The sequence below is a fragment of the Dendropsophus ebraccatus genome, unplaced genomic scaffold, assembly GCF_027789765.1.
Source record: "Dendropsophus ebraccatus isolate aDenEbr1 unplaced genomic scaffold, aDenEbr1.pat pat_scaffold_915_ctg1, whole genome shotgun sequence".
Lineage (NCBI taxonomy): Eukaryota > Metazoa > Chordata > Amphibia > Anura > Hylidae > Dendropsophus > Dendropsophus ebraccatus.
The window spans coordinates 1-67,161 of NW_027210515.1; the positions used below are offsets into that span (position 1 = coordinate 1).

Below are 67,161 nucleotides of genomic sequence, written 5' to 3' on the forward strand. Positions count from 1 at the left end.
CCTCAGCACCGTTTCAGGGATATGAGGAGATAATCCGTATGCTAATAAGTTGTTTTGGTGCACTGTCCAGCCCGCTTCGCCTGATATTCATTATGGGGGGGGGGAGCGGCCAGTTGGGGGCAGATCAGTACATGTTGGAGCTGTAGCCCCACCCCAGGCACGAAATACAACTTATAACATAGGGATTTAACTCATAATATCACAGAAATTTGTGCTGAGGGATGAATGAAGAAACGTAACTTCATCCTCACGCGCCCTGTGTGAGAGACAGTGGCGTCAGCTATAGTGGTCGCTAGCGTGTCGCTCATGGAGAAAGGGACCCCTACGTAGGGGGGCCCGCGTGGCCCCTTGCCTACTTGTCTCTGAGCAATTCCGATGAAGCTGCGGCTCCGCGCAGCTTCTCGTGATGCACAGATCGCTGTGAGTTCCGCCCGCACAGTGAGCGGGCGGGAACATTAAAGCGATCAGAATACATGCGCAGGACTCTGTCAGCGTGCCTATCATGTTTCCCTCCGATAGGCTGCCGGCAACTCTACCAGCAGCCTATTGGTGACGCCGGTGTACGTGACCTAGTCCGGGCAGGCGTGATGATGTGACGTCATAACGACCGCCGGAAGTCTGTTCCCTGTGGCTTGCAGATGGAGCCAGACAGAAGAGAGGAAGAGCTGCTGCCTGCAGCCACACAGGTGAGTATGATGTTTGTTTATTTAGGGGCACCTCTGGGGGCATTATTAGTTCATGGGGGCACCTCTGGGGCATTATTAGTTCATGGGGGGCACCTCTGGGGGCATTATTAGTTCATGGGGCACCTCTGGGGGCATTATTAGTTCATGGGGGTACCTCTGGGGGCCTTATTAGTATATGGGGCACCTCTGGGGGCATTATTAACTCATGGGGGCACCTCTGGGGGCATTATTAACTCATGGGGGCACCTCTGGGGGCATTATTAGTATATGGAGGCACCTCTGTGGGCATTATTAGTTCATGGGGGCTTCTCTGGGTGCATTATTAGTATATGGGGGCACCTCTGGGGGCATTATTAGTTCATGGGGGTACCTCTGGGGGCATTATTAGTTCATAGGGGGCACCTCTGGGGCATTATTAGTTCATGGGGGCATCTCTGGTGGCATTGTTAGTATATGGGGACACCTCTGGGGGCATTATTAGTTCATAGGGGGCACCTCTGGGGGCATTATTAGTTCATGGGGGCACCTCTGGGGGCATTATTAGTTCATAGGGGGCACCTCTGGGGGCATTATTAGTATATGGGGGCACCTCTGGGGGCATTATTAGTATATTGGGGCACCTCTGGGGGCATTATTAACTCATGAGGGCACCTCTGGGGGCATTATTAGTATATGGGGGCACCTCTGGGGGCATTATTAGTTTATAGGGGGCACCTCTGGGGGCATTATTAGTTCATGGGGGCACCTCTGGGGGCATTATAAGTTCATGGGGGCACCTCTGGGGGAATTATTAGTATATGGGGGCACCTCTGGGGGCAATATTAACTCATGAAGGCACCTCTGGGGGCATTATTAGTATATGGGGCACCTCTGGGGGCATTATTAGTTCATGGGGGCTTCTCTGGGGGCATTATTAGTATATGGGGGCACCTCTAGGGGCATTATTTGTTTATTGGGGGCACCTCTGGGGGCATTATTAGTTCATGGGGGCACCTCTGGGGGCAATATTAGTATATGGGGCATCTCTGGGGGGCATAAGTTCATGGGGGCACCTCTGGGGGCATTATTTGTTCATGGAGGCACCTCTGGAGGAATTTTAGTATATGGGGGCACCTCTGGGGGCATTATTAGTATATGGGGGCACCTCTGGGGGCATTATTAGTATATGGGGGCACCTCTGGGGGCATTATTAGTTCATAGGGGCACCTCTGGGGCATTATTAGTTCATTCGGGCACCTCTGGGGGCATTATTAGTTCATGGGGGCACCTCTGGGGGCATTATTAGTTCATAGGGGGCACCTCTGGGGGAATTATTAGTTTATGGGGGCACCTCTGGGGGCATTATTAGTATATGGGGGCACCTCTGGGGCATTATTAGTATATGGGGGCACCTCTGGGGCATTATTAGTATATTTGGGCACCTCTGGGGGCATTATTAGTATATGGGGGCACCTCTGGGGGCATCATTAACTCATGGGGGCACCTCTGGGGGCATTATTAGTATATGGGGGCACCTCTGGGGGCATTATTAGTTTATAGGGGGCACCTCTGGGGGCATTATTAGTTCATGGGGGCACCTCTGGGGGCATTATTAGTTCATGGGGGGCACCTCTGGGGGCATTATTAGTATATTGGGGCACCTCTGGGGCAATATTAACTCATGGGGGCACCTCTGGGGGCATTATTAGTATATGGGGGCACCTCTGGGGGCATTATTAGTTCATGGGGCCTTCTCTGGGGGCATTATTAGTATATGGGGGCACCTCTTGGGCATTATTAGTTCATAGGGGGCACCTCTGGGGCATTAATAGTATATGGGGGCACCTCTGGGGGCATTATTAGTCATAGGGGGCACCTCTTGGGGCATTATTAGTTCATGGGGGCACCTCTGGGGGCATTATTAGTATATGGGGGCACCTCTGGGGGCATTATTAGTTCATGAGGGCACCTCTGGGGGCATTATTAGTATATGGGGCATCTCTGGGGGCATAAGTTCATGGGGGCACCTCTGGGGGCATTATTAGTTCATGGAGGCACCTCTGGAGGCATTATTAGTATAAGGGGGCACCTCTGGGGGCATTATTAGTATATGGGGGCACCTCTGGGGGCATTATTAGTATATGGGGGCACCTCTGGGGGCATTATTAGTTCATGGGGGCACCTCTGGGGGCATTATTAGTTCATGGGGGCACCTCTGGGGCATTATTAGTTCATGGGGGCACCTCTGGGGGCATTATTTGTATTTGGGGGCACCTCTGGGGCATTATTAGTTCATAGGGGGCACCTCTGGGGGCATTATTAGTTCATAGGGGGCACCTCTGGGGGAATTATTAGTTCATGGGGGCACCTCTGGGGGCATTATTAGTATATGGGGGCACCTCTGGGGGCATTATTAGTATATGGGGGCACCTCTGGGGGCATTATTAGTATATTTGGGCACCTCTGGGGGCATTATTAGTATATGGGGGCACCTCTGGGGGCATTAGTTCATGGAGGCACCTCTGGGGGCATTATTAGTTCATGGAGGCACCTCTGGGGGCATTATTAGTATATGGGGGCACCTCTGGGGACATTATTAGTATATGGGGGCACCTCTGGGGGCAATGTTAGTATATGAAGGGACCTCTGGGGGCATTATTAGCTCATAAGGGCACCTCTGGGGTCATTATTATTTCATGGGGGCACCTCTGGGGGCATTATTAGTATATCGGGGCACCTATGGGGGCATAAATAGCTCATGGGGGCACCGCTGGGGGCTTTATTAGTATATAGGGGCACCTCTGGGGGCATTATTAGTATATAGGGGCACCTCTGGGGGCATTATTAGTTCATGGGGGGCACCTCTGGGGCATTATTAGCTCATGGGGGCATCTCTGGGGGCATTATTAGCTCATGGGGGCACCTCTGGGGGCATTATTAGCTCATGAAGGCACAGCAAGGAATCCTACATACAGGGGGCACAGCAGGGGATCCTACATACAGGGGGGCACCCCAAACAGCGCAGTTACTTTGGGTGCCCCGAGGTGACAGCTACTACATTATCTGTACTCAGAGATATCACTGTTATCTGTGGTGTTACATAGGACTGCAGGTGATATCAGGTGACTTCTCCAGGTTGCAGAAGTTCAAACTTCATCGTGCCCTGCTGACAGTTTATTATGGGAGTTGTAGTTTTGCAGCATGTGGCTCTTCAGGTTGCAGCACTAAAACCCACATTGTTTCCAACTGGCAATTTATGATGAGAGTTTTAGTTTTTCAGCTGGAGAGTCAAAGATTGGAATACAATGATTAGACAATGAAACAGTACAGTCCCTTAATTATAGGGGGAAGTAGTGCAGTACATGAGGTGGAGGCAGTGACAGGGCATTAGAACATGGTGGCACATTAGAGTAATTGGATATAACGTTAGATATGACTTTGCCTGATCGGGTGAGATGGGGGGCCCCAAGCTAACATTTTGCACCAGGACCCATGAGCCTTTAGCTACGCCTCTGGTGAGAGATATCACCAGTAGTAATAGTTTCCCTTTAACATTGCAGTACAAAGTGTATAACACTGTCATTAGTTCTGTAGGTGTTCAATGGATGACAGATTCGCTTTAAATGAATTATCTAGGATTGGAAAAACATTCTTCCACAAATAGCGACATACGTGTCCTCAGGTTGTGTGTGGTATTACAACTCAGTTCCATTGACTTCAGTGGATCTGAGCTGCAATTCCATAAACAAACTGAGGACAGGAGTGGTCCTGTTTTTATAGGAATACGGTCATGTTTTACTAATCCTGGATAACCTCTTTAAGGTTTTTAGTTGCCAAACAAATAAAGGTTGTTCTGGAGACGCAAAAATACCCCCCTTAATTTACTAATACATTGCTTTAATAAAGTTACATTACTTTGTAAGATAACTTTATTAAAATAAATGTATGTATTTTGGTAGCAAATAGTCAACCATTTATTCATACATTTCCAGCAGGAATAAAGGAGTGACACAATGCAGAGCGCTCAGAAGAGACGCTCCACAATTGCTTTTTCCTAAACCAGACATGTCAGGAGAGCTGACCGATCCTCCAGATCCTCTGATCAGTGCTTTACTCTCTCATATAGTCGGCAGTGTGATAACTTGTGTACAAATGATTCTGACCACTGTATGGCGGTATTATTGGCTGTATTGTTCTTTGTGTAGCGGTAATGGATACTTGTCACCTGTGCCTGATCATGTGACTTGGTGTTTCCATGGTCCACTGTTATTTTCCTTCTTATGACCATAGTTTAGTTCTCATGTTTAAGCAGGTATCGAAGACTGTCATAAAGTAAAGCAAGAGTGCCGTGACATGTGACATGTGTTGTGTACTGCAATAGGAGGTAACCCCCCCCCCCTACACACCTAATGGGGAAATTGCCTAACTACCGGGGGCATCTACTTATGAGGGGGGATTAACCTACTGCACTTCTGCCCCTTCATTCCAGCAATCAGTAAGGGTCTCAGCACCTTTTCCCCCACCCACACAATCTTCTAGCGTGTCACTATGACATATCAGAAGTTTGTCCAAATAATAGGAAACCTTTAAAAAATGTTAAATAACAAATATAAGAAAACTGCCCACTTGATGAAAATTTAACTCACCCCCTTTTTCCCATTTTTCAAATAAAAATGTAACTAAAAACAGCCAGACTTGGTATCACCATGTGCGGAATGATCCGGACACTACCTGGAAGTAAAGACACAGACACAAAGATGTAAAGGGGCAAAAAAAGATATTTTATTTCAAGTTATAGGGAGAGTAATTTGACATGTATGACTGTGGGGGCTGTGAGGCTGAGATGATCCTGAGGAAGGCAAAAACCCCTAAGAGGGAAGAGTCAATTGTCCTCAAGGGGAAAAATTCCTTCCCGACCCCAAATGTGGCGATCAGAGCAAGTCCCAGGATCACAGCCGCTATCTATGTGTAGTGCATGTTTATGTGTATATATATATATATATGTGTGTGTGTGTGTAGTCGTCATGTGTCTGTGAGGTGACATACTTACCAGGCTTGTAGCGGAGAGTTCAGGGATAATAGCGCTGTGGTAAGATCACTGGTGTCAATGGCCCCAGGGCTACAACAAGCAGCTATTATTCCTGAACTCTCTTGGTGCCAGATGGGAAATACTCACCGGCTGCTCCTGGGGTGTAGAGGGTCATTAGGAGGTGGTGGTTTCTGATGCCAGCCGGATATTGGAGGATGCCCAGTCAAGTTCTGATGGATGTTAATTTGCCTACGGATGCTACAGACACCTCCTCCAGACTCCTCCAGATGTTTAAAGGAGTCTTCTCCCCCTTTTTCTGATGTTATAGGGGGCCTCCTCCTTTTCCCCATTTGAGGCAAATGAACCCCAATGATGTTAATGGCGCCTCATTTGCCTCTAGGTGTTACAGTGGTTATCTGGGGAGCTGAACAGGCATTTCCTTTCCTCTCTCACCGGCATCTCACTTCCAGTTTGGTGACATCTCATCCCAACAACTTCTGACCTGGTATAGGTGGCGGCTGAGGTGGGAGATCAGGTACTATGGTGTGATAACCACATGTGGGTGAAACCAGTCCCACCGGTAGTGGCCAATATATGCATAATGATGGAATATCATGTGTACATTGGCTACCACTGGTTTCACCCACATGTGACAATCGCAGCCCAGTACCTGCCCCACTGTCTCAGCCGCCGCCTTTATGCCAAGTCAGATAGTGTAGAATGAGAAGACACCAAACCGGAGGAGAGACAAAAGGAAAGATAATGCCTTCTAGCTCCCTAGCTAACTTATCTAAGGGCGCCTCCTCCAGACCCCTCTAGGTGTTCTTAGAGTCTAGTCCTCCTATTTTTGATGGTAAAGAGGGCTCCTCCTTCCCCCATGTGAGGCAAATAAACCCACCTGATGTTACGGGCCCCTAATTTGCCTCTAGATGTTAAAAGGGGTTATCTGGGGAGCTGAAAAGATATTTCCACCATTACCTGCATCTCACTTCCAGTTCGGACTCACCTCATTCCAACATCTTCTGACCTGGCAAAGGTCTGAGACAGTAGATCAGGTACTATGGTGTGATCAACACATGTGGGTGAAACTCACCGCCAGCAGTGGTCAATGTACGCGCAATGTTGTGATGACATCGGCAACATTGTTTGTACATTGGCCGCCACTGGTTTCACCCACATGCAACAATCGCAACAAAGTACCTGCCCCACTGTCTCAGGCCGCCTCCGTTTTGCTAGGTAAGAAGATGATGGTGCGAGAGGAGACGAAACCAGAAGTGAGACGCCGGCGAGGAAGGAAATGCCTTTTTAGTTACTTAGATAACCTCTTTAAGGGCACCTCCTCCAGACCCCTCTAGGTGTTGTGAGTGTCTACTCCTCCTATCTCTGATGGTAAAAGGGGGCTCCTCCTCCCCCATGTGTGGTAAATATATCCTCCGGATGTTATGGGCGCCCCATTTACCACTTGATGTTAAAAGGGGTTATCTGGGAGCTGAAAAGATATTTCCTTTCCACCATTACCAGCATCTCACTTCCAGTTGGGACTCATCTCATCCCAACATCTTCTGACCTGGCAAAGGTCTGAGACAGTAGATCAGGTACTATGGTGTGATCACCACATGTGGGTGAAACTCACCGCCAGCAGTGGTCAATGTACGGGCAATGTTGTGATGACAGTGGCAACATTGTTTGTACATTGGCCGCCACTGGTTTCACCTGCATGCACCAATCACAACAAAGTACCTGCCCCACTGTCTCAGGCCGCCTCCGTTTTGCCAGATAAGAAGATGATGGTGCGAGAGTAGACCAAACCAGAAGTGAGACGCCGGCGAGGAAGGAAATGCCTTTTTAGTTGCCTTGATAACCCCTGTAAGGGCGCCTCCTCCAGACCCTCTAGGTGTTCTTAGAGTCTAGTCCTCCTATTTTTGGTGGTAAAAGGGGGCTCCTCCTTCCCCCTTGTGAGGCAAATAAATCCTCCGGATGTTACGGGCCCCTAATTTGCCTCTAGATGTTAAAAGGGGTTATCTGGGGAGCTAAAAAGATATTTCCACCATTACCAGCATCTCACTTCCAGGTCGGACTCATCTCATTCCAACATCTTCTGACTTGGCAAAGGTCTGAGACAGTAGATCAGGTACTATGGTGTGATCACCACATGTGGGTGAAACTCGCCGCCAGCAGTGGTCAATGTACGGGCAATGTTGTGATGACAGTGGCAACATTGTTTGTACATTGGCCGCCACTGGTTTCACCCACATGCAACAATCACAACAAAGTACCTGCCCCACTGTCTCAGGCCGCCTCCGTTTTGCCAGGTGAGAAGATGATGGTGTGAGAGGAGACGAAACCAGAAGTGAGACACTGGCGAGGAAGGAAATGCCTTTTTAGTTACCTAGATAACCCCTTTAAGGGCACCTCCTCCAGACCCCTCTAGGTGTTGTGAGTGTCTACTCCTCCTATCTCTGATGGTAAAAGGGGGCTCCTCCTCCCCCATGTGTGGTAAATGTGTCCTCCGGATGTTATGGGCGTCCCATTTACCACTTGATGTTCTGGACGCCTCCTCCTCCAGACAGCTCCAGATGGTCGGGTGTCTTCTCCTCACTCTGGCGGCGCTGTGTTACCTAGATAGGATATATAACAAGCAATGTGTTAATAATGACAGGTTACATATATAGGCTCCATATGAATATACAGTCAGAATAAAAGTGATCTGAGGTGTGAGGGGATTTTGGGTACTCACCTTTACTCCTCCTTGGTGGCGCAGCAGCAGCAGAACAGCGCCCGCAGTCTATAAGGGAAGGAGAAAAACCAGCATGACTTTCCTGAGATCAGACCCGTCAGCAGTGATGGGGAATAGACATTACACTGGAGAGAGGGGACTCAGTGCTATCCTAGTGGGTGAGATACAGGCGGCACCATGTCACTTGTATGTCTGTATTATGGACATGAGGCCTTTCATGGTTATTATATGTGACTGGTAATATAATATATAATGATGACATGAGGATATACAGTGCAGCAATAGAGGTGTGTTATCATGTAAATGTATCATCCCATATATTTACCTGGATAAGATGGATCTCCTCCTGCTGCTGCTTCTGCCGAGGAGAAATGACCAAGAAATGAAGGGAAATCAATGGTTAGTGTAAGGAAACCAGAATTTTTGAGCACATTATATAGAAACAATACTCTTTTACCAGCTCTATTCACACCTGCAGTAATATACTATTCACCATTACCCACAATAGAAATTAGATCCCACCTCCAAATAGAGCGCCCCCGTCCTCTCTCTATATACAGCATGGTAAATAACAATTCCTTGCTTCACAATGTTATAGGTTTTGTTTCATTACCTGGGGATCTCCATGGCCGTCCCTTTGTCCTCCTCGTCCTCCTCTTCTTCTCTGTGTATAGAACGTAAACCATCTCATATATAAATATATTGTTATATTACACATTAAATATTTTATTGTAAAGAAGGTGATTGCAATAGTAATGTAGTGAGCTGTACACTGCTCTATACAATGACCATATAGTACTGTATATTGCAGGTACAGCCTGCTAAAGTATAAAGTGTACGGGGACCTTAACAACTAAGTCCCAGTGTCAGCAGTTTGTAATGTGAATAAATGCTGTTAAAATAAATAGAAAAATATGATTCTATGTCTAACTAGAGCGCCCCCTATCCTGCCCTCCCACTGCTCTTCTCTCTATACAGGATGGGAAAAAAATAAACGTGTATTCACAATACTATAAGCTTTGAGCCCTCACCTGGGGATGTCGTCAGCCACGTCCTCTTCCTCGTCGACGTCGATTTCACTGTGTAGAGAACATACACCAGCTTGTATATATATATATATATATATATATATATATATATATATACACACACATTCTATCTTCCTGTCGCTCCTCTCTCTATACAGTATAGTAAAAAAAACTTGTATTCACAATACTATAAGCTTTGAGCCCTCACCTGGGGATGTCCGCAGCCGCGCCATCTTCCTCGTCGTCGTCGATTTCACTGTGAACATACACCAGCTTGTATGTATATATATATATATATATATATATATATATATATATATATATATATATACACACACACATATACACATCCTGTCTTCCTGCTGCTCCTCTCTCTATACAGGATGGTAAAAAAAATAAACATCTATTCACAATGCAATAAGCTTTGAGCCCTCACCTGGAAAAGTCTGCAGCCTCGTCCGCCTCCTCCTCTTCGTCAGTCTCACTGTATATAGAACATAAACCAGCTTGTGTATATAAATATATATAGACATTTATTAAGACCGTAGTAAATCCAGCAGGACCTGTACCTACCACAAGGCAGCTGCAGAAATCTACAAGTGCTCCGCAGCAGGTATAGAAATCTACAAGTGCTCCGCAGCAGGTGCAGAAATCTACAAGTGCTCCGCAGCAGGTATAGAAATCTACAAGTGCTCCGCAGCAGGTGCAGAAATCTACAAGTGCTCCGCAGCAGGTATAGAAATCTACAAGTGCTCCGCAGCAGGTATAGAAATCTACAAGTGCTCCGCAGCAGGTATAGAAATCTACAAGTGCTCTGCAGCAGGTGTAGGTTTCTGCCCTGATTTTTCCCTGTTTTTCGGTATAAACCATGATAAATTAGTAGCAGGGCCGTCTTAACAGCATTATGGGCCCCTGGGCAGAGGTGCGAATTGGGCCCCCCACGGCCGCCGCCATCAAACCCCCCCCCCCCCCCCCCCCGATTTTTGCAACCCCGCGCCTAGCCAGTACAATTACTTCTGACCCCCCTACACACACACTACCCCCATCTGCCCCCCCTACACACACACTACCCCCATCTGCCCCCCTACACACACACTGCCCCCATCTAATCCCCCCTACACACACACACACACACTACCCCCATCTGCCCCCCTAAAAACACATTACCCCCATCTGCCCCCCCTCCTCCCCCTACACACACACTACCCCCATCCTCCTTCTCCCCCTACACACACTACCCCCATCCTCCTCCTCCCCCTACACACACACACACACACACACTACCCCCATCCTCCTCCTACACACACTACCCCCATCCTCCTCCTCCTCCTACACACACTACCCCCATCCTCCTCCTACACACACTACCCCCATCCTCCTCCTCCCCCTACACACACAAACACATTACCCCCATCCTCCTCCTCCTCCTACACACACTACCCCCATTCTCCTCCTCCTCCTACACACACTACCCCCATCCTCCTCCTACACACACTACCCCCATCCTCCTCCTCCTCCTACACACACTACCCCCATCCTCCTCCTACACACACTAGCCCCATCCTCCTCCTCCTCCTACACACACTACCCCCATCCTCCTCCTCCTCCTACACACACTACCCCCATCCTCCTCCTCCTCCTACACACACTACCCCCATCCTCCTCCTCCTCCTACACACACTACCCCCATCCTCCTCCTACACACACTAGCCCCATCCTCCTCCTCCTCCTACACACACTACCCCCATCCTCCTCCTCCTCCTACACACACTACCCCCATCCTCCTCCTCCTCCTACACACACTACCCCCATCCTCCTCCTCCTCCTACACACACTACCCCCATCCTCCTCCTACACATTACTACCCCCATCCTCCTCCTCCTACACACACACTAGTACCCCTATCCTCCTCCTCCTACACACACACTACTACCCCCATCCTCCTCCTACACGCACACACACATTACCCCCATCCTCCTACACACACTACTACCCCCATCCTCCTCCTCCTACACACACACACTGCCAACCCCCCGGCCGCCAACACTATTCCCCACACACTATCCCTGCAGACCGCCATCCCCCGCCCCAAACACACACAGTAATCCTCCGGGGGTTACAATACTCCCCCCCGTGGCCGTGCAGCAGCCTGAGGTAAAGAAGCGCGGCAGGGGAGAAGCCTGATGCCGCTACAGCTACTTGTGGACAGGAGAGAGGCGGGGCCGGAGCGTGCGGCCGTCCACTGCGGCCCTCCGTCCAATGAAGAGTGGGGTGGTGACGTCACGATGGCGTCCGGACGTACGACGAAGTGATGCCGGCTGATCCCGCTCCCGCGGCCCGCCAGCGCTGAAGTAACAGCAGCATGGGGCCTCTGATAGTGATCTCTCACAGGCCCCGGCTTCTGTTATTTCGGCGCTGGCAGGATCAAAAAGACTTTCGGGGCCCCCTCGGACGCAAGGGCCCCCGGGCAGCCGCCTACCTTGCCCAATGGGTAAGACGGCCCTGATTAGTAGCAGATGGAGGCCACAGCTTTTTGTGCCCCTTTCTCAATGTGCTCAGGGCTGCACATATATAAATCTGCCCCATAGTTTTTGGGGATATGGGAATATAAATATGAGTTTTTGGCGCGGAACATAGATATAAATGGACTCATATAATCAATCTATATCATGGAGATGGATGATTATATCTCAGCTGCTTCTTCATACTTACACGATGGTCTCCAGGCTCGGGATCCAACTGTAGAGCGGGTACTTGTCGTCTCTGTAATAGAGAACATAGGGTTGGTTAGGAGGATTGGTACTTGGTCCCATTTGAAACTTTCAGAAAATGTTATTTATTGTGACATCTCAATAAAAACATGAAATCCATCAGGATATTTATTAACCCCTTGTCATCACTGCCAGTTTTCCCCTTAAGGGGATGTGCACATTGAGGAATAGGCGAGGAATTTAAAGCGGGATCCGCTCTTAGGGTGTGTTCATTTTTCAGAATCTGCACGGATCATCTCCAGTGGATTCCGCCGCTCGCCCCTGCTCGCACAAGTGTGCCTCTCCACCTGTCCCATTCTATGGTCGGGCGGATTCCGACATCTGCCCAAAGAATTGACATGCCAATTCTTTGGGCGGATGGCGGAATCCCCCCGACCATAGAATGGAGTCAATGGAACAGGAGGAGATGCGGGCAGTGGAATCCGTGGCAGGTTATCCGTGCGGATTCCATAATGTGAGCACACCCTAAATTTCCGCTTGAAATTCTTCCCATAAAATTTGAATAGAGCAATTCCATTGTGTTCAATGGTATTTCTGCTCTGTTGTTCACACAGCAGAATTTTCTGCCGCGGATCCGCCTTCCGACAAAGAATTGACTTGTCAATTTTTTGGGCCGATTCCAGCAGGGGAATCCTATAGAAGTCAATGGGGTTTGAATTCTGCTTGAATTCCCCTTGAATTCTGCCAAAGCTGAATAGATGAATTTCAAGCAGAAAACTTTCCTCTTCAATTCCTCGCTGGTAACCCGCCTCGGATTAGGCCACTCACGCTGGAACACATCTCCACCCATGCCATAGACTCTGTTCTATGGCCGGTCAGATTCCGCCATCCACCAATGACAAGTCAATTCTTTGGGTGTATGGCGGAATCCGTCCGACCATAAAATGGAGTCTATGGCAAGGGCAGAAATGTGTGCGAGCGGGGGCGAAAACTATTGTAAAAATAATGTATTAGATTTTTTTGCTGTTTTCGTGTAGTGTAATTACCTGAAAATCCACGGGGCGTCCATCACGGCCATCTTCCACCTATTACATAATAATAAAAATAATAATTGCATATTATAAAGGGGATATTAGTCTGTCCTCCAAGTGCTGCATGTTGGGGGAAGTTTTATAGAAACATGTACATTGGAAATCCACTGGCCCAGATTTATTAGACCAGATGATCTGACTATAAATGCGCTGTTAGCACTGGGGATTTGGGTTGGAATATTTTTGTGACAATTTTGCACAAAATCTATGCAAAAAAAACTCTGTATGAAGTACAATATGTGAGTTCACCTTAAAAAAAAGTCTTCTTACTTTTTTATATTAAATCAAAGGACATTTTTTAAAATACCCAAGGGGATGTTGCTAGGCATCAGATCCCTCCTGTGTACCTGTAGGTGTCTTAAAGGTTTGGCTTAACCTGTAAGGTGCCACTGCTTCCCTAGCTCCAATCAGCATTTAGACGGTACGATATATCGTACGATAATTCGTTTTGCGATCGTTTTAAGATCGCTTAAGCCGGCCAAAGGCCGCCCGCAGCCCGGCCCGCCCGCAGCCCATCCTCCGCCCGCAGCCCGGCCCTCGCTTCTCCGCAGCCCGGCCCCGCATCCTACAGCCCCCTGCGCGGCTCGATTGCCCCCCCCCCCCCCGCCGGCCGATCAGCACCCCTGCCGCCCCGATCGCCACCCCCGCTGAAGAGGAGCACTGATTGGCTGAAGAGGAGCTGTTTGAAATTCCCGGCTCCCCTCTTCAGCCAATCAATGCACTGAAGAGGGGAGGTGGGAATTTTGAACACCCGCTACGCCGAGCAGGTAAGGTATGCTCGTGGCGGGGGTGGCGATCAAGCCGCCGGGGGTGGCAATCGAACCGGCGGTGGTGGCGATCGAGCCAGCGCAGGGGGCTGTAGGATGCGTGGCCGGGCTGCGGAGGAGCGGGGGCCGGGCTGCGGGCGGGCGGACTTTCACGACGACCGTTTACACAAAGCGATCAGCGAAACTTTTGCGAACGACCAACGATGATTTGAGAACTTGTTCAAAGATCAAAATGAACGATTTCTCACTCGTTGTTTGATCGTTCACTGCGTTTACATGTACGATTATCGTTCGAATTTGACTGTTATCGCGCAAATTCGCGCGATAATCGTTACGTGTAAACGCAGCATAATAGTGCGTTTACACAGACAAATTGAGCTGACAGATCTTTGAAGCCAAAACCAGGAACAGACTATAAACAGGGATCAGGTCATAAAGGAAAGACTGGGATCTATCCCCTTTTCAAATCCATTCCTGGCCTTGGCTTCCAAAATCTGTCAGATAAATCTTTCTGTGTAAACGCACCCTTAGTTCAGACAAATCGCCATGTTACACGGCCTGATTGACAATGTAAATGAGCACCAATCTGCTAGATCGACGCTCATTTACTGAGCCTATTACACAGCTCAATAATCGTGCAGCATGGACTGTATATATATTTGTTGTTAGCGATGTCCGTGTAGCCCTTGCCTTTAGTGTAAAATAATAAAGTATATACATACCTGCCACGCTCCACAATGCTTCTACCCAGTCCCGGTATCTTCCTGGCTGCTGCTGCCGGGATGATACCGAGGAGCAGGCAGAAGCACCGGAGAGTGTGGCAGGTATGTATATACTTTATTATTTTCTTTACACAGTCATCAGCCATCAGCCGCACATCACTATTACATGTAGAGATATGCAGATATGGAGACAGGAGTTCTGGGGAAGAAAGCTTGGAGTAATTTGGTAATGGTAAAGACCTTAGGGCCCTATTCCACCGGACGATTATCGTTTAGATTATCTTTAAATCGTTCGAATCTAAACAATAATCGTTCGGTTGAAATGCAGTTAACGATTAACGACTGAACGAGAAATCGTTGATCGCTTTATAAGACCTGGACCTATTTTTATCATTGCTCGTTTGCAAAACGTTCGCAAATCGTTCGCATTGAATAAGACATAAGTAACGATTATCGTTCCATGGAAATGAGTGAACGTTTTCAGGTCTTTCGCAATAGCGGTCGTTTGAGATCGTTAATCGTTAACGATTATGCAAACGATAATCGGCCGGTGGAATAGGGCCCTTAGTTAGAACGTGGGAGTGGGTAAAAAAAATCTCTAAATAATCAGGGAGTAATGGAATTTGCCCCATTATGGTTATATGATGAGTTAGGAGAAGTTAGGAAATTGGGAGTAGTAAAAGTATTGGATGGGGTGGGGGTGAGAACAGAGATATAATGGACGGAAACATCATAAAGAGTTGGGACAGTCTAAAAGCAGAATACAAGATAGAGGAAAGACACTGGTTCTCTTATGTTAGATGCAGAAAAGCGTTAGTTGCAAGTCAGAATAATAGTAAGTTGCAAGGATGTAGCCCCAGCCCATTAGTTACAAAATTAAGGAGTGGATCAATTAAAAAGAAAGAGATCACAACAATATACTCGCAGCTTATAATGGAACAACATATAGGGACTAAAAGTAAGGATAAATGGGAGGGAGTAATCGGGAGGATAGATGAAGATAGGTGGGAGAAAGTGTTGAGAAGTATTAAGGAAGTGTCAAGAGTGGGTAACTATAGAATAATTCACTTCAACTGTCTCTGCTTTATATTTATTGGAATTCTTATCAAAAACCTCCCTTTCCTTATTAGCAGAAAAATGCTGGAGCCGGATGAGATGTGAAAGTCACCGCCATCAATGCTTTTGTCTACTTGGTGTTTTCCGTCACTTTGGGACCTTGGTGTGTGCTCTAGGTATGGCGTCTTTTCTTTACATATGTGTTGTGTGTTTTGTTACGTTTCTTGTTTTTACTTTACAGTTCATGTGATTGAGGTTGGTTTCACACAAGACAGTTTTTTTTTAAATCTGCCGCTGTAATTATTGAGCCAAAGCCAGGAGTGGATCCGGCAGGTAGGAGACATATAAGCGCTTCCTTTATTGTACCCATTACTTTGAATCCACTTCTGGTTTTGGCTCAAAAACTGCAATGGCAGCTTTACAAAGAACTGGCATGTGTAAATGCAGCCTCAAAGGGAAACTAATGAATCACATGATTCTGCTATGGGGGAAAACACCACAAAAATCAGACACAAGAAAAACACTTTATTTAAACAAAATGCTGCAAGGTTTGCTAGAAAACAATACAAGTAATGTAACATGAAAAAAAGAGAAAAAAATTCAAATCAACTGGTGACTGAAAATGCCAGAGGTTTGTAATCTATGAAAAAATCTCAACTCTGCCATTACTTATCAGCTGCTGTATGTCCTGCATGATGTGGTGTTTGCTTACTAGTCTGGAGAGCAGGAGAGGTTTTGTATGGGGATTTCCTGCTGCTCTGGACAGTTCATGACATACACAGAGGTGGCAGCAGAGGGCACTGTGTCAGACTGGAAAGAATACACCACTTCCTGCAGGACATACAGCAGCTGATAAGTACCAGAAGAGTAGAGATTTTTAAGTAAATTACAAATCTCTGGCACTCTGTAGCACCTGTTGATTTGAAAGATTCCTTTTTTTTTTTTTTTTGCTGAATCGCCCCTTTTAAAAAAGAAAGCTCCAAATGCTGTTTTCATAGGTTTGTTTTTTAATACCAGATCCCCCTGCAAACTTGTCTGTGTGACTGATTATATTACTATACTATATGTTACTGTGAGATACTTACTCCAAATGCTCCAGACGTTCATCGATGTCGTCGCTGCTGTTGGTGATAGAATAGGGAAGATAGTGAGAACCAAACACACATTAGAGACATCAGTTTTCTGGCCAATAAGAAAAGGATAGTTCAGCAAACATTTTTTTTTTTCTTTCAAATCAGCTGGTGCCAGAAAAGTGCCAGAGATTTGTAATTTACTTCCATTAAAAAATCCCAAGTCCTCCATTACTTCTCAGCTGCTGCATGTCCTGCAGGAAGTGGTATTCTTTCCAGTCTGAACAGCAGGAAAGGTTTTCTATGGGGATCTGCTACTGCTCTGGGCAGTTCCTGTCCCAGACAGAGGTGGGAGCAGGGAGCAACTGTGTCAGACTGTAAAGAATACACCACTTCCGGCAGGACATACAGCAGCTGATAAGTATTGGAGATTTTTTTTTTAATAGAAGTAAATTACAAAGTAAATTACAAATCTCTGGCACTTTCTGGCAACAGTTGATTTGAAAGAATTTTTTGGCTGAATTACCCCTTTAAAAAATAAAAAATCTCCTTACACTAATTTTCATAGGCTTGTTTTTTAAGACGAGGCTATGAGATACTTACTCCCAATCGTCCGAATCCTCCGCGATGTCGCTGATGTCGCTCCTGTTAGTGATAGAATAGAGAAGATAGTGAAAACCTAACACACATTAGAGACATCAGTGATGATCGGGGTCTATAGGGGAGGAATTATAGGGTCACACAAGTTTTACATTTTTAGTTTTACATTTAACCAAATGCTACAAATTTTGCTAGAAAAAATACAACTAATGTAAAATTAAAGGGATAGTTCAGCAAAAAAGTTTTTCTTTCAAAACAGCTGGTGCCAGAAAGTGCCAGAGATTTGTAATTTACTTCCATTAAAGAATCTCAAGTCCCCATTACTTCTCAGCTGCTGTATGTCCTGCAGGAAGTGGTATTCTTTCTATTGTGGAAAGCAGGAGAGGTTTTTCTATGGGGATTTGCTACTGCTCTGGGCAGTTCCTGTCCCAGACTTAGATGTCAGAGAGCAACAGACTGGAAAGAATACACCATTTCCTGCAGAACCTACAGCTGCTGAGAAGTACTGGAATTTTTTTTAATATATGTGAATTACAAATCTTTGGCACTTTCTGGCTACAGCTAATTTGAAATAATTTTTTTTGCTGAATTACCCCTTTAAAAAAAACTCCTAACACTGTAATTTCCATAGGCTTGTTGTTTAAGACGAGACTATGAGATACTTACTCCCAATCCTCTGTGTCCTCCTCGGTGTCGTCCTCGCTCCTGTAAGTGATAGAATAGAGAAGATAGTGAAAACCAGACACACATTAGAGACATCAGTTTTCTGGCAGAACGTCATTAATAAGAGACAATAATGATATTTAGAGACATCCTCAGGATGATCGGAGTCTATAGGGGAAGATGCAGTAAAAATAAATAGAAAATAGGATTCTATGTCTAACTAGAGCGCCCCCTATCCTGTCCTCCCCACGCTCCTCTCTCTATACAGGATGGTTAAAGAATAAGCATGTATTCCCAATACTATAAGGTTTGAGCCCTCACCAGGGGATGTCCGCAGCCTCGTCCTCTTCCTCCTCTTCGTCAGTCTCACTGTATATAGATCAGAAACCAGCTTGTGTGTTAAATCTGCCTCATAGTGTTTGGGGATATGTGAATATACATATGTGAGTGTTTGGTGGGGAACACAGATATAAATGGACTCATATTGTCATATCATGTAGATGGATGATTATATCTCCGCTGCTTCTTCATACTTACACGATGGTCTCCAGGCTCGGGATCCAACTGTAGAGCGGGTACTTGTCGTCTCTGTAACAGAGAACATAGGGTTGGTTAGGAGGATTGGTACTTGGTCCCATTTGAAACTTTCAGAAAATGTTATTTATTGTGACCTCTCAATAAGAACATGAAATCAATCAGGATATTTACTAACCCCTTGTCATCACTGCCAGTTTTCCCCTTGAGGAATAGGCCAGGAATTTGAAGCAGGATCTGCTCTTAGGGTGTGTTCACACTTCAGAATCTGCACGGATAATCCCCAGTGTATTCCGCCGCTCGCCCCTGCTCGCACCTGTGTGCCTCTCCACCTGTCCCATAGACTCCATTCTATAATCGGGCGGATTCCGACATCTGCCCAAAGAATTGAGATGTCAATTCTTTGTGCGGATGGCGGAATCCCCCGACCATAGAATGGAGTCAATGGAACAGGAGGAGATGCGAGCAGTGGAATCCATGGCAGGTTATCCGTGCAGATTCCATAATGTGAACACACCCTAAATTTCCGCGTGAAATTCTTCCCATAAATAATGAATAGAGCAATTTTCTATTGTGTTCAATGGGATTTCCGCTCTGTTATTCACACAGCAGAATTTTCCATCAGAATTTTCTGACACGGATCCGCCATCCGACAAAGAATTGACATGTAAATTTTTTGGGCCGATTCCTCCAGGGGAATCCTATAGAAGTCAATGGGGTTTGAATTCTGCTCCTATTCTGCCAGAGCTGAATAGAGGAATTTCAAGCAGAAAACTTTCCTCTTCAATTACTTACTAGTAACCCGCCTCGGATTAGGCCACACGCGCTGGACCACATCTCCACCCGTGCCATAGACTCCGTTCTAGTGACAAGTCAATTCTTTGGGTGGGTGGCGGAATCTGACCGGCCATAGAACGGAGTCTATGGAACGGGCAGAGATTTGTGCGAGCGGGAGCAAAAGCTATTGTAAAAATGATTTATTTGATTTTTTTCTGCTGTTTTAATGTAGTGTAATTACCTGAAAATCCACGGGGCGTCCATCACGGCCATCTTCCACCTATTACATAATAATAAAAAATAATTGCATATTATAAAGGGGATATTAGTCTGTCCTCCAAGTGCTGCATATTGGGGGAGGTTTTATAGAAACATGTACATTGGAAATCCACTGGCCCAGATTTATTAGACCAGATGATGGGACTATAAATGCGCTGTTAGCACTGGGGATTTGGGATGAGATGTGAAAGTCACCACAATCAGTGATTTTGTCTTCTTGGTGGTTTCCGTCACATTGGGACCTTGGTGTGTGCTCTAGGTATGGCGTCTATTCTTTACATATGTGCTGTGTGTTTTGTTAAAGGGGTACTCCAGTGGGGGGGCACTTTTCTACTGGGACCGGGGAGGAGGTGGCCGAGGAAAAAGCCGTCCACTCACCTCCCCGGTTCCAGCGGCAGGTCCCGCATCGCGGCGCTCCGGTGCCCGATTCCCAGCCGCTTCCGGGTGTCTGACGCGGGCCCGAGACGTGACTTCTCAGCCACTCAGTGAAGGAGGCGGGATCTGAGCGGACTTGAAACGGATCCCGCCTCCTTCACTTCAAATGGATGGATGACATTTATATTTTTGTATATTTATTTTTGATTGTTGATATGCAATGACATTCGTTGTAAAGAAAAAAAAAGTTTTTGTTTTTTCACTTTACAGTTCATGTGATTGAGGTTGGTTTCACACAAGACAGTTTTTTTGGAAATCTGCCACTGGAATTTTTGAGCCAAAGCCAGGAGTGGATCCGGCAGGTAGGAGACATATAAGCGCTTCCTTTATTGTACCCATTACTTTGAATCCATTGAACCCATTACTTTGAAAATCTTAAGTCTTCCATTACTTATCAGCTGCTGCATGTCCTGCATGATGTGGTGTATTCTTTCCAGTCTGGAGAGTAGAAGGGGGTTTTCTATGGGGATTTGCTGCTGCTCTGGACAGTTCATGACATGGACAGAGGTGGTAGCAGAGAGCACTGTGTCAGACTGGAAAGAATACACCACATCATGCAGGACATGCAGCAGCTGATAAGTACTGGAAGAGTTGAGATTTTTAAGTAAATGACAAATCTCTGGCACTCAAAAATGCAGAAAGCTCCAAATGCTGTTTTTCAAAGTTTTGTTTTTTAATACGTGATCCCCTGCAAACATGTCTGTGACTGATTATATTACTATACTATATGTTACTGTGAGATACTTACTCCAAATCCTCCAGACGCTCATCGATGTCGTCGCTGCTGTTGGTGATAGAATAGAGAAGATGGTGAGAACCAAACACACGTTGGAGACATCAGTTTTCTGGCAGAACTTCACCAATAAGAAGGTAGTAGAAAGGATTGTTAAGCAAAAAGTTTTTCCTTTCAAACCAGCTGGTGCCAGAAAAGTGCCAGAGATTTAGAGATTTGTAATTTACTTCCATTAAAAAATCCCAAGTCATCCATTACTTATCAGCTGCTGAATGTCCTGCAGGAAGTGGTATTCTTTCCAGTCTGGAAAGCAGGAAAGGTTTTCTATGGGGATTTGCTACAGTGCAGTTCCTGTCCCAGACTTAGATGGCAGCATAGAGCAACTGTGTCAGACTGGAAAGAATACACCACTTCATGCAGGACATATAGCAGCTGATAAGTATTGGAGATTTTTTTATATTGAAGTAAATTACAAATCTCTGGCACTTTCTGGCACCTGTTGATTCAAAAGAATTTTTTTTTGCTGAATTACCCCTTAAAAAACAACAAAAAAGCTCCTAACACCTGTAATTTTTATAGGCTTGTTGTTGAAGACGAGACTATGAGATACTTACTCCCAATCGTCCGAATCCTCCGCAATGTCGTCGATGTCGCTCCTGTTAGTGATAGAATAGAGAAGATAGTGAAAACCTAACACACATTAGAGACATCAGTGATGATCGGGGTCTATAGGGGAGGAATTATAGGGTCACACAAGTTTTATATCTTCAGTTTAGATTTACTCACCCGAAATCCGATTCTTCATCTAAAGAAAAAAAAATAGAAAAGCGTTAGTTTAGAGAACTGCTTTATACATTGTAGAGATACATAGATACATAGAGATATTATAGACAAAACTCACCCTCGCCGTCATCCAGTCCAGCCTGAAATAGGAAATAGAGAGAGTAAGCAGAGGACATTGGTATATTGCTGAGCATGAGACCTCCTTCTGTGCCCATCTGACCTATGTGCTTGGATGGGATAGGGTGTAGGTGGGGGCACTATTACACTGCTCATCCAGGATTAGACACACACTCATTTCTTCCAAAAACAGACGGGGGGCTGATTTAGTGGGCTATGAAGTAAAATGGTCAGATTTGTAATCCCGCTGTCAGTCCGCTCTGTGGAGAAGGTGGGGGGCAGCCCGAGGACCATATGGATAACATCTAGGCTTTTCCATGTGGTCCTGGGGCTGTCTCTACCTTTTCCACGGAGAGGGCAGACAGCGGGATTACTAAGCCGATCACATTGCTCTTGTATACTGCTCCCCAGTATCTTCATTGCTTCTGCCCGCTGTCCTTAGCCGCTGGTGGAACTCCAGAGACGGTCTGTGAAGTTCCACTGGCAGCTGCGGACAACGGGCAGAAGCCAGGAAAATATGGGGGAGCGGGCAGAAGCATCGGGGAGCGGGCAGAGGTATGTATATACTTTATTATTTTCTTTATACAGTCATCAGCCATCGGCCGTGCATCATTATTACACGTAGTGATGCGCAGTCGGCGGCCAATGTTTGTAGGTCAGGACCAAAAATAACCAATCAGTCGATGATCATTGTCTTTATTACAAGGAGCAATAATCTGCAGAATCGGAGCTCTGGCTAGGAGGACCCCACTCTTTACTAGCTGGGTGTCTGTTTGTGAACCGGCACACTTATGTTTGTGAACAGGTGTGAAGTATCTTTTCAACGCAAGGTATTTCTAGTTTTTTACACTCATACTTCTACTTATACCTTTGCCATCTTTGTCTTGGCCAATTGTTTGTTTTTCTTTATTGAAAAATACAATTACAAACGGTAAAACGAGATATCTGAACAAGAGAGACATTGCAAACCTGATTGTGGCAATCCATTTCTGAGAAAATACTGTTTTTGTTTTTTTTTATGTGCTACAGGACCACCTTCCCATTGGAAAATTTGCCCTTGATCCAATATGGCGGCCATCAAAATGGTGACGGAATATCAATAAAAAGTACAAATTCCCCAAACCAGCGCCGCAGATGAATATAATGAAGGTAGATGAGTAATCAGTGTCTGTGGATAATTTTATTAGAATCCCATCCAGTACACATTGGGGTAATATACCGTCATATTGTGTCACACATACATATACATATACCGTCATATTGTGTTGCATAGAAAACTCTCCTATATACTGCACACCCTATTTGTGGTAAAACGCGGACAATAAACTAACAAATCCGTGTAAGCTTTTATCTTAGATCTAGGGGATTATGTGAGTTATCCAGAATTATAAATGTATTGATTTATTTATTTCTGAATTATTTCAAGAACAGCGCCATGCTTATCCTCAGGTGTTATGTGGTATTACAACTCAGTTTTATTCACTTCACTAGAAAATGTGCTGCAATACCACAGAAAAACCGGGGACAATAGTGGCGCTGTTTATGGATGGGAGCAGCTATGGCCCAGATTTATCAAACTGTGTAAGGCAACGTTCACCCATAGTCAAAACATCGGTCGTTGTTGGCAGTGTCAAACAACGGCCACTGTTTTATTTCTATTTGGATTGCGGGCAGATTTGGGTGTGCCTGGAATCCAATTAACCATAGACATCTGTTCAATATACAGCCATCAGAATGGCCATACAGTTCAATGTGTGCACAGTTTGAACCACGGCCGTTGTTCCTGCACTAACGGTCGTAAATAATGGACAAGTCAATTGTTTGTGTGGCTGTAGCTAACAACCGCCATTGTTCAATACAGCGTGTGAATAAAAGATGCTGTTTGCATAGAGTTCAATGCAGTGCATTATTTTATCACAAGAACGGCCGTTCTTGTCATAAAAAATACATTGTGTGCGCACAGCTTAACACTGAAACTGGTGTCGCTGGCCCACAGCAACCAATCACAGCTCAGCTTTCAGGTGAATCTGTCAGGTCCACAGCAACCAATCACAGCTCAGCTTTCAGGGGAATCTGTCAGGTCCATACCAGGTACAGAGCTGCAGACACAGGCAGAGAGGTGATAGAGAGAGAATACAAGGGAAGCCTGGGTCTTTGCTGACGGCCATTTGCAGAGTTATACAATTGCATTTTCTATGCGCTCAATCATTTATTTCCTCTTGACACCCCGACCTCACTCACATATAGGAACCTACGCGCTATAGACACCCAACAACTGCTAGATACCGTACAGTTATCATTGCCCCCCACCTCTTCCCTCTCCTGTCCTAATTTGGCTGCCAAACAATACCACGTCACCCTCAAAACCACCCTGGACAAACTTGCACCCCCTATACCCCAAACAGCCCGACACAGACGGCCACAACCCTGGCACACATCCAGAACTCGTTTTCTTAGGCCCCCTTCACACGTCCGGAAAATCTGTCCGGATTTCCTATCAGGAAATCCAGACGGATTTCCGGACTCATAGGCTAACATTAGACATGGACACGGATTTTTCCGGAAGGGTGTCTGTTCCGGAAAATAGGATCGGATTTTTTAGATCCTGTCCTATTTTCGTCCGGAAATCCGGCACGGACGCCCCCATAGAAGTCTATGGGAGCGCCGGAATCACGGGCATTTTCCTGATGTTTATCACTACAGGGCTGGCCGGCCAGAGTGCGGTGCAGATCCCCCCCCCGCGCCGCCTAACCCCCAGTACCCGCTAACAACCCCCCCCCACCCGCCCCCCCCCCCACCGCGCCGCCGCCGCCGCTCACCACCGGAACTCCGGATCTCATCTGACCCTCTCCCCCCCCCCCCGCCTTCCCCGGGCACTCGCCACCGGGCCGCCCGCCGGATGCTCCGCACCTCCGACCTCCGCCGCCAACCTCGCGGCCCCGACAGAGCAGGATCCAGGACAGGTGAGATTACCCCTTAGGACTACTACACCCACCATGCTCTGCTGGCAGGCCATGATGGGAGTTGTAGTTCTGCAGCCTGTGGCCATCCAGGTTGCAGAACTACAACTCCCACCATATCTTGCTGACAGGTCATGATGGGACTTGTACTTCTGCAGCCTGTGGCCATCCAGGTTGCAGAAGTACAACTCCCATCATGGCTCTGCTGGCAGGCCATGATGGGAGTTGTAGTTCTGCAGTCTGTGGCCATCCAGGTTGCAGACCTACAACTCTCATCATGCCTTGCTGACAGGCCATGATGGGAGTTGTAGTTCTGCAGTCTGTGGCCATCCAGGTTGCAGACGTACAACTCCCATCATGCCTTGCTGACAGGCCATGATGGGAGTTGTAGTTCTGCAGCCTGTGGCCATCCAGGTACACAGGTACCTGTGATTTATGTTGGCATACTAGACCATATTATCTCATCAGGAAATCCTGAAGGTTTTTCCTGATGGTTTCCTGATGGTAAAAACGGATTGCTGTCAGGAAATCCTGATACTTTCCTGATGACATTTGAGGCCTCCTGATCAGGATTTCCTGACAGTAAAAACTGACACGGACGTGTGAATGGGGCCTCAGACGGTGTTCTAGGTGTGCTGAACGTCTGTGGAGGAAATCCAAGACAACAGCCAACCTTCTACATTATAAGTCTATGCTTAGAAGCTACTACTCTGCTCTTCACTCTGCTAAGCAATCCTACTTTACCACTTTGATCTCTTCTCTTTCCCATAACCCAAAACGTCTCTTTGATACCCTCAACTCTCTCCTTAAACCCAAACCTCAGACACCCATCACTAACCTCTGTGCTGAAGACTTAGCCAACTACTTCAAGGACAAAATAGACACAATCCGCCAGGAGATCATCTCCCATTCCCCAGGTAATATTAATCCTATTCCCTCTCACTGTTCCTCCTCATCCTCTCAGCCTTTGAGCCAGTGACAGAGGAGGAAGTCTTCAGACTCCTCTTCTCCTCTCGCCCCACCACCTGCCCTAGTGACCCTATTCCCTCACACCTCGTCCAGTCTCTCTCTCCTGTTGTCACTACCTACCTTACTAAAATATTCAACCTCTCCCTCTCCTCTGGCATCTTCCCCTCGACTTTCAAACACTCCACCATCACTCCAATACTGAAAAAACCCTCTCTTCCTTTTATCTCTAAACTGTTGGAACGTCTGGTCTATTCAAGCCTAACTCGCTACCTCTCTGAAAACTCTCTTCTTGACCCCCTTCAGTCTGGTTTCCGTCCTCACCACTCTACAGAAACTGCCCTGACTAAAGTCTCTAATGATCTCCTCTCCACCGAATCTAAAGGTGACCATTCACTTCTCATTCTCCTGGATCTGCAGCTTTTGACACTGTAGCCCACCAGCTCCTCCTCTCCATGCTCTGCTCTATCTGTATGTGACACTGTAGCACACCAGCTCCTCCTCTCCATGCTCTGCTCTATCTGTATGTGACACTGTAGCCCACCAGCTCCTCCTCTCCATGCTCTGCTCTATCTGTATGTGACACTGTAGCCCACCAGCTCCTCCTCTCCATGCTCTGCTCTATCTGTATGTGACACTGTAGCCCACCAGCTCCTCCTCTCCATGCTCTGCTCTATCTGTATGTGACACTGTAGCCCACCAGCTCCTCCTCTCCATGCTCTGCTCTATCTGTATGTGACACTGTAGCCCACCAGCTCCTCCTCTCCATGCTCTGCTCTATCTGTAGGTGACACTGTAGCCCACCAGCTCCTCCTCTCCATGCTCTGCTCTATCTGTATGTGACACTGTAGACCACCAGCTCCTCCTCTCCATGCTCTGCTCTATCTGTAGGTGACACTGTAGACCACCAGCTCCTCCTCTCCATGCTCTGCTCTATCTGTATGTGACACTGTAGCCCACCAGCTCCTCCTCTCCATGCTCTGCTCTATCTGTATGTGACACTGTAGCCCACCAGCTCCTCCTCTCCATGCTCCGCTCTATCTGTATGTGACACTGTAACCCACCAGCTCCTCCTCTCCACGCTCCGCTCTATCTGTATGTGACACTGTAGCCCACCAGCTCCTCCTCTCCATGCTCCGCTCTATCTGTATGTGACACTGTAGACCACCAGCTCCTCCTCTCCATGCTCTGCTCTATCTGTATGTGACACTGTAGACCACCAGCTCCTCCTCTCCATGCTCTGCTCTATCTGTATGTGACACTGTAGCCCACCAGCTCCTCCTCTCCATGCTCTGCTCTATCTGTATGTGACACTGTAGACCACCAGCTCCTCCTCTCCATGCTCTGCTCTATCTGTATGTGACACTGTAGCCCACCAGCTCCTCCTCTCCATGCTCTGCTCTATCTGTATGTGACACTGTAGCCCACCGGCTCCTCCTCTCCATGCTCTGCTCTATCTGTATGTGACACTGTAGCCCACCAGCTCCTCCTCTCCATGCTCTGCTCTATCTGTATGTGACACTGTAGCCCACCAGCTCCTCCTCTCCACGCTCCGCTCTATCTGTATGTGACACTGTAACCCACCAGCTCCTCCTCTCCATGCTCTGCTCTATCTGTATGTGACACTGTAGCCCACCAGCTCCTCCTCTCCATGCTCTGCTCTATCTGTATGTGACACTGTAGACCACCAGCTCCTCCTCTCCATGCTCTGCTCTATCTGTATGTGACTAGGGATGCACGATGCACCGAAATATCGATACTACTATTGATATTTCGGGCAAAAAAACGGTTCGATACCAGGATTTCCTGGTATCGAAACTTTAAGTTAAGCTGAGAACACGGTGGGCGGCTAGCTGAGCGCCGGCCGTGTTCTCTATGTGCCTCCCCCCGCCCCCTGCAGTCTCCTCCTCTGCTCTCCCTCCCTCCGCTCCCATTGGCGCCAATTTCAAATAGCCGGCACTTAGCTATTGCTAGTGACGGCTATTTAAGTATATAGATGCCGCTGTCACACTGACAGCGGCATCTGACCCCTCCTGAGCCCGCTCCATATACAGCGGGGGTCGGCTACTGTGTGTAACAGACCCCCGCTGCTGGTGTCTCTCTGATAACAGAGTCTGGCGGAGATGAGATGAGATGATTTATGCCGAGGAGCCGGAGCTGCATGGAGGAGAGCGGCTGGAGAGGGAGAGCGGGAGAGGAGGACGGAGGAGAAGGCTGGAGGGAGAGCGGGAGGTCCGGGAGAGAGGACGGAGGAGAGGGAGAGCGGGATGTCCGGGAGAGAGGAGTACGGAGGAGAGGGAGAGCGGGAGGTCCGGGAGAGAGGAGTACGGAGGAGAGGGAGAGCGGGATGTCCGGGAGAGGAGCCGGAGCTGCACAGAGGAGAGCGGCTGGAGAGGGAGAGCGGGAGGTCACGGAGAGAGGAGGACGGAGAAGGCTGGAGGTGGGGAGGATGAAGAGGGAGAGCGGGGGTCTGTGAGATCCGGGAGAGGAGGCCGGAGGAAGTGCAGCACATGTGAGGATCCAGCCGGCTGGCAGGTGGGGGAGGTGGCCGGGGCTGAGAGGAGCAGATAAGATCGGCTGTAGTGTGTGGGATCCTGTGTAACCTCCTCTTCTCTTCCTCCGCAATCTTGGTAACTGGTGCAGCAGAGCTGTCTTAGTGATGGGTGGTGCAGCAGAGCTGTCTTAGTGATAGCTGATGTAGCAGAGCTGTCTCAGTGATGGGTGGTGCAGCAGAGCTGTCTCAGTGATGGGTGGTGCAGCTGAGCTGTCTTAGTGATGGGTGGTGCAGCTGAGCTGTCTTAGTGATGGGTGGTGCAGCTGAGCTGTCTTAGTGATGGGTGGTGCAGCTGAGCTGTCTTAGTGATGGGTGGTGCAGCAGAGCTGTCTTAGTGATGGGTGGTGCAGCAGAGCTGTCTTAGTGATAGCTGATGTAGCAGAGCTGTCTTAGTGATAGCTGATGTAGCAGAGCTGTCTCAGTGATGGGTGGTGCAGCAGAGCTGTCTCAGTGATGGGTGGTGCAGCTGAGCTGTCTTAGTGATGGGTGGTGCAGCTGAGCTGTCTTAGTGATGGGTGGTGCAGCAGAGCTGTCTTAGTGATATCTGATGTAGCAGAGCTGTCTTAGTGATAGCTGATGTAGCAGAGCTGTCTTAGTGATGGGTGGTGCAGCAGAGCTGTCTTAGTGATGGGTGGTGCAGCTGAGCTGTCTTAGTGATGGGTGGTGCAGCTGAGCTGTCTTAGTGATGGGTGGTGCAGCAGAGCTGTCTTAGTGATAGCTGATGTAGCAGAGCTGTCTTAGTGATAGCTGATGTAGCAGAGCTGTCTCAGTGATGGGTGGTGCAGCAGAGCTGTCTCAGTGATGGGTGGTGCAGCTGAGCTGTCTTAGTGATGGGTGGTGCAGCAGAGCTGTCTTAGTGATAGCTGATGTAGCAGAGCTGTCTTAGTGATAGCTGATGTAGCAGAGCTGTCTTAGTGATAGCTGATGTAGCAGAGCTGTCTTAGTGATAGCTGATGTAGCAGAGCTGTCTTAGTGATAGCTGATGTAGCAGAGCTGTCTTAGTGATAGCTGATGTAGCAGAGCTGTCTTAGTGATAGCTGATGTAGCAGAGCTGTCTTAGTGATAGCTGATGTAGCAGAGCTGTCTTAGTGATAGCTGATGTAGCAGAGCTGTCTTAGTGATAGCTGATGTAGCAGAGCTGTCTTAGTGATAGCTGATGTAGCAGAGCTGTCTTAGTGATAGCTGATGTAGCAGAGCTGTCTTAGTGATAGCTGATGTAGCAGAGCTGTCTTAGTGATAGCTGATGTAGCAAAGCTGTCTTAGTGATAGCTGATGTAGCAGAGCTGTCTTAGTGATAGCTGATGTAGCAGAGCTGTCTTAGTGATAGCTGATGTAGCAGAGCTGTCTTAGTGATAGCTGATGTAGCAGAGCTGTCTTAGTGATAGCTGATGTAGCAGAGCTGTCTTAGTGATAGCTGATGTAGCAGAGCTGTCTTAGTGATAGCTGATGTAGCAGAGCTGTCTTAGTGATAGCTGATGTAGCAGAGCTGTCTTAGTGATAGCTGATGTAGCAGAGCTGTCTTAGTGATAGCTGATGTAGCAGAGCTGTCTTAGTGATAGCTGATGTAGCAGAGCTGTCTTAGTGATAGCTGATGTAGCAGAGCTGTCTTAGTGTTATCTGATGCAGCAGAGCTGTCTTAGTGTTATCTGATGCAGCAGAGCTGTCTTAGTGTTATCTGATGCAGCAGAGCTGTCTTAGTGTTATCTGATGCAGCAGAGCTGTCTTAGTGATAGCTGATGCAGCAGAGCTGTCTTAGTGATAGCTGATGCAGCAGAGCTGTCTTAGTGATAGCTGATGTAGCAGAGCTGTCTTAGTGATAGCTGATGTAGCAGAGCTGTCTTAGTGATAGCTGATGTAGCAGAGCTGTCTTAGTGATAGCTGATGTAGCAGAGCTGTCTTAGTGATAGCTGATGTAGCAGAGCTGTCTTAGTGATAGCTGATGTAGCAGAGCTGTCTTAGTGATAGCTGATGTAGCAGAGCTGTCTTAGTGATAGCTGATGTAGCAGAGCTGTCTTAGTGATAGCTGATGTAGCAGAGCTGTCTTAGTGATAGTTGATGTAGCAGAGCTGTCTTAGTGATAGCTGATGTAGCAGAGCTGTCTTAGTGATAGTTGATGTAGCAGAGCTGTCTTAGTGATAGCTGATGTAGCAGAGCTGTCTTAGTGATAGCTGATGTAGCAGAGCTGTCTTAGTGATATCGGATGTAGCAGAGCTGTCTTAGTGATATCGGATGTAGCAGAGCTGTCTTAGTGATATCGGATGTAGCAGAGCTGTCTTAGTGATAACTGATGTAGCAGAGCTGTCTTAGTGATTGCTGATCTAGCAGAGCTGTCTTAGTGATATCGGATGTAGCAGAGCTGTCTTAGTGATATCGGATGTAGCAGAGCTGTCTTAGTGATAGCTGATGTAGCAGAGCTGTCTTAGTGATATCGGATGTAGCAGAGCTGTCTTAGTGATAGCTGATGCAGCAGAGCTGTCTTCGTGATAGCTGATGCAGCAGAGCTGTCTTAGTGATAGCTGATGTAGCAGAGCTGTCTTAGTGATATCGGATGTAGCAGAGCTGTCTTAGTGATAGCTGATGCAGCAGAGCTGTCTTAGTGATATCGGATGCAGCAGAGCTGTCTTAGACAGATATCACTAACTTTATTTTTAACACAATAAAATAAAAATAGTCCAAAAATTGGTATCACTGTAATAGTGCAGGGGTATTATATTTCTACCACTGTATTTTGTTTTGTTTTTTTATACTTTACTAAGTATCGAACTGGTATTGAGTATCGAAATAAAAAGTTAGTATCGGTATCGAACTCAAAATTCTGGTATCGTGACATCACTATATGTGACACTGTAACCCACCAGCTCCTCCTCTCCACGCTACGCTCTATCTGTATGTGACACTGTAGCCCACCAGCTCCTCCTCTCCATGCTCTGCTCTATCTGTATGTGACACTGTAACCCACCAGCTCCTCCTCTCCACGCTACGCTCTATCTGTATGTGACACTGTAGCCCACCAGCTCCTCCTCTCCATGCTCTGCTCTATCTGTAGGTGACACTGTAGCCCACCAGCTCCTCCTCTCCATGCTCTGCTCTATCTGTATGTGACACTGTAGCCCACCAGCTCCTCCTCTCCATGCTCTGCTCTATCTGTATGTGACACTGTAGCCCACCAGCTCCTCCTCTCCATGCTCCGCTCTATCTGTATGTGACACTGTAGCCCACCAGCTCCTCCTCTCCATGCTCTGCTCTATCTGTATGTGACACTGTAACCCACCAGCTCCTCCTTTCCATGCTCTGCTCTATCTGTATGTGACACTGTAGCCCACCAGCTCCTCCTCTCCACGCTCTGCTCTATCTGTATGTGACACTGTAGACCACCAGCTCCTCCTCTCCATGCTCTGATCTATCTGTATGTGACACTGTAGCCCACCAGCACCTCCTCTCCATGCTCTGCTCTATCTGTATGTGACACTGTAGACCACCAGCTCCTCCTCTCCATGCTCTGCTCTATCTGTATGTGACACTGTAGACCACCAGCTCCTCCTCTCCATGCTCTGCTCTATCTGTATGTGACACTGTAGACCACCAGCTCCTCCTCTCCATGCTCTGCTCTATCTGTATGTGACACTGTAACCCACCGGCTCCTCCTCTCCATGCTCTGCTCTATCTGTATGTGACACTGTAGCCCACCAGCTCCTCCTCTCCATGCTCTGCTCTATCTGTATGTGACACTGTAGCCCACCAGCTCCTCCTCTCCATGCTCTGCTCTATCTGTATGTGACACTGTAGACCACCAGCTCCTCCTCTCCATGCTCTGCTCTATCTGTATGTGACACTGTAGACCACCAGCTCCTCCTCTCCATGCTCTGCTCTATCTGTATGTGACACTGTAGCCCACCAGCTCCTCCTCTCCATGCTCTGCTCTATCTGTATGTGACACTGTAGACCACCAGCTCCTCCTCTCATGCTCTGCTCTATCTGTATGTGACACTGTAGCCCACCAGCTCCTCCTCTCCATGCTCTGCTCTATCTGTATGTGACACTGTAGCCCACCAGCTCCTCCTCTCCATGCTCTGCTCTATTTGTATGTGACACTGTAGACCACCAGCTCCTCCTCTCCATGCTCTGCTCTATCTGTATGTGACACTGTAGCCCACCAGCTCCTCCTCTCCATGCTCTGCTCTATCTGTATGTGACACTGTAGCCCACCAGCTCCTCCTCTCCATGCTCTGCTCTATCTGTATGTGACACTGTAGCCCACCAGCTCCTCCTCTCCATGCTCTGCTCTATCTGTATGTGACACTGTAGACCACCAGCACCTCCTCTCCATGCTCTGCTCTATCTGTATGTGACACTGTAGCCCACCAGCTCCTCCTCTCCATGCTCTGCTCTATCTGTATGTGACACTGTAGCCCACCAGCTCCTCCTCTCCATGCTCTGCTCTATCTGTATGTGACACTGTAGCCCACCAGCTCCTCCTCTCCATGCTCTGCTCTATCTGTATGTGACACTGTAGACCACCAGCTCCTCCTCTCCATGCTCTGCTCTATCTGTATGTGACACTGTAGCCCACCAGCTCCTCCTCTCCATGCTCTGCTCTATCTGTATATGACACTGTAGACCACCAGCTCCTCCTCTCCATGCTCTGCTCTATCTGTATATGACACTGTAGACCACCAGCTCCTCCTCTCCATGCTCTGCTCTATCTGTATGTGACACTGTAGACCACCAGCTCCTCCTCTCCATGCTCTGCTCTATCTGTATGTGACACTGTAGACCACCAGCTCCTCCTCTCCATGCTCTGCTCTATCTGTATGTGACACTGTAGACCACCAGCTCCTCCTCTCCACGCTCCGCTCTATCGGCCTCAAGGACTCTGCTCTTTCCTGGTTCTCCTCCTATCTCTCTGACCGCTCCTTTAGCGTATCACTTTCTGGCTCCACCTCATCTTCTCTCCCCCTTACAGTCGGGGTTCCTCAGGGATCAGTCCTGGGTCCTCACCTTTTCTCACTTTACACTTTACCCATCGGACAAATGATCAGCACGTTTGGTTTTCAGTACCATCTCTATGCTGATGATACCCAGCTACATACCTCCTCCCGTGATATCACCCCCGCTCTTCTACAGAACACCAGTAACTGTCTGTCTGCCGTCTCTAATGCTATGTCCTCCCTATTCCTAAAACTCAACCTTGCTAAGACTGAGCTGCTTGTCTTCCCTCCCTCTGCTAACCGCCCCCCACCTGACATCTCTGTCTGTGGTGCAACCATAACCCCTACACAACAAGCCCGCTGCCTTGGGGTTATATTTGACTCGGATCTGTCCTTCACTCCTCATATTAAATCTCTTTCACATTCCTGTAATCTGCATCTAAAAAACATTTCTAAAATCCGTCCCTTCCTTCCTGTCGAATCTGCTAAAACTCTCATTGTCGCTCTTATTCATTCCCTTCTAGACTACTGCAATTCCTTACTAATCGGCCTTCCATCCTCTAAACTCTCCTCTCTCCAGTCCATTCTCAATACAGCGGCCAGGCTCATCTCCATGTCCAGCCGCTATACTGATGCCTCCCCCCTGCGCCAGTCACTACATTGGCTCCCTATTAAACACAGGATTCAATACAAACTCCTCCTGCTCACCCATAAAGCCCTCCACAGTACTGCACCTCCCTATATCTCCTCCCTCATCTCTGTCTACTGCCCTACCCGTGCCTTACGCTCCTCTAACGAATTACGACTAACATCCACCTTAATCCGCACCTCTCACTCCCGTCTCCAGGACTTCACCCGAGCTGCACCAGTTCTATGGAATGCATTACCCAAGACTGTCAGACTCACCTCCAATACACAAAGCTTCAAACGTGCCCTCCAAACTCATCTGTTCAAGCAGGCTTACCAGGTTCCCTAATTTTGACTGCTAAACCCCCTAAACCCCCCCCCACACACACACACACACACACACACTTCAAGAATTTAAGCACTTAGACCTGTGCATGCAGGCATTGGCTGGTGACAGGTTCACCCACCCTTACTTGCACTGCCTTATTTATAAAGATGGCCGGACCACAAGAACAATGATGCACTTTGCCATTATGTCTCGCACCCCCTCCTGATAGTGTGTAAGCTCATGCATGCGAGCAGGGACCTCACTCCTCTTGTATGGATAACTATATGTATATCTCTGTAATGTCTGATTTCTGTCTATGTATGTACCCCCAGAATTGTAAAGTGCTGCGGAATCTGTTGGCGCTATATAGATAAAAATTATTATTATTATAAATTATTCCCTAATCTACAAAGCAGAAATCTGCAACATAAAATTCACAGTATAAAATCTGCAGCAAACACAGTACATGTGAATGTTCCCTTAAAGACAAAGCAGCATGTGCTACATTTAGGCTGGATTTCCCCAAAGTATCCAAAAAACAAAAACTCCAGTATTGCTGCATGGTATAGACCAGTCCCCATATGTATACTGCTTGTAGATGAATGGTGGTCTGCTCATCCTGAATGTGCAGGGTAGGAGGATGGAGATAGTAGGGAGAAGCTTTGTACCTAATGGGCCCCATGTCAGGTGCACCAAACTACCCCTGCTCGCTCAGGGACCTGTCAGGGCAAAAATGCCCTAATGTGGGTGGAGCCATATGCTACACCCAGGGCATGTGACTGTGCCAACATGTGATTTTCTTTTTGAGCCATTTTTTATGTGTATTTTTTTTACAACTTGGCGCCGGCTACAAGCTGCCGTAACAATCTCCCCGACTATTCCTTTTGGATGGAACCAGTTTGGAGTACAGTAAATGATAGGGTGACCATAGGGCATTGGAGAGGAATTGGACCGGGCAGTGGTCGCTTTTATTAGGGTGCTTACACCCCGACAGGTCCCTTAGCAAGCAGGGGTAGTTTGGTGCACCTGACATAGGGCCTATTAGGGACATAGGTGCTCCCTACTATCTCTATCCTCCTACCCTGCACATTCGGGATGAGCAGACTACCATTGATCTACAAGCAGTATACATATGGTGAGATTGTCATATACTTTAGTACAGGGGCGTTGCTAGGGTCCTAAAACATCCGGGGCATGGGCCCTCTGAGTGCCGTCATAAGCGGATAGTAATAATGCCCCCTGCTGAGTCCCCATATAGTAATAAGGCCTCCTGCTGTACCCTCCATATAGTAATAATGCCCCCTGCTGTGTCCCCATATAGTAATAAGGCCTCCTGCTGTACCCTACATATAGTAATAATGCCCCCTGCTGTGTCCCCATATAGTAATAAGGCCTTCTGCTGTACCCTCCATATAGTAATAATGCCCCCTCTGCTGTTAACCCACAATTAACCCGATCACCATCCCCACGCACACTACCCCACCTGACCCCCTTCACTAACACACTACCCCACCTGACCTCCTCCACACACTACCCCTCACATACACACTATGCCATTTGACCCCCCCCCCACACACACACATAGTGCCCCTTTTGGTAGCTAATGCCCCCACAGTACCTCATATAGTAGCCAATCCCCCCACAGTGCCCCATATAGTAGCCAATCCCCCCACAGTGCCCTATATAGTAGCCAATCCCCCCACAGTGCCCCATATAGTAGCCAATCCCCCCATAGTGCCTGGTATAGTATCTAATCCCCCCAATAGTGGCCCATATAGTATCCAATACCCCCATAGTGCCCATATAGTATCCAATACCCCCATTAGTGCCCCATATAGTAGCCAATCCCCCCACAGTGCCGCATATAGTAGCCAATCCCCCACAGTGCCCCATAGAGTAGCCAATACCCCATAGTGCCTGGTATAGTATCTAATCCACCCATAGCGCCCGGTATAGTATCTAGTGACCCATATAGTATCCAATACCCCGAATAGTTCCCCATATAGTATCCAATACCCCCCAATAGTGCCCCATATAGTAGCCAATACCCCCATAGTTCCCCATATAGTATCCAATCTCCCCAATAGTGCCCCATATAGTAGCCAATACCCCCATATAGTAGCCAATACCCCCATATGCCCATATAGTATCCAGTACCCACCAATAGTGCCCCATTTAGTAGCCAATACCCCCCAATGGTGCCCCATATAGTATCTAATACCCCCCATATAGTAGCCAATACGCCTCAATAGTGCCTCATATAGTCACCCAATCCAGACCCTCCCCTCTGTGCAGTGCCCTACTATTGACACCAGCCCGGCCAGCGCACTTCCCCACCAGAAAAAAAACAAAAACAAAACCTCACCTGTCACCCGTTCCCAGCAGCTCCTCTCCCGGCAGCGCGCGGTCTTCTGTGATCTTCCGGTGCAGGCAGCATAGTACAGAGACGCTGCTTTGGTCGATTGCCCCTGCAGCCTCTATAATTTATGATAGAGGCTGCCTGACACATACGGCGCAGGTAGTGTCTCTTTACCATACTGCCGGCACTGGAAGATCACAGGAGACCGCGGGCCGCTGGGAGAGGAGCTGCAGCTGCAGCACTGCCCGTTCCAAAAGTGTCTAGCAGTGGGCGGCCTCCTTATGACAACGTGCCCGGACGTGCTCCTCCAATCCAATCAGCTCAGAGCGGGAGCTTGGGGCCGCTGCGGTGGGCCGTGGTGCACGAATCCAATCAACACATGCGCCACGGCCTGTCCCACCAGCCCCACGCTCCCGCTCTGTGCTGATTGGATTGGAGGAGCACGTCCGGGCAGGCAGTAGGTGAGGCGGAGGGGCAGTCGCGGCCATCAAAAGAGCCACATCTGGCCTGCAAGACCGGGGCAGCAAAGATCCGTGGCAGAAGCCTCAGTGTTAAACAGAGACTCTATGAGAGGGCTCACACGCTTCCTCTCTCCTCCGCTCTCCGCTCCAAGAATTGACATGTCAATGCCACTTGACATTGAGGCAGGCGGCACCCTTACAGTTTGGGGTCTACAGTATAGCAGCTTTTTGCCAGTAAATGTATGTTACACCTAATAATAAATCAGAGTGCATTCTAATATATATATATATATATATATATATATATATATATATATATATATATATACAGTGCCGGACTGGGTCCCTCCGCCTGCACACTGGCTGTCTGCCAGCTGGGCCCCAGACAATAATACAGTGCTGCTCTGGGGGCCCTGCCCAACATTCTGTTTGTGGGGGACCGCGGCTGCCGGATCTACTTGCGGCCGCTCTGCCCCTTTGAATTACCCTCCAATAGGAGAAGACGTGCCGCGCGCAGGCACGTCTGCTAGAGCGTTCTCCTCCCGGTGACGTCACTTCGTGGACGCACACCGGCGCGGAGGAACAAGGAGCGGAGGCCAGGAGGCCTGAAGAGGGAAGAAGCCCAGGACGCTGCATGGGACCGGAGCTCCAGGAGGGAGAGAGACTGCTGGGGATCGCTGTGAGAGGTGAGTAGGCTTTTATTATTTTGTTTTTAATTCTACATGGGGAATGCTGCACAGAGGGGCTATGTATTGGGGGGATGCTGCACAGAGGGGGGGCTATGTATTGGGGGATGCTGCACAGAGGGGCTATATTTTGGGGGATGCTGCACAGAGGGGCTATGTATTGGGGGGATGCTGCACAGAGGGGCTATATTTTCTGGGATGCTGCACAGAGGGGCTATGTATTGGGGGATGCTGCACAGAGGGGGGCTATGTATTGGGGGATGCTGCACACAGGGGCTATGTATTGGGGGATGCTGCACAGAGGGGGGCTATGTATTGGGGGGATGCTGCACAGAGGGGGGCTATGTATTGGGGGGATGCTGCACAGAGGGGGGCTATGTATTGGGGGGGATGCTGCACAGAGGGGTTATGTATTGGGGGATGCTGCACAAAGGGGCTATGTATTGGGGGATGCTGCACAGAGGGGCTATGTATTGGGGGATGCTGCACAGAGGGGCTATGTATTGGGGGATGCTGCACAGAGGGGGGCTATGTATTGGGGGGATGCTGCACAGAGGGGCTATATTTTGGGGGATGCTGCACAGAGGGGCTATATTTTGGGGGATGCTGCACAGAGGGGCTATGTATTGGGGGATGCTGCACAGAGGGGGGCTATGTATTGGGGGATGCTGCACACAGGGGCTATGTATTGGGGGATGCTGCACAGAGGGGGGCTATGTATTGGGGGGATGCTGCACAGAGGGGGGCTATGTATTGGGGGGATGCTGCACAGAGGGGGGCTATGTATTGGGGGGATGCTGCACAGAGGGGTTATGTATTGGGGGATGCTGCACAAAGGGGCTATGTATTGGGGGATGCTGCACAGAGGGGCTATGTATTGGGGGATGCTGCACAGAGGGGCTATGTATTGGGGGATGCTGCACAGAGGGGGGCTATGTATTGGGGGGATGCTGCACAGAGGGGCTATATTTTGGGGGATGCTGCACAGAGGGGCTATATTTTGGGGGATGCTGCACAGAGGGGCTATGTATTGGGGGATGCTGCACAGAGGGGGGCTATGTATTGGGGGATGCTGCACACAGGGGCTATGTAGTGGGGGATGCTGCACAGAGGGGGGCTATGCATTGGGGGATGCTGCACAGAGGGGGCTATGTATTGTGGGGGGATGCTACACAGAGGGGGCTATGTATTGGGGGATGCTGCACAGAGGGGGCTATGTATTGGGGGATGCTGCACAGAGGGGCTATATTTTGGGGGATGCTGCACAGAGGGGCTATGTATTGGGCGATGCTGCACAGAGGGGCTATATATTGGGGGATGCTGCACAGAGGGGGCTATGTATTGGGGGGATGCTGCACAGAGGGGTTATGTATTGGGGGATGCTGCACAGAGGGGCTATGTATTGTGGGGATGCTGCACAGAGGGACTATGTATTGGGGATGCTGCACAGAGGGGGCTATGTATTGGGGATGCTGCACAGAGGGGGCTATGTATTAGGGGGATGCTGCACAGAGGGGTTATGTATTGGATGCTGCACAGAGGGGCTATGTATTGGGGGATGCTGCACAGAGGGGGCTATATATTGGAGGATGCTGCACAGAGGGGGCTATGTATTGGGGGATGCTGCACAGAGGGGGCTATGTATTGGGGGGATGCTGCACAGAGGGGGCTATGTATTGGAGGATGCTGCACAGAGGGGCTATGTATTGGGGGGGATGCTGCACAGTGTGGCTATATTTTGGGGGATGCTGCACAGAGGGGGCTATGTATTGGGGGATGCTGCAGAGAGGGGTTATGTATTGTGGGGATGCTGCACAGAGGGGGGCTATGTATTGGGGGATGCTGCACAGAGGGGGGCTATGTATTGGGGGATGCTGCACAGAGGGGCTATGTATCGGGGGATGCTGCACAGAGGGGCTATGTATTGGGGGATGCTGCACAGAGGGGCTCTATTTTGGGGGATGCTGCACAGAGGGGGCTATGTATTGGGGGATGCTGCACGGAGGGGTTATGTATTGGGGGATGCTGCACAGAGGGGGTTATGTATTGGGGGATGCTGCACAGAGGGGCTATGTATTGGGGGGATGATGCACAGAGGGGGTTATGTATTGGGGGATGCTGCACAGAGGGGCTATGTATTGGGGGGATGCTGCACAGAGGGGTTATGTATTGGGGGATGCTGCACAGAGGGGCTATGTATTGGGGGGGGATGCTGCACAGAGGGGTTATGTATTGTGGGGAGGGATGCTGCACAGAGGGGGGCTATGTATTGGGGATGCTGCACAGAGGGGCTATGTATTGGGGGATGATGCACAGAGGGGCTATGTATTGGGGGATGCTACACAGAGGGGCTATATTTTGGGGGATGCTGCGCAGAGGGGCTATGTATTGGGGGATGCTGCACAGAGGGGGCTATGTATTGGGGGATGCTGCACAGAGGGGCTATGTATTGGGGGATGCTGCACAGAGGGGCTATGTATTGGGGGATGCTACACAGAGGGGCTATATTTTGGGGGATGCTGCACAGAGGGGCTATGTATTGGGGGGATGCTGCACAGAGGGGGCTATGCATTCTGATCTCCCATACAGCATCCAGTGTACAATACACCTAAGATCCTCCAACTATAACAGCTGGAGACACTACAACTCCCAACATTTACTGACAGTCTACAGCTCTTAGAATATGTTGGGATTTGTAGTACAGTGAATAGACAATCCTCTGATAACAACTGGCGCTGTAGAGATTTATCGCTGGACCTTCAGGATCCTCTACATTGCAATTATTTTTAAAGGGTCATCCTCTCAGAAACTACAACTCTCATTATACCCTGAGAGATTTAGTGTAGGGTATTCTGAGAGCTCCAGTTCGACTGAAAACATGTTATTCATTAGGAAGTTGTCACAGATACTGATGAATCAAGGAAAGGGTCGGGTCAGCATGTCCTGTCTCACTGGATTTTTATTGGTGGGCCCCAAGGATCATTTCCTCTGGTGGGCCCCAGGTACCCCAGTACGACACTGTATATATATATATATATATATATATATATATATATATATATATATATATATATATATATATATATGTTTATTTATTTTTATTTAAAGGAGTACTCCAGTCATCATGCAAAAAATAACATTTATTCTTAGAACGTATCTAGCAGACAATACACAGAACCCTGCTGACATGGTCATTTTTGTAATTACACATCAATAAATAGTTGTACCATGCCGGGTTTGTTACAGCGCGCTCTCCTCCAGTGCTCTCCTCCATTTGCGGCAAATCCGGAGCTCCATGCTGCCTCACACACGGAGAGTGACCGGTACAGTTCTTTACCACTCACAGCTCGGCCGCTATGGAGGATGGCCGGGCTGCTGTGCACTGCGGGGGTCCATAGCTGTGCTGCTTGACAACGTCCCGGCTCTACAAGCAGATGGGGAAGCCTGTCGTGGAATCCTCCCCCCCCCCCCACCATTACAATGCGGAGGAGATGCTGCCGTGCGAGTAGTGGGGGGAGGATTCCACTACAGGCTTCCCCATCTGCCCGTATAGCCGGGACAATGTACAGCAGTCGTTGTGCCTTCCCTTCCATAGGCCATCCCCAGAACATTGTGCAAGAGCAGCGGTGGCCCCGTTCATCCATAGGGCACCTCCCCCTTGACAAACCCGAGCGACATGTCAGAGGTGCTGTATGATGGGGGATTACACTCCAGGCTTCCCTGTCTGCCTGTAGTGCTCGTAGAGGGACAATGTCCAGCGGCACCCCTCTTGTATGTCAGCATCTCAGTGGCTGTGTAATGGGGGGGGGGGATATCACTGCAGGCTTCCCCGCCACCCCCTCTGTGACTCTCCAGCTGTTAAATTCTTTATTTAGAGAAACAGCAGGGAAACACAACAACACTCCAGTGCGCCAGTACACATAGCAAGTTGCCCACCAAAATAACACAGGAGCAGCTGTGTACAACTCCCATTATGCCCTGGTGACATTACATGACGGGAGTTGTAGTGATGCAACTTGGAGAGCTCCAGATTGCAGAACTACAACTCTCATCTTGTACCATCACCACAACATGAGGATGGGGCTTGTAGTTATGCAACCAGGAGAACTCCAAGTTGGAAAACTACAACTCCCATAAAGTGTTGTCCCCACACCATGATCATGGGAGTTGTAGTTCTACAACCTAGAGCATTCCTGGTTGCATAATTACAACTCCCATCTTGTACCATCACCACAACATGAGGATGGGGCTTGTAGTTATGCAACCAGGAGAGCTTCAGGTTGCAGAACTACAAATCCCATACTGTACCATATATATTATAATTATTTTTATTATTTGACCTTAGAGATCACACAGTAGATCCTGACCCAGCATTGTCACACATTACTGCACATCTGGATAAAGTCTTAGGCCAGGCCCATGGCTTATGTGTGCTATGTGATTTCTCTCTCTACCTTATAGGAGTATATTCCTTCCTATGTCCGCAGAGGTGCTGGAGATCACATAACACACACAGTGCATGAGCCCGGCCATAGACCACAGCCACCACCCAGCAGTTATCATGGCCCAACTAAGCCCCGCCCCCTGCATGGAACATGGCAAAATGGCAGTTGGAAATGGCTGAACATGGGGAATAAGTAACAGGGTGTAAGGTATTTATAGCTCCCCATTCTACACATCTCCTCCCATCACCACTGTCTCCTATGGGGGGGGGGGCACCTATGTGATCATGTGACCAGGGAGGAGTATCTACAGGTACAGATACTCCTGGACAGGACACCCCACTATGTACACAACCCCATCTCTATACAAACATCCCACAGTGTATCCTATCTGCTATACCCTGCTATAATGGATGGGGAATTCTCACTCACATGTTCCTCGTAGACAACGGGAAAGTCCGTATCCTCCACGAACTGGTCCTCCTCGCTGTAGATGATGTTCAGCTCTTCCTCCATGACTATAAGTCTTCTCCTGTCGTCAATCTCTCACAAATCGCCTATGTGTGTGAGAAAAAAAAAAGATTACATGGAGAAAACTGATTAAGAATAGAAAATAACAATATATACCAGGAGCCAATGGATATGCATACTTACACTCCAACTACTAATAAAGCTCTGAAGGGTCCAGTTTGTAAACAAATGACATCATGATTTTCAATAATCTTTATTTAAACATCTTGATACAAACACTTGTACTAACCATACAATGAACAGTCGGCCATTGGCAGGAATTAGGGTGAATAAAATCTTGGTCTATGCGCTCGGCTGTAGTTTTTTATTATGATTTATACTGATATTTGATAATGTTGCTCAAAAAAACAAAAAAGTACATTTGATAACAGGTTCCAGTCCCTTCCTATAAGAATAGTTTTTCCAATATAATTACTATTTTATTCATAGTTTTATATAAGGGTAATAAGTGATTATTATTACATATCTGTCGCTACTTTCCCGCCTGCTGTGCCTGTGTAGGGTTCAGGTCTCTTTTGGGGTTTAGTGTTTATGTTCATCTTGACTATTGTGCACAGTTTGCCATAGGCGGCCATTATAACAAATATGTGTATGGAGAAGTCCAGTCTCCTACACTCAATACACTTCAGCCTGTGACAATATGGGGCATTGCATCTGGTTACAGGGCGCATAGCTAACTACTATTGTTATTGTATATGGCGACAGAGAGCCTCTCTAGCTACATAGGGCATTGTTTCTGGCTTCAGGGGCCACTGTATCTGGGTAAAGGGGCCATAATGTATATGGTTAAAGGAGACATTGTGTTTTATTATGGGGGCATATCTAGTGGTAAGGGTCATTCTAACGGGTTATAGGGGCATTGTATCTGGCTGTAGCAGACGTGATATTAGATCCAGGTAGTATATCTAGTAACAAGGGATATTGTATCTGGTTATAGGGGTATTGTATCTGGTTATAGGAGCATTGTATCTGGTTATAAGCATATTGTATCTGGTTATAGGGGCATTGTATCTGGTTATAGGGGCATTGTATCTGGTTATAGGAGCATTGTATCTGGTTATAGGGGTATTGTATTATAGGGAGTTATATATTGTATCTGGTTATAGGAGCATTGTATCTGGTTATAGGGGTATTGTATCTGGTAATAGGGGTATTGTATCTAGTTATGGGAGCATTGTATCTGGTTATAGGGGCATTGTATCTGGTTATAGGGGTATTGTATCTGGTTATAGGGGTATTGTATCTGGTTATAGGGGTACTGTATCTGGTTATAGGGGTACTGTATCTGGTAATAGGGGCATTGTATCTGGTCATAGGGGTATTGTATCTGGTTATAGGGGCATTGTATCTGGTTATAGGGGCATTGTATCTGGTCATAGGGGCATTGTATCTGGTTATAGAGGTATTGTATCTGGCTACAGGAGGCACAGTGTTAAATTGGTGGGAAGTAAGTGTAACTTTCTTTCCGTTTGCAAGGCATTGTTTTGGGTTATATGGGGCATTACTGGCTACAGGGGGCATTGTACAGTATGTGTTTTTAAAGAACATACTGTATCTGACTACAGGGGACATTGCATCTGGTCATAGGGGGCATATCTGGTTATATGGGGTGTTGTAACTGGCTGTAGGGAGCATTGTATCTAGCTACTGAGGCATTACCACTGGCTATAGGGGTCCTATCTGTCTACAGGGACCACTGTATCTGGCTGCAGGCGGCATTTCTAGCTACAGGGGCCTTATTATTTTATTATTGGCAAAAGGGGATGTTATTATAGGGGAATGGGGGCATTATACCTGGCTACGGGGCTCCATATTACTGGGGAAGGGGCATTACTAATGGCTACAGGGCTCCATATTACTGGGGAAGGGGCATTACTAATGGCTACAGGGCTCCATATTACTGGGGAAGGGGCATTACTAATGGCTACAGGGGGCACTGTTACTGGGGAAGGGGCATTACTAATGGCTACAGGGGACACAAATATTTGAGAAGGAAGCATAATAACTGGGACATACAGGTCAGTCACATTGTTATTGAGGGATCTGATCTGGAAAGGAGCTGCTGACAGAGCCTATGGCTGCAGTGGGATCTTAGTCCTTGGGGTCTCATTGAGTAAATCATATCACTTGGGGGTACTCTTCTTCCTTCTCTAATCCCTGACCCTCTGCATCTCTTTCCTTCTGCCTAAATTCCTTTTTCCTTTTGTCTATTCTTATTTTAAGGATTCTCCTTAAGTGTTAGCGTCATCTCAAACTATACAGTCTGTGGCTAGGTTCACACTATGTAACTGTGCGGCTGTATTTTTTATTCGGCTGTAAATGTGCAGATGAAACTACGGCCGTGGGAAAAAATAGACATGCGGCTCAAAACATACGGTCATTTACTTGGAAATCTGGTTCAACTAAAAATAACAAATAAAATCTTAAGAAAGTGATGCAAACACCTCTGGATGCATCTGGGAAAGCAGGGAACACAGTTTACATGAATTGCTATTACCGGGGTTTGCGATCCTCTGCACTAATGCCGATGTCTCTCATGGTTAATCTATTAAAATAATAAAACACATTTTCGTTGTAATAAAGTGCCTTTCGTTGTTCACTAATTAAATTTAAACTAATCCATCATTTTGCAATTAAATATACTGTTAAAATAAATAGATATATAAATAAATGTATATTTATATATATATTTATTTTTTGACAGTACATTTAATTGCACAATGATGGATTCGTTAGAATTAAATTATTGACCAAAGAAACTGAATTTATTTCATCGAAAATGTGTTTTCTTAATTAAATATGAATTAGTACAGGAAGCTCCATAAGCCGTTAATTCATATGCCGGCAATAGAGCTTTCTGTACTAATCATCACTTTACTTTAATGAAAACATCAAATGTTTCTTCTAATTATGTTATCACAATAGCATTATTAGAAGAAACATTTAGAATTATATGTGCGCTCAGCTGATTGGCTGATCGGCTGAGCGCACATATAATGAGCCGGTCCGCAGTACAGTGACTTCATTGTGCTGCGGACCAGCGAAGAGGACACATCGGGGTGAGTATACAGCTCTCCGCACCCCCTCCCCAGCACTGCACCCCTCCCAGCAAGGAAGGGGGGGTCAGTTAACCCCTTCCTTGCTGGGATGGGTGCAGTCTGACATCAGTCTGGCCCCCTAGGGGTTAAGGGGGATGCAATACATCCTCCCTTAACCCCTTGGGGGCCAGACTGTAAGCAGCGATCTGTAAAGATGCTGCATACTGTAAGGAGCACAACACCGCTCACAATGATGGGTGTTGTGCTCCTGTTTGTGTGTTTTTTGTGTGTTTCTCCCTTTTTGTTTTTCAGATATCGGTATCCTGGGGATTACGTCGGATTCCGTGGACTACGTCGATGACCAGCGTTTTTTTAATATAATGGTCAATGAGGGGTGTGGGGGTGTTTTTATTTGAATAAAAAAATTTTCAACTTGTGTCTTGTCTTTATTTCTTTACTTTATAGACTTAGTAGTGGAAGCCGTCTAATAGACGGAATCCATTACTAAGTTGGGGCCTAGTGTTAGCCGGTATAAAATGGCTAACACTAACCCCCTATTATTACCCCAGTACCCAATGCCACCAGGGGTACTGGGAAGAGCCGGGTGCCAGTGGTCCCGGCAGTGGCGTCGCTAGGCAGTTTTATTCGGGGTTTATGCCCCGAATAAAATGCCTGCTGCCCCGGATCTCTTCTGCCCCGCTCTTGCGAGCCAGATGCGGCTCTTTTGATGGCCGCATCTGGCTCGCAGATTGCAGCTGCTGCTGTCCTCCTTACCTACTGGCCGCCCACAGCGCCCGGACATGCTCCTCCATCCAATCAGCGGAAACCGGGAGTGTGGGGCCGCTGCGGTGGGCCGTGGTGCACGCATCCAAATAACGTGTGCGCCACGGCCAACCGCAGCGGCCCCACGCTCCCACTCTGAGCTGATTGAGTTGTAGGAGCACCTCCGGCCGCTACGGTAGGTGAGGCGGACAGCAGCAGCCGCGATCTAGAAGGAGGTGAGCAGGCACGGGGGGAGAGAAACGGGCGAGACGCACAGGGGGAAAGAAGCAAGGGGGGAGAGAGACATGGGGGAGAGAAACGGGAGAAAAGCATGGGGGAGAGAAACGGGAGAAAAGCATGGAGGAGAGAAACAGGGGAGAAGGTAACAGAGGAGAGAAACAGGGGAGAAAGCATGGGGGAGAGATAGAGGGGAGAAAAGCATGAGGGAGAGAAAGAGGGGAGAAAGTAACAGAGGAGAGAAACAGGGGAGAAAGTAACAGAGGAGAGAAACAGGGGAGAAAGCATGGGGGAGAGAAACAGGGGAGAAAGCATGGTAGAGAGAAACAGGGGAGAAAGCATGGGGGAGAGAAAGCATGGGGGAGAGAAACAGGGGAGAAAGCATGGGGGTGAGAAACAGGGGAGAAAGCATGGGGGAGAAAAACAGGGGAGAAAGCATGGGGGAGAGAAACAGGGGAGAAAGCATGGGGGAGAGAAACAGGGGAGAAAAACATGGGGGAGAGAAACAGGGGAGAAAGGCATGGGGGAGAGAAACAGGGGAGAGAAACTCAGAGGGCCCGGGCCCCAGATGTTTTAGGACCCTAGCAACGCCCCTGGGTCCCGGAGTGACAAAATTGGCGCTCCTGGACCGGGCGGCAGCAGGCTGGTAAGAATTAGGCTGGGGAGGGCCTAAACCAATGGCTCTTCCCACCCTGATCTTACCAGGCTGCTGTTGTTTGTTTTTTAACCCGGCTGGTTATAAAAATAGGGGGGACCCTATGCGGGTTTTTTTTTAATTATTTCTTTATTTAAAAAAAAAAACGCATACGGTCCCCCCTATTTTTATAACCAGCCGGGTTAAAAACCAAACGACAGCAGCCTGGTAACACCAGGGTGGGAAGAGCCATTGGTTTAGGCCCTCCCCAGCCTAAATCTTACCAGCCTGCTGCCGCCCGGTCCAGGAGCGCCAATTTTGATGCTCCGGGACCACTGGCACCCGGCTCTTCCCAGTACCCCTGGCGGCATTGGGTACTGGGGTAATAATAGGGGGTTAGTGTTAGCCATTTTATACCGGCTAACACTAGGCCCCAACTTAGTAATAGATTCCGTCTATTAGACGGCTTCCACTACTAAGTCTATAAAGTAAGAAATAAAGACAAGACACAAGTTAAAAAAAATTTTTATTCAAATAAAAACACCCCCACACCCCTCATTGACCATTTTATTTAAAAAAAACATAAAAAAAACGCTGGTCATCGACGTAGTCCACGGAATACGACGTAATCCCCAGGATACCGATATCTGAAAAACAAAAAGGGAGAAACACACAAAAACACACAAACAGGAGCACAACACCCATCATTGTGAGCGGTGTTGTGCACCTTACAGTATGCAGCATCTTTACAGATCGCTGCTTACAGTCTGGCCCCCAAGGGGTTAAGGGAGGATGTATTGCATCCCCCTTAACCCCTTGGGGGCCAGACTGATATCAGACTGCACCCATCCCAGCAAGGAAGGGATTAAGTGATCCCCCTTCCTTGCTGGGAAGGGTGCAGTGCTGGGGAGGGGTGGGGAGAGCTCTATACTCACCCCGATGTGTCCTCTTCGCTGGTCGCAGCACAATGAAGTCACTGTACTGCGGACCGGCTCATTATATGTGCGCTGAGCCGATCAGCCAATCAGCTGAGCGCACATATAATTCTAAATGTTTCTTCTAATAATGCTATTGTGATAACATAATTAGAAGAAACATTTGATGTTTTCATTAAAGTAAAGTGATGATTAGTACAGAATGCTCTATTGCCGGCATATGAATTAACGGCTTATGGAGCTTCCTGTACTAATTAATATTTAATTAATAAAACACATTTTCGATGAAATAAATTCAGTTTCGTTGGTCAATAATTTAATTCTAACGAATCCATCATTGTGCAATTAAATATACTGTCAAAAAATAAATATATATATAAATATACATTTATTATATATCTATTTATTTTAACAGTATATTTAATTGCCAAATGATGGATTCGTTAGAATTAAATTATTGACCAACGAAAGAGACTTTATTACAAAGAAAATGTGTTTTATTAATTTAATATATTAACTATTAGAGGCATCGGCATTCGGCATCATTGCCGGCTATTTTTGAAGTACTCCGTACGGACCGCCTGTCAATCCTCGGCCGCATGTCCAGCCGCAAACAATGGTCTTGTTCATTTTTTACGGGTCCGTTTACGATCGGGCCGTAGATTCATACATAGTGTGCACTGTGCAGCCGTATATCCTATACTTTCCAGCGTACGCATGAACCACCAAAAATACCGCTGCACAATTACAGCCGCAAATACAGCCGCACAGTTACATAGTCTGAACCTGGCCTGTAGCTGTATTTTAGTTTTTCTTCAAGATCTCTCCAAGCATTCGATACAAGTATTCAGCAGGACCCGTTTAGATGATTCTATACTGAAGTTCCAGTATCTTCTTAAAGGCGTTGTGCAGCAAAAATCTTTTTCTTTCATATCAACTGGTGTCAGAAAGTTATATAGATTTGTAATTTACCTCTATCAAAAAATCTCAAGTCTTCTCATACTTATTAGCTGCTGTATGTCCTGCAGGAAATCAGTTGATTTTCGCAGGATAACCCCTGTAAACCTTTAGAGATTGTGCTACACAATTCTGCCTGTAAACAGGCCCACTTATATACTTATATAGCACAGTTCTAATGCTCACCTAGGCCCACCTAGATGGTTGTATGGCCTGACTCTAATATTCCCATAGGCCCACCCGGATGATCACAGAGCACAGCTCCAACAATCACCTAGGCCGAACTAGAGGGCTAAATAGCACAGTTCCCACTTTCATCTCGGCAATCATAGATAGTTATAGTTACTTTTTCAGTGTTAACCTAGGCCTACTTACATGATTATATAGTTAAGCTCCAATATTTGCCCGGGCTCACTTACATGAGTATATAGCTCAGCTCCAATATTTGCTCAGTCCCACCCAGGTGAACATCTAGCACAGCTCCAACAATCACCTAGACCCCTTCAGATAAATATAAACCATCCTTAGCGGCCATTTACACAGAAAGATTATCTGCCAGATTATCTGCTAAAGATTTGAAGCCAAAGCCAGGAATGGATTTGAAAAGAGGAGAAATCTCAGGCTTTCCTTTATGACCTGATCTCTTTTTATAGTCTGTTTCAGGCTTTGGCTTCAAATCTTTGTCAGATAATCTTTCTGTGTAAATGGACCCTTACAATGTTCACGCAGGCCCACCCAGGGTACTTCTCCTCCCCTGGACCATTTTCTTTCCCTAATATTGCCCTTGTAAAGGTGAGAGCTCGCTGCAATACCTTTTTTCCCACCAGAATAGACACAATTTTTCCCCAATATTTTCTCAGTTGGGCACATGCCCAGAAGAAATGTAACATATATAATCCGTGTGAATTCTAAACTTCCGTGAATCCTGCAAATTCTTTTTGTTTGTGAGTAAGGAGACCTAACCAATCCTTCGCATTCCATATTATTCGTACTCCACCTCATTTTAATTTGACAAATAATTTTTTTTCTCCTTCTTCCTTTGTTTGGGCGTCAATGTGATGCATAGCATTTTTGCCTTTCAGTGTGAAAGTCTTTGAGATTTTGGACGTTATTCGGGTCTGCATTTTTACCCAAAGTTTGTATTCAGGTCAAGATGTTGACTAATCAGCAGCTGAGTGCTACTTTACCCACTGATTGGTGGAAACCAGCTCTCAGGGTATGCTGGGAGTTGTAGTTTCTGAGAGAACAACACTTTAATAAATCACTGTGTGCAGAGTCTCCTGGTGGCTGCAATCTGTGGGTGACAATCCACAATCCACAATCCAATCCAATTGTACACAGGCTCTGCACACTATAGAAGTGATTGCAGTGCTGTTACTAATGACTCATAAGTGACGTCTTCTCCGATTGCCGTCGCTCACTTTTAGCTTTCTTCTCCATCTGGCGCAGCCATCATGAAGACTTCTCCGACCACAACTTGTCTGCAGGCGGGCAGCTGGGGGTGACTGGAGTGCTGTGGGTGGCAGGGGGAGCAGCTGGGGTGACAGTGGGAGCAGCTCGGGGTAGCAGGGGCAGGGGGAGAATCTAGGGAGGCAGGGGGAGCAGCTGGGGAGCAGGGTTAACAGCTGTGGGCAGAGGGAGCAGCTGGGGGAGCAGATGGGGGGCAGCTAAGGTGGCAGGGAGAAGATGGGGGACAGCTGGGGTGGCAGCTGGGTTGACAGGGGCAGGGGGAGCAGCAGGGGCAGCAGCTGGGGGGACAGGCAGGGGGAGCAGATGGGGGCAGGGAGAGCAGCTGGGGGGGCAGGGAAGAAGCTCGGGGGCAGGGAGAGCAGATAGGGGCAGGGAGAGTTGCTGGGGGGTGCAGGGGGAGAGGCGGGGCAGCTTCCAGCACAGACAGCTTCTATCACAGGCCGGAAGCTCACAGCTACAGCCCCACAGTGCCTGAGCTTCTCTCCTGCTTGGCAGCGCGCATGATGTCATCGCGCCAAGCAGCAGAGAATTTTGGGACCGCAGGGCTGCAGCTGTGAGCTTCCGGCCTGTGATAGAGGCTGTCTGTGCAGGAAGAAGCTCGCCCCGGACCCAAAGCTGGAACCAAAGCTGAACCCCGGCACAGGATGTAATACAAGATGTAACTCAGGATCAGTACAGGATAAGTAATGTAATGTATGTACACAGGGACCCCACTAGCAGAATAGTGAGTGCAGCTCTGGAGTATAATACAAGATGTAACTCAGGATCAGTACAGGATCAGTAATGTAATGTATGTACACAGTGACCCCACTAGCAGAATAGTGAGTACAGCTCTGGAGTATAATACAGGATGTAACTCAGGATCAGTACAGGATAAGTAATGTATGTACATAGTGACCCCACCAGCAGAATAGTGAGTGCAGCTCTGCATTATAATACAGGATGTAGCTCAGGTTCTCCAATTATTTTCTCTATATTATCTATATTTATTCTGTGCAATGCTAAATAGGGATAACAGCAGTTCTATGCAGTTTTCTAGCTGTATAGCACATCTGGAGTAATACTACTGTAGTGTAGGACCATGCTGGGACATCTCATTACTCATGTAGAAATAATGAGCGGCTTCCACACAACCTCGGATGTAACAGACCCAGAAATGTTATTAACGGATTAAAATCAATCAGGGCACATTTTCGTCTGTGGAAGGGGAACGCACGCCGAGGGCCGGTGGGCCACCAGCCAATATCTTCCATGCCTTGCAGAATCACTAAGTCACATAGCATAAAGCAGGAGACATAACACAGCTTGGGAAACATTTCAAGTATTACATGTCATAGAAAGCTATGCTGTGACCTTGTCTGAGCAACAACATTCAAGGACGAGTCTTCTGATATTAGAGGGGGTGTCTAAGAGAACACAAGGTGGTCCCTTCTAGGACAGGTTCATGTCATTGCAGCCCTCTACACTGGGACAGGATCATCCCCCTCTGACTTATTTCTTAATGTTGATACAGATGAGACATCTAGAGCAGTCTCCTACTATTCATATAAAGAGTGGTCCTGACTCTAACTTCTCATATCTTCCTTTATTTGGCTTAAAGCTCTAAATTTTCTGCAACAATAAAATTCTTATCATCTACGGCCACCACTAGGGGGCACTAATTGAAGACACATCATGACTGATAATAATAGTGATCATACATTTGTATACAGTGAGCTCACAAACCTACAATCTTACTGTTGGGGTCTATTCACATAGATACAGTCATATGAGACAATAGTGAGTGCAGCTCTGCAGTATAATACAGGATGTAACTCTGATCAAATGTTGCATTTTTGGTAATATTTTAAAATTTTAATGTAATAAAATGCACAAATGGGAACAGAGAGCGATAGTTTTGGTGGCTGGAGGACAGTGATCCTGCAGAGTCCTGAGAGGTGAGTAAGACCTGATTTCAGCACCAGCTCTCCGGACAGCTCCAAGTTTTGAATCCCTATAGAGAAGCAGAGTAGCAGAGATTTATAACTACAGGCTCATCAGGAGGTACTACAAGGCTCAGCATACCTTCTGCCAGGAAATATCAGGTCGCTCCCTGGTCCTAAAAGGATTTATCCTCTTCCCATAGTGAATCCTGGTGCCATCTATACCCCAGGAAAGGGATGAGCACACACCCGGCTGTCCACATAATGGAGAACCTGACCCATCAGACCAGTCACCTTCTTCTATTGCTCCATGTTCAGTTCTCTATTACAGACACTACTGGGGGGGACAGGGACTACTGGGGTATGACTGGTCTGCAGGGCCCCATACATCTCATGTGTGATCTGACTCCTTTCCACCATAGCCAGCAGGAATCATTTTTATAATACAGGATGTAACTCGGGATCAGTACAGGATAAGTAATGTAATGTAAGTACACAGTGACCTCACCAGCAGAATAGTGAGTGCAGCTCTGCAGTATAAAGCCATGTTCACACCCTGGAACAGACTGGGCGTTCCGTGACCCGTACGGTCTCTAAAAAAAAGATCTTTGGCGCCGCAGCTTTCTGATGCGGGCACATCCATGGGCGCCCGCATCAGAACTTCCCACAGCACACAATGAAGCTTGCGGCCGGGGCCGCTCGCTTCATTGAGTGAACTGATATGGCTGAATAGTGGCCGCAGAAAACTGACATGTCAGTTCTTTGCAACGCTGTGAGGTATCCCAGCTGGATCGTATACTATATGTATATGCTCCGGCCGAGATCCCATAGAAGAAAAGGCAACGTTGTTGCCGATTTCAACAACTGCCGTACTTTTACAGAAACATACGTTGCGTGAACATAGCCTAATACAGGTTGTAACTCAGGATCAGTACAGGATAAGTAATGCATGTACACAGTGACCTCACCAGCAGAATAGTGAGTGCAGCTCTGGAATATAATACAGGATGTAGCTCAGGATCTGTACAGGATCAGTAATGTAATGTATGTACACAGTGACCCCACCAGCAGAATAGTGAGTGCAGCTCTGGAGTATATTACACCTTTGTTCATAGGCTGAGCCTAGTGTTGCAGTTAAGCCCCATTTGACACTACAGATGACATGTAAGTTATCTCTTCTGCTTGGAGCATACAAGTCTCTGTTACGGGTGAATGTGGATCATCAGCTGTGGCCGCTGTCAGCCTCTTAGCCCTATTACACGGAGCGATTATCGTGCGAAAAATCGTAAAATCGTTCGAATTTAAACAATTATCGTTCTGTGTAATTGCAGGCAACGATCGAAAAATCATTCGTATGTCGTTGATCGTTGATTTAGATCTGAACCTAAAATTATTGTTAATTGTTCGCTAATCGTTCGCTGTAATTCCACGTTTGTTCGCTCAAGTTCCGCATTTTTTCACTAATCATTCACTGTAATTGTTCATTGTTCATTGTTTTTTTGGGATCAGAAGGAATAAACGATCATAGTAACGATCGCAATAACGATCGTAACTAACAATTTCAGGTTATACAATGAGAATTGGAGCCAGCGTACAATGTGTATGCAGAAATTGCACGACAGTGAAGAATGGTAAGGAAGCAGGAGATAGACTCACTTTTTGCCGTCTTCATATTCCATTTTATTCTTTTTCTTTTACATATTTCCAACTGAGGAGGCTTTGGAGGTCTGCATCCACAGAGTTGGCGTGGGTCCCGTCTGCCACGCTAGGTAATCACTTTTATTCATTATGACGACGGCCCCACCCTTGTCAGCCTTCTTGACTACAAGGGTGGGGTCATCGGCCAACTGTTTCAATGCATCCTGTTCACAGTTGAACAAATTTCGTGTGCGATTTTTCACTGTGTCCCATTTCTTATCTATATCCGCCAATACGGATTGTATGAAAACATTTAATGTGTCATTTTCCACTATAGGGTCAAATGTGCTCTTAGGTCTTATTTTAGTTGGTATTCTGTCAATATATGATATACCTTTTTGATCTTTCCATGTCACGTCAAAAAAATGCATTTTGAGTCTGAGGGACCTGCAGAACCTGTAAAAATGAACTTTAAAATTAAATTTAGACAGTTCATACGTCGGCACAAATCCCAGTCCTTTATTAAGGACTGAGATTTGCGCGTCGGTAAGTTGCTTATCAGAGATGTTTTTTTTTTTTAAAACGATATTTTATTAGTGGCTTATGTAATATTTGAGCATACATATTGAAAATTCATTACATATTCAAAAAGAAAGTCGCTCACAGGCAACAAAGGATTGTATGTTTACAATATCATACAGATACAATGAGCCTTTGTAATAACCTTAAAAGATATATTATCATATACAATACAACGTAGTCTTACCAAAAAACATAAGTAGAAAAACAGTAACCTATAATATCACCTTAAAACATGGTATAGATGTCAGATATTCAAATATGCTACCAATAGAATGGAGAGAATTGTCTTTAACAGAGAAAGGGAAAAGCTTAAGATATTTGGAGTGCTCCCAGAGTTCCCTTTTGGGCGGCCATGCAATACCAATCAGTGTCCTTAAATTGATTAATGACAGAGTCTCTCTCTTCTATAGTAAAATCATGAATTAGAAATTGTGTCCATTTGGACATAAATGTTTTTGTTGATTTTTCTTTGGTGCGCAATACATCCAAAAGTTCCCAATGAAAGATCTCCTTCAGAGCGGAGATTACCTCAGAAATGTCTGGTAGAGTATCCAGTATCCAGTGTCTTAATAAACATTTCAGGGAAACTAATAGAGTTAAATGAATTTCTTTAGAAGTAAGTAATTTAGGAGAGGGAGTAGTAGAGTCTATATCAATAAAATGAAAAGATAACTAAGAGGGAGAAGTGGTATGGAATGGCCCCAAGTGGACAAAAGATAGAGCCGCACAGAGTCCCAAAATTCCTGCACTCGCGTGCAGGCCCAGGCACAGTGAAACAAGTCTGCTTTAGGAAGTGAACATTTGGGGCAACTGTTTATGTGAGCAGTGTGGGAGTTGAAAAAAGGAATATTAAAGGCATATATAGCCTTGTGTATAAAGCGGAAATGTATTTCACGTAGAACCACATTGGGAGTGGCAGAATGCACTAGTTGAGATCCTCGCAATATTTGTTGGGTCAGATCCTCTGAAAAAATTACGGAGGACCATTTTTTGAAAAAAATTTGTCTAGATAAATTCTTTTGAGAGCGTGATCTAAGTTCTCCATATGTATGTGATAAAGAATTATGTACCGGTGGTGTTGGGAATAGATTATCAAATTCCATATCACTTTCTGCTTCTGCTATGTCCCGCACTCAATTTAAATCGTGTTCTGACGATATCCCATGATAAGAAAGTGTTGGAATTAGTATCCAGCATATCCCCAACAGAAGAAACATGTGCACTCTGCCACTCCGAGTAGTCCAATTTGTCTGAGTCAGGTGTGTAAAGAGGTGAATGCCACAGAGGAAATCATTTCGATAGGCAAAAGGGTAAACCATATAATTTTCGTATCGCCTTCCATGTGGCAATGGTGTCTTTAAAGATAACACTTCTCTTAATTTCTGGGGGGAGTTCTGGTAATTTAGCATGTAGCAGGGTGGGTAAAGGCCAAGGTGCTGCTAAAGCTTTCTCAATTAAAATATTGGAGAAATATGACGTGTCCATAATCCAATCTTTAGCATGGCGAAAGAGAGCGGCTAAATTATATAATCTAATATCTGGGCATTGAGCGCCACCTTTAGAAGTAGGGAGACAGAGAGTGGAATAAGCAATACGAGGTCTCTTTGATTGCCAAATAAATTTAGTGAAATATGATTGGAGTAGGGAAACGTCAGAATGTTTGAGTAAAAGGGGTATTGTTTGCATTGGATATAACAGTTTTCCAAAACACATCATTTTGATTAAGTGGGTACGTCCTAGAATTGACAATGGTAGAGATTCCCATCTCAGGAGATCTTGTTTTATTCTCTTAATTATAGGGCGATAGTTCAGGGAATATAGTGAGGAGGGAGTTCTGCCAATCTGGATTCCAAGATAAGTAATATAGGATTTAGCGATGGAGACCCCCGCAGGACCCGAAGTAGACCTCTTATGTGGAGTTAGGTAAAGAAGTTGACTTTTATGTATATTGATTCTATACCCAGAGAAGTAACCAAAAAATTTTAAGGCATCTAATACTGCCGGAACATGTAGATCTGGGTTATCTAAATATATTAAAGTATCATCAGCAAAGCATGTAACTTTGATGACTTGGGAACCAACCCGTATGCCTGAGAAAAAGTCAGAAGAAATAAGATATCTAGCAAGAGGCTCCATCGCCAAATTGAACAATAGAGGGGATAGGGGGCAACCCTGTCTGGTACCTTTTTGTAAGGGAAAGCTATCTGAAAGGAAACCCGGGGTATGAATTCTAGCTTTCGGAGATGTGTATATTGTGGAAATAAAATCTTTGAATTGACCTGTGATACCAAATTTTGTTAAGGTCATGTCCAGCCACTCCCAGCTGATATTATCAAAAGCCTTTTCGGCGTCAATTGCCAACAGACCTGGAGAGTGGCTGGAACGACCCCCAGATTGGACACCAGACTGGGCCGCTAGTACCATTCTTATATTAGTGACACCAGAACGTCCTTTTATAAAGCCAACTTGATGGCTGCCTATTAGTGATGGTAGGATGTCTGCCAATCTATTGGTCATAATCTTTGCCAACAATTTTAGGTCTACATTTATTAAAGAGATTGGCCTGTACGAATTAGGAGATGTCGGATCCTTCCCCTGTTTATGTAGTATTTTGATATATGCAGTATCTCCCGAGGGGAGCATGTGATGGTCAGTCAGAATAGTTTGGAAAGTAGAAAGAAGAGTGGGGGAGATGACAGAAGACATAGATTTATAAAATTCCGCACTATAGCCGTCAGGGCCTGGAGCTTTGTTATTTTTAAGTGTAAAGATAGTGGCAGTAATTTCCTCCAATGTGACTGGGGCGTTGAGAGAATCAAGAGAAGGGGTATCAAGAGAAGGTAGAGTTAATGACTCTAGAAAGTTCTTACCAGCAGCTAGATCAAGCCTATCTTTGGAATATAGTGAGCGGTAAAATTGTTGTAAAAGTTATGATATGACTTTAGGATCTTTTTGTATATTACCTGCTGTATCTTTGAGAGCAGGGATATGTGTAGTAGGTCTACGTCCTTTAGCAAGGTTAGCTAACATTTTCCCTGATTTATTACCATAGCGGAATAAACGGGATATGTATTGATCTCTATATATAGCATTGAGTTTTTCCTGTGCAATTTCGAAAGCTTGTCTAGCTGCTGTCCATTTAGATTTATTGTCATCTGTAGGGGAAGACAGGAGAAGAGTGTATGTAGAGCGCAGATCTTGGGAAAAATGAAGATAGTTTTTACGTGCTTCACGTTTCTGGGCAGCCACATAAGAAATTATTTGGCCCCTTAGAACTGCTTTTGCAGTCTCCCAGAAAAGTATTGGGGATTGTGTATGTTCAGCATTGTTAGAATAGAAGTCTGACCACCATTTTTTTAATAGTTTGATAAATGATTCATCATTAGCTAAATGAGAAGGGAATCTCCAAATAATATCGGATCCCTTCTGAAAAATATCTCTTAATTGTAAACTAACAGGGGAGTGATCCGAAATTACTATATCATGAATTTCAGAGTCTTCTACTCTGCCAAGAGAGTCCGGTGACACTAAACAGTAGTCTATTCTTGACCAGGCCGTTTGGGAGTGAGAGTAAAAAGAGTATTCTCTACCATCTGGGTCAGGGGCGTAGCTAATGTCTCCTGGGCCCTGGTGCGAGAGGCCAACTTGGGCCCCCCCCCCCCCCTCCTTTCACGACCAAGTGATGCTATTGTTGTGTGTGTGTGTGTGTGTGTATATATATATATATATATATATATACACACACACACAGTGGTGCCTTGGATTATGAGCATAATTCGTTCCAGGACCGTGCTTGTAATCCAAATCCACTCTTAAACCAAAGCAAATTTTCCTATAAGAAATCATGTAAATGCAGACAATTGGTTCCGCACCCCAAATATATTTATTATTCTGTACTGTACAGTAATGGAGAGGATGGGAAACACAAGGGCTGACAGAGACTGCAGGGAGCATGAAGGAATGAGCAGTACAGATGTGGGCACATACATGCAGCACTCTCTGTCCGGGGAGAGAGGGGTTACAGCTATGGAGAGATTACCCCCCCCCCCCCACACACAGTCCTGTCCCCTGATGTAAGCCCCAGCCTGAAGGGGATCTGCTATGATTTGGAAGGTGTTTAGAGTACAGTGCTGTAGACCCCGCTATGCAGGTCATGCCCCTTCTCCACTCGCGCTCCCACCCAATACAGGAAGTTCTTAAACCAAAGCAATGTTCTTAAACCAAGTCACAATTTTGAAAAACTGTGAGCTCTTAAACCAAAACGCTCTTAAACGAAGTTACTCTTAAACCAAGGTACCACTGTATGTATGTATATATATATATATATATATAATATATATATATATATATATACACACACACACACACCAAGACAGATATTACCTATTACCGCCATACTGTTACCGACCAAATCCTGTATACTGAGACCAATATTACCAGTAATACCAGTATATAGGGAGGAAACATTACCGCCACACCACAACCACTACCATCACCACCATATTGTTACTGACCAAATCCAGTACACTAAATCACCTCATCCAGTCATATAGAGGTGGCCCCAGCTCTACACAGGCTCTATACACCATATACATTACAGTGCAGTTATATCAGGTGACTCACAGGAGACGTCTTTTCTGATCGGAGTTCTTTCCTTTTCATCATCTTCTCCATCTGTCCTGGGCTGTTATGAGAACTTCTCCAAGCCACGAATCCACAGAATCTGCCAGACAGACATATTAGGCTCCACACTCTGACACCATCTCCATCTCTCTACACACTGCACATCTGTATTGTCCCCTTTACACCCTCATTTAGTGGGTAGCCCTGACTCTGTGACCTCCTAATAATATATGCCCCCCTCTGTGTATTCCCTCTCCCCCTATGTTGCCCCCCAAATAGATGGCCCCCTCCCTTATAGATGGCCCCCTCTACCCCCTCCCTTATAGATGGCCCCCTCTAACCCCCTCCCTTATAGATGGCCCCCTCTACCCCCTCCCTTATAGATGGCCCCCTCTACCCCCTCCCTTATAGATGGCCCCCTCTCTCCTCACCCTCCCTTATGGATGGTCCCCTCTCCCCCCACCCTCCCTTATAGATGGCCCCCTCTCCCCCCACCCTCCCTTATAGATGGTCCCCTTCCCCCCCTCCCTTATAGATGGTCCCCTCCCCCCCCCCTCCCTTATAGATGGCCCCCTATACCCCCTCCCTCCCTTATAGATGGTCCCCTTCCCCCCCTCCCTTATAGATGGTCCCCTTCCCCCCTCCCTTATAGATGGCCCCCTTCCCCCCCTCCCTTATAGATGGTCCCCTTCCCCCCCTTTATAGATGGTCCCCTTCCTCCCTCCCTTATAGATGGTCCCCTTCCCCCCCCCACCCTCATAGATGGCCCCCCTCTTTCCCCCCTCCCTTATAGATGGTCCCCTTCCCCCCCCACCCTCATAGATGGCCCCCCTCTTTCCCCCCACCCTCATAGATGGCCCCTCTTTCCCCCCACCCTCATAGATGGCCCCTCCTTCCCCCACCCTCATAGATGGCCCCCTCTTTCCCCCACCCTCATAGATGGCCCCCTCCTTTTCCCCCCACCCTCATAGATGCCCCCTCCTTTCCCCCCACCCTCATAGATGGCCCCCTCTTTCCCCCCACCCTCATAGATGCCCCCCTCCTTCCCCCCCCACCCTCATAGATGCCCCCTCCTTTCCCCCCACCCTCATAAATGCCCCCCTCCTTCCCCCCCACCCTCATAAATGCCCCCCTCCTTTCCCCCACCCTCATAGATGCCCCCCTCCTTTCCCCCCACCCTCAATAGATGGCCCCCTCCTTTCCCCCCACCCTCATAGATGGCCTCCTCCTTTCCCCCCACCCTCATAGATGCCCCCCTCTTTCCCCCCACCCTCATAGATGCCCCCCTCCTTTCCCCCCACTCTCATAGATGGCCCCCTCCTTTCCCCCCACCCGTACAGGCTGATAAAAAAAAACAAACTTAACTCACCTGACAACGCGCTCCCACGTTGATTCTCACTCCTCCTGGTCTGTCCCCGGCTGCTGCGCGGCTGCCGGGGGTGTCGCGTCTTATCCCCGCAGCGCGCGCATCCAGAACTCCCTGCGCGCCGGAAACCGGAAGTCAGGGCCCAAGGCGCGCAGGGAGTTCTGGGATGCGCGCGCTGCCGGGGATAAGACGCGACACCCCCGGCAGCCGCGCAGCAGCCGGGGAAAGACGGAGCCAGTCTCTTGTGACCGCAAGCAAAACAATGCTTGCGGTCACAAGAGTGATTGATCGGGGGGGCCCCGCGGGCCCCCCTTGTGGCGGGCCCGGTCGCGGCGGCGACCCCCGCGACCACGGTGGCTACGCCACTGATCTGGGTGTAGATGACGCCAAGAATCAGATAGGGAGGTAGAATTAAGGAAGTTGGATAAAATATTATCTGATGAAGTATATACAGTAGGGGTCTTAGTTCTTTTCTATCTTCAGTTGTATTAAGAACAGTATTTAGGTCTCCACCAACTATTTTAAGATTATTGTCATCTTGCAGAATGAGGTTTTCCAATTTTTTTAAAAAAACTGGTCTCTGAGTGTTGGGACCATAAACGTTATATATGCTATATTTGCCCGCTGGAGTGTCAATAAGAAGATGACATATCCTGCCTTCATCATCTTGATATTGAGATAATACCGTACAGGCTAAATTTTTATGTGTAAGAATAACTACCCCGCCTTTACGGTTAATAGCTGGTGAACCATAAACTGCACCCACCCAAAAACGTTAAGTCTGAAATAATCCGATTCAGTTAAATGTGTTTCTTGCAATAATACTATATCGGCCCTAAGTCTCTTAAGGTGTTTCAGTATAGAAGTCCTCTTAGATGGGGAACGTAGTCCCTTAACATTCCAAGTGATTAATTTCATACAATATTAATAGAAGAGGAGGTGTTAAGAAGAGACCCTGGAAGCACAATAACATAGTGGGTAACCCTTTCAGGCAAAAAAAGAGGATAGCATGTAGCATTTTCAGACAAACTAAAGGTGATATACCTAAGAATAAAACAGTTAACAATATAAACTAAGCGAATAAAGTGAGATGTGGACTTCACTTTTTTCGTATTGTCCAATGTTCGGAGCATTCGCAAACTCCGCATTATGGAGAAGAAATAAAGAGAAAGAAATAACTGGTGGAGAGGTCACATCAACCTCCACTCCACTAAATGAGTATATATTAAAATTAAAGACATACACATCCATACCCTCCTGAGAAATGTGTGAGTTGTCACAGGGAAGCAAATAAATAAAATAAAATAAAAGGGAGAGCCAGTATATAATGATTAGTACTTAAAGAAGTTGTACTTAAACCTAAAACCATACAAGGTGGAATTATACATATACATACATATATATGCACACACACATATACATATATACATACATAAATACATACTTACACACAGACACACACACCACCAAATGCATTACTACCTAGACTAAAGAAAATAATAATGTAGTAACAAGGTGTCCCTAATATAGTATTTAGTCAACATATATAGGACTAAAGAGAGAAAAAATACTCAGTTTTAATGAGCAGCATAGCGTCCAACAGAATAGAGATGGAGTTCATAATCATTCCATCTTTTCTACCGTGTCAGTAGGACCATCCAAACGTCGTCTCTTGTGCTTGTCTTGAATAGGTGGAGTGAGACCCTTTACATCTTTAAGGGAAGAAATGGCTTCCTCAGGAGAACTGTAAAGAGAGGCTGAACCATCCGATTTGAAAACTTTCAGTATGGCAGGATAAAGAAGAGCAAATCGTATTTGATTTTTCACCAATGTTGAGCAAATGTGTGCAAAAGCTTTACGTTTTTGAACCACTGCTGCGGAGTAGTCATTAAACATGAGGATTTTGTGGCCACGAATTGCAACATCAACTGTAGATTTTTTTAAAGCTTTGTAAAATGTTGTTTTTATCATTATAATTCAGATACTTGACAATCACTTGTCTGGGTTTCTGTTCCTTTTTATTTGCATCTTGCTTTTGTTTCGCTGGTGGGGGTCCCACACGGTGAGCTCTTTCCACATTAATGTGACCTGGGATACCCAAGGCTTGGGGAATTTCTAGAGAACATATAGCATGTAATTGCATGGCTGGAATGGATTCAGGTAAACCTATAATACGTAAATTGTTGCGCCTAAAGCGGTTCTCTAGATCATCAGTCTTTGTTTGCAATGAAGCTGTGACATTCATATTCTGTTGTAGTTTTATTTTTGTAGAATGTATTTCATCTTCTAACATGCTGACTCTCTTCTGAAGTTCAGTAATCTGTGAGGTATGCGTTGCTATATCTCCTTGTATGGTTGCTAGGGAGGAAACTATAGTGGCCTCAAGAGAGGATTTTATGTCATTTAATATCATCTTGGACACTTGAATTGCCAGTGCCTTGCAAGACATATTTAGTCCTGGTATTATGGTGTCACAGAGGTCCGGCACTGGGGTTTGTGAGGTATGTGTTTCCTCTGTGTGTGCCTCAGCAGCAGCACCTCGTGTGGGCGCCATCTTAGGTGTCCCTGTGACAGAGCTGTGAGGTAAATGAAGGAGGGCTTATGGGGAGGTGTATAACTGGTTCCCCGCTTAATGAAGTGGTGCCTCCGACTCCTCGGCACTTAGAGAAGTCAGAGGTGTGGTCTGGCAGAGCCAGTAATGTCAGGAGTCAGAGCGGGGAGCGATATTATGAGCGGAGGGTGGAGGAGCTCACTCACACTGCTGCCATCCCATACGCGCCGGAACCGGAAGTCCCTTATCAGAGATGTTAACCACCAATTCATTCACTACTTTTTCCGAGTGTCTCTCTTTTTTATGTGTACTGTTGTCTCTTCTTGGTTCAGGCTGGATTCTGAACTTGTACCTTCTCCCTTTCCTGTATTTTTCCCTTTGTTCTTGTCTGTATATTTGGTTTGTCCTAAAAAACCTTTAGATGTCCCGCTTTTGGGGGGTAGTCTCTTTTGTTGTTTCTTCATCCGTGGTAGTATAATCAGATGTTGATATTATATTCTGTTGATTGACTTTGGCACGTCTTATGTTGCGTCTTTCTTCAGACCAGGTATACACCCGGTTGAAGAGGTAATCCCTATTATCACGTTCAAATTTATGTAACTTGTTTTGCAAGATGGTGGCTTTCATTTTTTCCATGTTGGCTGTTAACTCCATATGTAATTTTTCACACTCCTCTTGGGTGGTATTCACACGTATTTTTTCCTCCAATTGCGATATTTCAGTTCTGTTTTTTTCTAGGGATAATTGCAAGTGTTTCACAGTTAGTAGCATTAGGTCTAATGAGTGCCTGTTATTCATCGCATACCAGGTTTGATGGTAAACAGGATCATCATGTAACAGGATAGGTGTTAAGGGACTTTTCAGTCCTCTTGGTATACGTTGTAATTTTAGGTACTCGGTTAGAGTTGAGGCGTGCAAAGATTCACTTATTTCTTTCTTTTTCAATTTCTCCAATGTTTTTGCATAATTGAAGTGGCATTGATCTTTTAATTCACCCAGCGTCAGTCCAGCTGATGTTGCTTGGGTTAATATTTCGGCCCTTTCATTCTCCGTGAATGCAAAAACCTCTGCCTTCTGCTCAGTCATCTTTCCTATGGCTTCAAATGCCATGTTCACTCACAGGTGTGGAACCAGTGTATCATTCAGATAAAGTCTGTGACTGTGAACCGTATGAAAAGTCTGGCTCAAACAATGTGGACCACCACTAGTCTCGGATAAACTTATACAATGTACATTGGCTGGAGTCGGAAAAAATGTACCGACTCAAGCTCCAGCTTTAAAAAAAATCTTAGAACAATTTACTCACTTGGTTGGTTAGTAGGGTTGGTAGCCACTGACTGGCACGGTGTGGACTTAGTGTAGGGACCCATGTGTATCAGATACCTGCACGATGGTACATGGGGCAGTATGGCTTGATCAGTTCATACACAAAATTCTGATGTGTTTTTTATTTAGCCTAGGGGCACTAGTATCAGCCATAGGTGTGAGGTGCAGCGCTATTTTTCTTCCCTTTACCGCATTTTGTTTCTCTCTTTTCTCCGTGTTTTGCACTCCTCCTGGTGAGACCCACATGACCGCAATTAGCAGGAGACACCTGAGTGCACATGGTTTTAATCCCTCCTGTCTTTTCCCATTCTGTCTGCAGCAGCTATGGTGAGCGCAATACCTCATCCAGACTTGTGCTGTTTGGGGGCGACCTTCTCCGCCGGCAGTGCTGGCCGGGTTCTGGCGTGGTGTTTTTAGGTGGTCTGGTCCTGTGGCATGGGGGTCGCAGGGCCTTCCCATGGCCCCCGTTCCCTGACTGTGCGTGCCTGCGGGGTTGGTGGCCACTGACTGGCACGGTGTGGACTTAGTGTAGGGACCCATGTGTATCAGATACCTGCACGATGGTACATGGGGCAGTATGGCTTGATCAATTCATACACAAAATTCTGATGTGTTTTTTATTTAGCCTAGGGGCACTAGTATCAGCCATAGGTGTGAGGTGCAGCGCTATTTTTCTTCCCTGAACCGCATTTTAGAACAATTTAGAATTGAGTTTTGATATGAATTTTATAAGTTTTACTTATCAATATATATTATGAGCAACATTCTAATAGGACACTGGCCCTATTAGATGAGGGTGGTCGGGGAAAAGTTGTCAGTCACTATTTGGCAGTTTGTTTCTGAGCTGGAAGAGTCCATTGTGTGGGGGGAGATCTGTGCTGTTCTCTTCCTGGATGCTGGATGGCTGTATATGAACAGCAGTGTAATATGGAGATATCCTGTGTAATATAGAGGAGGAGGAGAAGACATAAGTAGTGCAGCAGTAACCTCTGTGCTCAATGTGGTGTTTTTCTTCAGTGTTCTTTGCCTGCAGCAGGCTGTGTGTGTGTGTATGTGCTATGGCTGCAGCAGGGTGTCTGTGTGTGCTATGGCTTCAGCAGGCTGTGTGTGTGTATACTATGGCTGCAACAGGCTGTGTGTATGTACTATGGCTACAGCAGGCTGTGTGTGTGTATGCTATGGCTGCAACAGGCTGTGTGTATGTACTGAACTTGTGCCTTCTCCCTTTCCTGTATTTTTCCCTTTGTTCTTGTCTGTATATTTGGTTTGTCCTAAAAAACCTTTAGATGTCCCGCTTTTGGGGGGTAGTCTCTTTGTTGTTTCTTCATCTGTGGTAGTGTATTCAGATGTTGATGTTATATTCTGTTGATTGACTTTGGCACGTCTTATGTTGCGTCTTTCTTCAGACCAGGTATACACCCGGTTGAAGAGGTAATCCCTATTATCACGTTCAAATTTATGTAACTTGTTTTGCAAGATGGTGGCTTTCATTTTTTCCATGTTGGCTGTTAACTCCATATGTAATTTTTCACACTCCTCTTGGGTGGTATTCACACGTATTTTTTCCTCCAATTGCGATATTTCAGTTCTGTTTTTTTCTAGGGATAATTGCAAGTGTTTCACAGTTAGTAGCATTAGGTCTAATGAGTGCCTGTTATTCATCGCATACCAGGTTTGATGGTAAACAGGATCATCATGTAACAGGATAGGTGTTAAGGGACTTCTCAGTCCTCTTGGTATACGTTGTAATTTTAGGTACTCGGTTAGAGTTGAGGCGTGCAAAGATTCACTTATTTCTTTCTTTTTCAATTTCTCCAATGTTTTTGCATAATTGAAGTGGCATTGATCTTTTAATTCACCCAGCGTCAGTCCAGCTGATGTTGCTTGGGTTAATATTTCGGCCCTTTCATTCTCCGTAAATGCAAAAACCTCTGCCTTCTGCTCAGTCATCTTTCCTATGGCTTCAAATGCCATGTTCACTCACAGGTGTGGAACCAGTGTATCATTCAGATAAAGTCTGTGACTGTGAACCGTATGAAAAGTCTGGCTCAAACAATGTGGACCACCACTAGTCTCGGATAAACTTATACAATGTACATTGGCTGGAGTCGGAAAAAATGTACCGACTCAAGCTCCAGCTTAAAAAAAAATCTTAGAACAATTTAGAATTGAGTTTTGATATGAATTTTATAAGTTTTACTTATCAATATATATTATGAGCAACATTCTAATAGGACACTGGCCCTATTAGATGAGGGTGGTCGGGGAAAAGTTGTCAGTCACTATTTGGCAGTTTGTTTCTGAGCTGGAAGAGTCCATTGTGTGGGGGGAGATCTGTGCTGTTCTCTTCCTGGATGCTGGATGGCTGTATATGAGCAGCCCGTGTAATATGGAGATATCCTGTGTAATATAGAGGAGGAGAAGACATAAGTAGTGCAGCAGTAACCTCTGTGCTCAATGTGGTGTTTTTCTTCAGTGTTC

General features: G+C 46.7%; 1 protein-coding gene across 6 annotated transcripts; it reads right to left on the reverse strand.

Moving 5' to 3' along the window:
- Window positions 1–5,466: 5,466 nt before the first annotated feature.
- Window positions 5,467–42,660, reverse strand: LOC138781068 (nucleolin-like). 6 transcript variants are annotated; one of them, XR_011361386.1, is made up of 21 exons: window positions 42,541–42,660; window positions 21,799–21,820; window positions 21,684–21,702; window positions 21,512–21,553; window positions 20,913–20,948; window positions 19,692–19,730; window positions 18,677–18,727; window positions 18,461–18,508; window positions 18,143–18,181; window positions 17,480–17,521; window positions 16,892–16,927; window positions 13,217–13,255; window positions 12,172–12,222; window positions 9,896–9,943; window positions 9,668–9,715; window positions 9,463–9,510; window positions 9,045–9,095; window positions 8,757–8,789; window positions 8,432–8,479; window positions 8,230–8,312; window positions 5,467–5,975 (listed from the first exon to the last, which is right to left on the reverse strand). XR_011361386.1 is itself a non-coding variant. In XM_069956754.1 (20 exons), the coding sequence occupies exons 1-19, from the start codon at window positions 42,622–42,624 to the stop codon at window positions 8,434–8,436; spliced, it is 822 nt and encodes a 273-aa protein (XP_069812855.1). In that variant the 5' UTR covers window positions 42,625–42,660; the 3' UTR covers window positions 8,062–8,312; window positions 8,432–8,433. The 6 variants fall into 6 exon arrangements, 5 of the variants coding, with proteins under 5 accessions (XP_069812855.1, XP_069812859.1, XP_069812856.1 ...); XM_069956754.1 differs by lacking the exon at window positions 5,467–5,975 and having other exon boundaries at window positions 8,062–8,312; XM_069956758.1 differs by lacking the exons at window positions 5,467–5,975; window positions 18,461–18,508 and having other exon boundaries at window positions 8,062–8,312.
- Between the last annotated feature and the right edge of the window lie 24,501 nt (window positions 42,661–67,161).

What these genes read in the sequence shown, in the direction of transcription:
- LOC138781068 (XM_069956754.1), bottom strand. Translation starts at nt 42,624, where the DNA reads ATGGAGGAAGAGCTGAACATCATCTACAGCGAGGAGGACCAGTTCGTG. An exon ending in GAGGCTGCGGACATCCCCTG is followed by an intron (nt 18,182 to 18,460) that starts GTGAGGGCTCAA and finishes TATCACTTACAG; the next exon opens with GAGCGAGGACGACACCGAGG. An exon ending in GAGGATTCGGACGATTGGGA is followed by an intron (nt 16,928 to 17,479) that starts GTAAGTATCTCA and finishes TATCACCAACAG; the next exon opens with CAGCGACGACATCGATGAAC.